The 72,089-nt window shown below is 32.4% G+C and overlaps 3 protein-coding genes across 3 annotated transcripts; all 3 read right to left on the reverse strand.

Annotated features, from left to right (window-relative positions):
* Window positions 1–1,878: 1,878 nt before the first annotated feature.
* Window positions 1,879–7,984, reverse strand: LOC146533698 (putative inorganic phosphate cotransporter). The gene is made up of 11 exons (XM_085193784.1): window positions 7,851–7,984; window positions 7,274–7,551; window positions 6,808–6,987; window positions 6,326–6,464; window positions 5,007–5,224; window positions 4,634–4,783; window positions 4,187–4,319; window positions 3,691–3,809; window positions 3,224–3,343; window positions 2,527–2,656; window positions 1,879–1,943 (listed from the first exon to the last, which is right to left on the reverse strand). Exons 1-11 carry the CDS (start codon window positions 7,903–7,905, stop codon window positions 1,879–1,881), a joined length of 1,587 nt encoding a protein of 528 aa, XP_085049910.1. The 5' UTR covers window positions 7,906–7,984.
* A 6,305-nt stretch (window positions 7,985–14,289) lies between these two features.
* On the reverse strand, window positions 14,290–22,925 carry LOC146533699 (putative inorganic phosphate cotransporter). Its single transcript, XM_085193933.1, has 11 exons — window positions 22,712–22,925; window positions 21,652–21,791; window positions 20,659–20,838; window positions 20,022–20,160; window positions 19,675–19,889; window positions 17,774–17,920; window positions 17,148–17,292; window positions 16,584–16,708; window positions 15,721–15,843; window positions 14,979–15,120; window positions 14,290–14,427 (listed from the first exon to the last, which is right to left on the reverse strand). The coding sequence occupies exons 1-11, from the start codon at window positions 22,773–22,775 to the stop codon at window positions 14,348–14,350; spliced, it is 1,500 nt and encodes a 499-aa protein (XP_085050059.1). The 5' UTR covers window positions 22,776–22,925; the 3' UTR covers window positions 14,290–14,347.
* Window positions 22,926–25,131: 2,206 nt separating this feature from the next.
* Window positions 25,132–53,796, reverse strand: LOC146533700 (uncharacterized). Its single transcript, XM_085193935.1, has 23 exons — window positions 53,462–53,796; window positions 52,776–53,064; window positions 52,122–52,331; window positions 51,719–51,798; window positions 50,934–51,133; window positions 50,608–50,722; window positions 50,260–50,474; window positions 49,724–49,914; window positions 49,130–49,265; window positions 48,659–48,845; window positions 40,526–40,668; window positions 40,147–40,255; window positions 36,585–36,724; window positions 35,403–35,582; window positions 35,044–35,182; window positions 33,626–33,843; window positions 33,250–33,399; window positions 32,860–32,992; window positions 32,010–32,016; window positions 28,540–28,657; window positions 27,861–27,983; window positions 26,434–26,578; window positions 25,132–25,956 (listed from the first exon to the last, which is right to left on the reverse strand). The coding sequence occupies exons 1-23, from the start codon at window positions 53,676–53,678 to the stop codon at window positions 25,910–25,912; spliced, it is 3,492 nt and encodes a 1,163-aa protein (XP_085050061.1). The 5' UTR covers window positions 53,679–53,796; the 3' UTR covers window positions 25,132–25,909.
* Window positions 53,797–72,089: the final 18,293 nt, after the last annotated feature.

Here is a 72,089-nt window from a genome sequence, read left to right on the forward strand (position 1 = left end):
CTATCACGTGTGGTACATAAATAAATGAAAAAAAAAAAAAAAAAAATAAATAAATAAATTGTTAATTAATGTTAATAAATTATATTATAAATACTTGTATAATATATAAAATTATTATGTAGTATTATTATTATTATGTATAAATAATGGTTGATATCATAAACTTCTTTTCTTATAATTTTATTTGAATTTTTTGCTCCTGTAAAACAAACTGTGGCGTTCGAGTTGCAACTGAGCCCGCAATACGCAGTGACTCGAATTTTGGTGAAGGCTTATAAAATCCGTTGGCGTTGGCTTTTACCACATAACGTCCAATCCTCTAGAATTCGGCGGAAAGTGGGAAATGGACACTAGGTTCCCGGGTTCCCTCTCCCTATCCTGCTGTGTACGGGACACAGCGTGAAGCTATAAATACTGTAAAATTTTATACATTCGCTCTGTAGTTCGTTCGTTTGTTGTGTGAAAATGGAACGAACGTCCATCCTCACAAACTTTCACATTTGTAATATAGATATATGTAGTATAATCTTACTACTAGCCTAGTAGGAAGAATATCTATATACATTTATTCAATAAAGTAAATTCAACGTTGTATGAAATTCTAAACCCCTGCAGCTAGTCTCATGCATTTTCCATACAATACCCTCGGGTGGGAAATATGTATAATGCTTCGACTTGACTGGACACGTTCTAATATGTTAATAATATTTATTATCTTATGTAATAAATGTATATATTGTTTTATCAACCGACTTCAAAAAGGATAATTTCATCAATTTCATGTCAATTTGCATAATATTTTAATATGATAATCAATTTAGGCTTCTAAGCACATAATATGCTGAAACTAGTATATGTATATTTTTCCACAAAATTGGAAACTAAAATTCCTTTTTTTTAGAATAAATCCATAATATATACCGGTATCATATAACCGGTGCCGCTGTTAGGGCTAACAGCATTAACCTGATGTTTAAAAAATAATCGGTCTTCTGCCTTTACTTTAATTTCAGGAACTGGTTTTACTACTTTGAATTCAAAAAATTTTATAGTGTTGGATAATCTATTTATTGAGGAAGGTGATAATATAAAATAATATAGCTTTAATTACTTCAATGTAACTCTATGATTAGAAGAAGAGCTGAAGATCGAGTGTGGTGGCGAGAATTGGGAAGGCCTATGTCCAACAGTGGATAACTGATGGCTGTCGATTATGATGATGATGATGATGAACTCAATGATTTGCAGTCAGAGTTTTTATTCAACTACAAAACTCATCATATACTTTCATTCTCATTTGACTACAGGGCCAAAGTCGCAGTTAAAACTAATCAAATATAAAACTAGGATAAAATAAATTTCAGTTAAACTAATATTTAAGTAAAGTTAGTGCAATATTGTATGTTTAATAAACATTTTATTCCACAAAATTTCAAAGATATTATTTCTTGGTTTGCGGTAAAAATAAGTTAGAATTGAATTTTGTAGCTACAACTATAAAATTTCATTAGCGATTACTTTCTAAAGCAATTTTTATTAAAAGCTTTTATTTTTTTGTGTGACTGTATTTATTATTATTTTCATTTCTTTGCTTTAGCGTTTAGTTCCGTAATGTATACAAAAAAAAACATCCAGACCCAACAGTTAGGTTGTATTTTTTTATTTCACTTATAAATCCAAATATTTATCCGTCGATCGAGTTACATCACGTACGTTCTCTTCTAGATATTCGATAACCTCGTTCCTGTAAGTCGATGGGTAGCTGCACGATAAACCTGTAGAGGGCTGAGCAGTTTCTTCTCTTCTTAACATTATCAAAAAATAAAGGACAAATTTGTATATAATAATGTACTTTAATAAAAAACAAACAAGTGTAAGCTAGTTTTTCACAATTTCCGTTTCTTGAGATTGTTTTTCAGGTCTTAATTTGATTGATTCTGGCACTAAAATGGAAATAATGATTAAGAATAATTGTAACATGTTTATAGAATAATTGTAATTAAACCAGATGTAGTGTGATGCAAAACAGAAGTCTCCACTCTTTCGAGATATTGCGTGTGGAGAAAACTCTGCGCTTTGTCCACTAGAAGGAGGAATAAAAAAATATAATCATACATCCGAGAACCATTTCATTTACAATTATAGGCTGCTGTGAAAAATTTAAAGTGTTCGCCGGAATAAGCCAACCTTAATTTCTTTTCCGCCTTTTATAAGCTAAAAAAATAGTTTCAGGAGAGGCAAAATTGAACCTACAACTATCGTGTTTACAGTCAAGTCTCTGTCTCTATCCACTATTTTTTTTTTGGACAGATACACATAGCAGGGTAATGAAAATATTAAATAATTCCATTTTCTAGAGTAGGAATCGAACTCATCACCTGTCACATTTATAGTAATACGACTGTGCCACTGCGCCACTACTGGCTTCTTATATATTAATGAACTTTCCTAATTAATTTTGTCATTAGAGTTACTTTAAATATTATCTGTGACAAAATAGAAAAAAAACAATAAATTAATATTTACTAGAATTTAAGCTTTCAGGTTCATTCCAGGGCTGTACATCTGCTGACATGAATATAACGAATATGAGATTGCATATAATTGTCATGGCGGCCATCACCGTCATAACGATCCTCCATTGAAATATATTTGTCTGAAATAAAGACTGAAATTGAGACTTACACTTTTATATTGAAATTTAGACTCTGCGCGTGTTTCATGGTTATTATAATTCACCCCTAAGGATGCAAATAAGCAGGCGAAGCTACGCGCATCCGCTAGTTATAGTATAAACAAAATTAAATAAAAAAAACAGCTTCACGCAGGCAGAGGAAATTTAGTGTTAATTATTTTATTTTGATTTGCTTTTCTTTTTTATTTTCTCGTTGTGATAAGGAAGCAAAATGCGGCGTTGAGTTTCGCGATCTCAAAAAAATGTGGAATGGGTTGTCTTAAAACTAGGTTACCTGTCTATTATACTTTACGTAAAGTACAGCTTGAAGGTATTTTTTTTATATATACATATGTAATACAGCGGAAACCCGCTGGATTCAAAAGGCGCAGGACCGGACGGAGTGGCGAGCATTGGGGGAGGCCTATGTCCAGCAGTGGACCTTAAAAGGCTGATGGATGGATGTAATAGAGGCCATTGTTTAGTAAAACAGTGTCCAACTGTTCCACCAACGTGTATGCTGTTTAACTTGCCTAGATAAATACTTACTACATCGGTAACTGTATATGATACTACCATAGGTAGTATTAATGTGAGAACGCCAGTTAAAGTGTTGCCAGTCGCCATTAGAGCTCCGTTATAATTTGGCGAAAGATCTACGTAATTGACCTGAAAATAAATAAATTTATTAATATTTTTAATAAAATATTATATTATTAGAGCGTAAATCTGTGTAATAATTGACAACAATTGAATTTATAACCCTTGTTTATCTTAATAAATTAATAATAATATGTTCTTTATTTTATTTGACAGGTAGTTAATAAATAAATAATCATTCATTTTCTTGCTATGGTAAAGAAGACAAAGTGGGTCGTTGAGTTCCGCCACACCTTGTTCCAAAAGTTTTGAATTATGTGGAGAACGGAGTATCTCAGCACTAGATATGCAGGTTTTCCCTGCCTACCCTGATATGTGCAAGAAAAAGCGTAATACTAAAAAAGTACTATTCTCACCATCCAACCAGTGTGTAAAGCAGCATTGGCGGTCATAGACACTATGAAGCACACTACAGCTAGAGCAATGTCTTGTGTGTACGACACCAATGCCAGACATAATCCTGGTATGACGCAAGCTGGAACAAAAAATATTATTTTTGTATTTAGAGCAAAGAAAACTTAGTGTGGCACACTCAAAATCCTTATATAGCCAGTGCGGGAAAATGAAATTATTTATGAAAAACATTTTTTTTTCTTGAATCATACCAACTGATGGCAGGATGCCATATCATGTTTTAAAACTACCCAATAATTGTAGTTTAAATTTAGAAGGTCATCGTAGCACAGCGGCAAAACGACTGAATGTAAATTATATGTTTGTGGTTTTGATTTGCACTCGAAGAAATTAATTGTGTTTATTTCCCAGGTACGCTATAACAGCTATAAATGTTAAAAAAGTGTGAAACTGTTTTTTTAGTGACAGTTACCTAATTTAAATGATGGAAATACTCACCGATTGAATTGGACAATCTCCTTGCATTTCTTAAGCTAATAAGTTTTCTGTTTGTGAAAAAATCCGAAAAGAAACCAAAAGCAATCGCTGAGAAGAAAGCCGCTATATAAGGTAAAGATGATAATATACCACTCTGAAATAAAAATAATATATATTTTTAGCGTCTCACTGCGTTCCCCACGCAACACACAATTTCAGAACTTAACATCAGGCGGCATCGACATCTTGCCAGAACGAGCAAATAAGAATAATTCGTTCACCCTCAGGGGGACCCCGAGGGTGAACGACGGGGATTCGTCCCCCGTCCCATTCGTCGCCTTTACAGTCAGACTTTGTGCTGCTGCGCCGCTACCACATAGATATAGGAAATGCCACAACTATTAGGTTCCTTTTTACTGGTTTGTACCTCTTTGGAGGCTATATTTTTAAAACTAACGTTTTACTTACATCGAGTATATTTACATGCAATATAGCACTCATATAAGTAGGCACTTGTATAAAAAGGAACACGAAGCACAACGCGTTGGTGCTGTGCGTAATGAAAGTCGCCCACGCTGGTACCGACATAAGTATCGCTTTCCAGGGAACTCCAGGTTTCTGCTGAAACAGAGAGAAAATAATGCAAGAAAATATAATGAAAAAATAAATACGAGTAATCAAATCTCAAATTGATGTCAAAACTCTTCCTGCTTCCATTTGAAATACTGAGAGAGTGATGGAACTTAACTTTGGTCCTATGCGCTATTATGGCGCCTTTATTTCTAAATTCTTTATTTCTTAATATCTATACAAGTAACTTCTTAAAAGTATGTATACTTACATGTGTAATTTCAGTTTTGATTTTTCCCATAATAAAATTGCTCTCCGCTTTGGATATAAACTTGTTCTCCTTAGGCGTTGTCGTTCCAAAAACTGTGAACAGGATGAAAGTGACAAAACAAAGAACTCCAAGTACCCAAAATGAAGATGGCCATCCATATCGACTAAATCCCAGAATTCCTGCTAATTGGAAGCCTAATATCGAGCCGATCCCAGAACCTGTAAGAACACAAAAAGTAAGTTACCATTTATCTATCTATATATATAAAAGGACTTGTCCTCACTGACTGAGGTAAGACGCACGCACAGCCGTAACCGCTGTGCGTAGAAACGTGGAATTTGAACAGATGTTTACTTTCGTAATCTGGACATCCACTAAGAAGGGATTTTGAAAAATTTTAACCCTAAAGGGTTGAAATAGGGTTTCAAAGTTTGTAAGGAAAAAAAATTAAATCTGCACCGATTTTTATAAAATTGTAAATTCAGACTCTTAAAAATATTTAATTGAACACGTGTTTCCCGGTTTTTTAGAATTTACCCCCTAAGGGTGCCAAAAAGGGGTTGAAAGTTTGTTTGGTAAAATGTTTAAATCGCCACCGATTTTTATAAAATTTGAAATTTAGACTCTTAAAAATATTTCATTGAACACATATTTCGTGGTTTATTAGAATTCATCCCTAAATACGCAAGCGAAGCTGCGCGCGTCCGCTAGTCTTTTATATTTTTACAGTATCTGACCGTAAGCTCGACGGGTGTATATTTGATTCTAACTCGAGGGATTATTATTAATATACATTTTCTAGGGAAGTTTTTTCGGAATTGGTTCCCTAAAGAGGATACGATAAAAGGCTTACTCGAAACGACCCTTGTTAGACCTACAGCAGAGATAGGAAACGCACAGATAGGGCGTCCCCACAGACGCCCCGTACTAGTGTTTGCTCGCTGCATAAACCTAATTTGCATATTAAAATTAATTTGTATTAATTTATTAATATACCTTTGAATTTTCGATTTTTCTGAATTAACAATGAAATAATTCATTAAGAACAATGTTGCATTTTTATTCCCTGATTTTTGTTAAAATAAAAATATCACATAGCAAAACACATCCGTTTAGCATGAATTCGTGAGCGCATACGTTCCAAGCGTTCATCGCAAACTCCTTTTGATCTGTTGCAAAAACAAACATCGTTCCGGACCGGCTCAGCGATAAGTGGTTGCAAGCCATCACAGCCCATGACAAACGGTGAGCTTACATGTTGTTGTTTAAGGAAGCTCGGAAAGCCTTCACAAACGTATAAATGAGGTATAACTCCTTACCCGTGTATATATAAGTGGAGAGACTTGCTCTTTCACTGACAGGAACCCAATTTGCAACAAATCTCATAATCCCAGGGTAAAGGCCAGCTTGAGAACATCCTTGCAATACTCGAATAACACATAGTGCCTTCCAATTTCCCTGAAAATAAAGTTAGAACATTTTTTATAGTATTTTTATTGGTGTACTAATTCATTTTAATTTTTATTTATAAAAAAAGGTAACTTTACTATTTCTCTATTTCTCTATTTACTATTTCTCACTTCATAAACTTGTTGATAAAAGTTTTATCAGCTTCACGCTGTGTCCCGTATATTGCAACGTAGGCAGAGAGAACCTGGTGTTATGACACTCCATTCCCTACTTTTCGCCGAATTATATTATCGAAATATTCCGTGTTAAGTAGCGAAACTCAATGCCGCGCTATGTCTTGTAACTTATTACCAGAACAATAAAATGAAGAAAGTAAGTAGTAATTACTCACCCAAGCAATAAGCCACGGTGAGAAGAAACTTAACACAGCATTTAATGCCATAGCAATTTGAAGGGGTATCTTTCCACCCCATCGTTGGCTTACGATGCCCATAGGTAACATCATGACGCTATAGCCGAGGAAAAACGCTCCAAGAACCATTTCCTGAGTTGATTTGGGCCAATCATATGTCTGGAAAAGAATTGTAATTATTTTTTATGATATACGCGGTATCATTAAGATTTTTAAATGTTATTCCTCATATAGGAAAGATTTTTTAGATGCATGCTACAGTCCGCATATAAGAGGGTTGGTAGAGAGAGCCTGGAAACCTAGTGTTAAGACAATTGGTTGGCATTGAGACATTTCCGTTGAGTGGCGGATATTAACGCCGCGCTAGTTATGCCACGTTACTAGAGCGAGGAAATGAAAAAAAATAATATTAATATGTTAACAGTAAGCAAAATACTCAACTTACCCTGTAAATACCACTTGACTCTTCATAATCTATTGTAGAGGTTATATTTGGTAATGTAAAATTTTCGTTATCATCTCTTATAGAAGAAATATTTTCTTTTAATATTATAGTAGTTCCAGTATTATTAACTTGAGATATATTAATAGTAGGCTCTATCATAGCAACTATAGTCACACCTAAGTGAGCTCGAGTAGCGTAACCTAAGGTAAGGCAAAGGAATACAAGAGCAGCTTGAAAATGTCGCACTCCATAGCCGTATGTGGCAGGTTCTTCTGAATCTAAAATTATATATTTTTGTATTAGTTTTTGAGTGATTATTATTATTTAAAGCGCTCAGAGACGTTGATTAACGTTTTAATATGTTATGATTAACACATATTATTCATGGTAATTATGATTACGATTTACTGTAAATTTACGAAATCTTTTTATTAGAGTTCCGTATTTTTTAATAAATAAAGCAGAGAAAACTTCAATAACAATATTATAATTGTGCTTTTAAATCCAATAGAGTGATTCATAACGAATTATTTATATTTTACTTATATTAAATACAATTTCAATAATATATACGTACTCTGATCCTGTCCATTTTCTGCAATAGGAAGTTTTTTGTATTCCGCATCCGCCATTTTAATTTGCACTTCAATTTTTTTAGTGGAGAAGTTCTGCAAGACCCTATTCTTCTTATTTTGCTCAGTCTGTCAGTTCATGTTAATCATTTAACTTTCTGGTGGTGAATGCACCACTTATACAGCTGACGAGGAATCATCAAAAAATAAAAATTTTACACTTTTACTTTATATTTATTGAGATAACAAACAGAAGTGGCATTTCATTTTCGATTAATTAAACAGCGTCAGTTTTCTAGTTTTCTACATTTTCATCTTTGGTTTTATTCACGCAACACTTCAATTCCATATGAAGGTCATATTTCTTAAAACCATATTGAAATGTTTTTTTTCGAGAGTGAGTGGTGGAATTCGAACAATAGACCATTCTATATATAAGAAAATAAAAGAAAACAAAAATGTGTCCAGTAAAACTTAAAATTAAATGCCATAACGATTAAAACTACTTAGCTTCTTAGTCTAATCCAAGCTAACTTGTATGATAGTAAATAAGCGAAAAAATAACTTTTTATTTAAAACTTTTGCGTTTACCTGTAGGTAAAATAAAAAAAAATCGAAAAACACGTTTTTTTACATTTCAAATGAAACATGTAATAATATAAATCGGAAAATCTAATAAAAAGGCACATCTATAAAAAATATTATTCAATGCTGTAGGTCCTAGTGACGTAACAAGACAATCTTATTAAATATCAAATATGTTACATATCAGTGAGTATAAACAATTTTTGTACAGAAGCTACCAAGAGTTGTAAAATTCCAAGTCATTTATGTACATTTAGTATCGTTTTAGTGATTACAATAGAAAAAACCGCAAATATTTTTAATAAAATTCGTTTAGGGCGTTGTCTCTTTTGTGGTGCTATTTGGGAATTCAATTTCCAATTTAATATACAAATAGATATATAATTAATTGAACACGTGTTTCGTGATTTATTAGAATTCAACTCTAAGGGTGCATAAGCAGGAGAAGGTGCGCGCGTCCGCTAGTATAAATATAAAAAAGAGACAGGAACAAATAAATGCAAATTTTAAATAAAACTACAACTTTATTTAAAATTCAATAAGTTTACAATATAATGTTGAAACTCGAAGATTCAACCAATAAAGTGGGTTCATTGGAGCAAGAAATCAGATGCTGATCATTTAGACCCGTCGCAAGGTCAAATCGAATTTACTAAATAAATCTACAATTTTCACTTGGTTCTACTTGTATTCTAAATCTAATTAGCAATATAAAAAAAAATTGCGTCATATTTGTACAAATAAAAATAGTTAGTTACGTATAGTATTAATAAAAAAAATATGACTTAATGAAATGAAACTATCTTTCTCGGACATGTATAGATGCCAGATATATTTACCATTATAGATATTTTCAAATTATCGAATCTTTTTAATTTGTGGCACTAAAAAAGGGGTTCTCAACGACGACGACTCTCACTCTCCCATGACGTTAGCGAGCAAGACGGAAATTTAATATATTTCAAGCGGCAACTTGTACGATATATTTGTCTTCAATTAACCAAAATATTCGCATGAACAAACCGACAAAACCAATGAACAATAAGGGGACATCTGTTGAAATGATTTTGGAGGCATCGGCCGAAAGGGTTTTTACGTTCAATTTGGCAAACGGGTCTCCGCTGAATGTTCTAAATCTAGATATGTACGTCTGGTTTCAATTAACTTATTGACAGAGCGTGGGTTCCGCAATGTCATACAAGTTTCTAAATTGCTTCATGGATAGTTCGGTGTGCTCGTTGAAGTTCTCTGATTGTGCGAGTTGGATTGCCATTTGAAGGAATGTTTATATTCAAAAGGTTTCCCTTTGTCTAAATAGATATACTATAGAGTTGGGTTCTGCCACCCAATACGCTATATATTTTGCTAATAAATTATTTTTTAACAAAAAGAACAACGAACTAAAAAGTCACTCGGGAAGCTTCACCTTTCAAATAAAAAAAAATTATCAAAATCGGTTCACCCAGTCAAAAGTTATTTAAACATAAAAAAAAACATAAAAAAAAAAATACAGTCGAATTGATAACCTCCTTTTCTTACAGAAGTCGGTTAAAAATAAGAGGCCGTCGTGGACTCGACCGTTGTGGGTTCGGTCCCCACTCGAGGAAGTGAAATATTTTTTTACGTTTATATTTCTATTTCTTCGCTCTGGTGTCGAGGAAAAGCGCGGCGTTGAGTTCTGCCACTCCACACGCAATGAGTCCAGAATTTGGCAGAAAGTGGAGAACGGAGTGTCTTAACACTAGGTTCCCTCTGCCTATCCTGCTGTGTTCGGGATACATTTTTTTTAAATCTTTTTTTAGATGAATAATTAATCTTATATAGATATAATTATATTGAATAAGAAAAGGAGAAGAGAGAGAGAATATAGTACATAAATATAAATTCTAAAATTATAACAAAAAAGAACCGAATTTTCATTGAAAATTGTTAGACAAAATATATTTAAGGTTCTGTAAAGGTAAGCCAAATGAACCAAAGACTAAGTACTTCAGCAGAAAATTAGTTTTACCCTCGAGGTTTTTAGCTGTTTAATGGCGAAAGTTAGATAGACGTTATTTTAGGGGATGAAGATTTTTTTATGTTTTTTAGTTAATTATATAGATTACTATTTTTTTTAATTTTAACCAGACAACCCCTTAGTATCCCTTAGTATATAAGGTGATTACATTCAAATAATTAATAAAATTAAATTGAAATGAACACCTTTTTACTTTTTAAAATCCGCTATATTTGAAGTCGGTGCCTTCCAAGACAAAAATTTCATTAAGAGATAAGTACTAAATACAATTATTTAAAATATTTTTTAGAAAAGTAAAAACATATAAATAGATAACCATGTTGGAACTTACTCCAAAAATAACAGATTTCAAATATAATAGTAATATTAAAGAAGTAATTAAAATATTATTTTCTACAATTTGATTTTTTCTGCGCTTTGTCTCGTATGTAGCAGGGTAGGCAGAGAAAACTTAGTGTTAAGAACTTCCGTTCTCCGGTTTTCCAATGTATTCAAAACACTGTGAATTCAGTAGTTACTTATATAAATGTAGTAGTCAAAATGTATCCACTTTCGAGTGACAGTAAAAAAAAATCTTTTATCTGATACTTATAAAATGTCTAGCTTTTATCAATTTAAACAAATATGCACAGAGTATTATGCGTGTATTGAAATAAGTAGGTTTTAACGTAACGTTGGGTTTCCAAAAATGTATATTATAAAAACTGTAAAAATCAAAACTGTTACTAAAATAAAAATACTTATGTATGTCTTAATGATAAACTTTTCTGAGACATTTACAATTAAGGACCTTATTGCAAAAATTCAAATTCAAATTCTATATCTCCAGGTGAACCAACGGCAGAGAGTTCCGCGGACGGAATATTAAATCACCAAGTTTTCTCACATACCCAACTTAACCACATGGCCAATGCAAAATTAATATTATAACAAGAACAGTATGTACTTAACAAATTCAAAAGTCTTAAACAAATATTATATTCTCCTAAAACTAGACGTACGATCTACGAGGAAGTTGGATTCGTAACCTTAACTTCTATATTTACATTTCATTTTAATATTATCAATCTATGTAATGTATGACGCAGTTGGGAAATATTTGACGTTATACGCGATATTTGTACGCGTTAGTTGTATTATATTGAAATTATTTTAATTTCTGTGAGGTACGAAGTGGGAACCTTGCAGCATATGCAGAGTAAATCTGGTGCTAAGTAGCAGAAGAAAACAACACGACTTGTCTACCAGAGAAATTAATATTAGAAAAAAACATATTAGCTTCACACTATATCCCAGGGAATGCGAGTGCTAAGACACTCCGTTCTCTACATTCTGCCGAATTCTGGAGACATACATGTGTATTGTGGCAGAACTCAAGGTCGAGGAAATAAAAATAATAAATAAATAAAATATTGTAAAATTGAATCTAAATATGTTAAGTAGTTTTTGTCTGAAAGTGGAACAAACATAATTTCTCACAAATGTTCATAATAACATTAGTAGGATAAATCAAGAATTGAATTTGTATACTCCACGTATTTTTTTTTCTTGTATACCGTTTCCTGAAAAGAGGTCAATTTTACAGCGAAAGCGATGGAGCTTTCGTTTTTTAAAGTTTTCAATTTAAATTCAAATTGCGAATGGAAGCGTAATTAACTTCGCAGCACCGATTGAAATTTCAATATTCTAAAAATTAATATTCATAGACACAGCGAAGAATAAACTTGTTAATGTGGATCTAATATGGTTTATTATTTATTATTTCATATTGGGGCCGACAGATTGTGGGTTCGATTCCCACTCGGGTGGATGAAATATTTAATATTTTCATTTCCTCGATCTGGTAACAATAATGCCTGAAGAATTCGGTGGAAATGTTCTAATAGGAACGGCAATGTTGTTATGGGAACGTAGTGTTTTAACGGATCGTTTATTATGGGAATAATACTGAAGGAAACGGAGGCTGTGGAGCAATATAAAGGCTTAAATAAATATTGGTATTGTTCATGCTAAGCTTTCTCTCCAAGTAGGTTATTTTCTAAATTAATTAGTAAAACTTCTAAAAGGCAGGCAAGGCAGAGCAGGTTGTGGATTTGAATATTTTTTTTTTCTAGTGACTAGTGACGACCACTCAACCCGTACTGCCTCGAGAATTCAATTCGAATGCATTTCGGAAAATGGAGAAATGAAGTATCTTAATGAGAACTGAGTGTCTTTACACTAGATTCCCAGGATCCCTCTGCCTACCCTGTTTTATGCAGTGTGAAGGTAAAAAAACCATCTCTCAACCTTCACCCTTAATCTAACTCCTTCCATTTAACCCCATTTCTCAACCTAAATTATAGCAGAAAAATGTTCCATTCAACTCATTACTGTGATCTATCCTTAAATTAGAGTCATTTACATTACTCGCCTCATTTCCAAATTGAACCCTAGAACGAGACGAGGGTTAAGCGTTGATTTTTTGTAAATGTTTTTTTATTAGAGCCTTTTTATTACCCACCTCTGTTCCTTTTAGGCGTTATTGCATACTTGAGTTTATGTTCCTTATTCTTCAGAGCTATTAAATTTAAGGGCATTAAATAAAAAAATACCGGTTAAGAGTGAATTGGACCGCCCTCCAAGGATTCCGTATCAATTCTAGGATTCAAAAAGTACAAGTTACAACTGATAAATGTTGAAAAACAAAAAGATAATACACATGTACGTACGTATAATAAATATATTGTATGTATTGGATAACTTGCCAATGATAATTTCAATTTACTTAACCTTGAATACATTAAGTATTTCTAACAATATTACATACAAATTCATACATTTCAAACCTGCCATAATTGAATCCAACTGAGCTGATTGAGCAACCGCTAATTTACATGATGATCATTTAGGCATAATCATACCCTGAATTCAGGTAGCTTTAATAATTCACTAACATTCCCATCTCGTTTCCAAAGTTCGGAATATTTTGAAACGTTCAAAACTAGATTTAAATTGTATAATGAAGTTTGGTAACTGGCATTTTGGTTTGTAGAACGTGTATTTCAGTTGTTTTCATCTATAAGTAATGAAGTTTATATGGAAGGATGGGCGGGAAATGCCACTCGCTAAAGAAATATTTGGTAATAATCAAAATTATGATATATCCATACCTATATTATACATTCGAAAGTAACTCTGTCTGTCTGTCTGTCTTTTACGCAATCAGGCCCAAACCGCTAATTTAATTGTGATAAAATACTCATATAGAGATACTTGAGGGTCTCCGGATGAACATAGGATACTTTTTTTTCTCATATTTGTAATATTTACCGATATATACCAATACTAGCGGACCCGGACGCGGCTACGCCTGCTTGAAATATAAGAATATAATTTCTACAGAAATATAATTTCAATCTAGATGAAATGCTAAAATGATGAATATCAAAATGACGAGGTAACGAACGCGGTCGCGTAGCGACGACGGTTGTTATTGACATGGCAGAATAAATTGCATGTCAAATTAGAAAGTATTTTAATTTATTAGTACATATGTGTAATGTAATATTATATAGCCTATAGCACTTCTGAAGAATGCAGCTTTCATACAAAACAAAAACAAAGTAAATCGATCCAATAGATCCAGAGATCTTAACGTTCAAACAAACAAACAAACAAACAAACAAACAAACTCTCCCGCTTTATTATATTAGTATAGATATTAAAATACTTATTAATTTGCCATGCAATTTATTCCGCCATGTTAATAACATTATTCGTATAGTTCAGGCGGGCGTAGCCGCGTTCGGGTCCACTAGTTTTTATATAAATTTAAAAAATATATTAAAGGCAGTTGACGCTTTCAAACGTGTTTAATATTATTAAAACTGTACAAAATATTTCATATCACTAGATTCACACCAAAGTGTCTTCTTCCGTGCCTCTTCTTATCCTTTTATTTTGATTCATTTCCTCCATTTCTAAACCTGTAACGTCTGAAAGTAAACAAAAATAATAAGTAAATTTCCGATTCTTACTATTTTTATATTAAACTCTTAAACTGAATCAATCGCTTATATTTAAGTATAGATATACAATTTTGGAGGTCCGAAGTTTTGAAAGTTTTACAGCGAAGATTTCAAGAGTGAATCACAGGTGGGTCCCAGGTGGTAGATAGTTTCCAATCGTCTTCTCTATTGAAGTTAGGATGTTTTAATAGCCTCATGGAGCATTCTAGGAATTTATCTTTGAACTTTGAAGTCTCAATCCCTCCGCACCAGAGATTAAGATACTGTCAGCTTAACCTGCAAGAATCCAGGGCGGTCTACGGAGACACTAAGAAATCATTGGTGGTAGTTGTTGTTGCTTTACATGTTTTCCCACATATAACATTGTACTGGGAAACTAGTGTTAAAACACTTCGTTTCTATTAAGACACACCAGTACCACGTTTTCCGCTGAATTCTTAAGGCAATGCGTGTCGAGTGGTGGAACTCAACGCCGCTCAGGTCGGCCTATAACTTTAACAAATAAAATATTAACAAACCGTTTATATAACCAAACTTCATAATGTCGCATCTATCCCACTCCTGGCGTTCGCTGCTACTTAACACATTGTATATTATATTGCATACAATATAAAAACAAGCAATCATGAACAAAATTATTTTCCATCGATTGATATCTATCTGAAAAATACAAAAAATAACATATATTAAAAAAAAATACTGTAAACGTGACGGTTGTGGGTTCGATGCACACTCAAGAGAAAGAATTATTTTCATTTTCCTCGCTCGTGGAAGACAAAACATGGCATTGAATTTTGCCACTCAAGATAAGGCGGTTTTGTGTTCCGCCAGCCCATACACAATGTCTTGAAAACTGGATGGAAAGTAGGAAAAGGAGTAGGCATAGTGTACAGAACACTAAGTCCTACCTGGATATCCTACTATGAGTGGATTACAATACGAAGAAAAAATATTTTAAAAAAACCCAAAAATCCAATCACTACAATAAAATATTTCACACATCGACTTTATTATTTAAAAACCATCGTGGCGCTGCTTGATAAGGGTGTGACTGTTACGCAACGTTTGTGGGTTCGATCCCCACTCGAGAAAGTGAAATATTTATTGACATTTATAATTTCCATTACAGGAATAGGATTATTATTAGGCTTAGGACCAGCAGAGGACCCGAATAGGCTGATTTGATGATGATGATATTTCCATTTCTTCGCTCTGGTGTCGAGGTAAAGCGTTTGATTTAGATTTCCATAACATACTCACTCTTTCATCACCAATCACTAACCCACTGAATAATGGTACCAAAGCTCCTATAGTATTAGCCACAGCACTCGTCATTATTAGCAATGTTCCTGAGAAATTTTGGGTCATATCCTTGTGATTTTCCTGAAATAAAACATTTTTGTTTATTGATTTCGAAGACACTATATTTACACACAAATTTTATTGACAAGTTAGTCTCAAAGCTAGACAGTATAATTATTATTTGAATGAAGCTGGACTCGAACTCATGCTTCTTGTAATCTGCCCAAAATACAAATTCAACCATTTTCCTATCGAGTAACCTAGATGTTCTTACGAGTATACGCTTGTGAGGCCAGCTGGCGCAGGGGCACAAAGTGCGGCTGTAAACGCGACTGGTTGTGGATTCGATTCCCATTCGAGGAAATTAAATATTAATTTAAATTTATATATTAATTTCTTCGCTCTGGTCTCGAAACAAAGTGCGGCGTTAAGTTCCGCCACTCCGCATGCAATTGCTCCAGAATTTGGTAGAAAGTGGGAAACGGAGTGTCTTAACACTAGGTTCCTTCTGCCTAAGAATGATGATTTTATCTACATAGAAATATAAAGACATTTATTATTTTTAATTATTGTTTACGAACGGCTTCGAAGTGACACAGAATACAGTTAAGTTCTATTTTCATACTTTTCTTTTATGTTTTTTATTTGGTCGTTCAGCCACTCAGTGAAAAATGAAATAGTATACATATTGTGGCTATTAAGTTGCTCTAGAGGCCGCAGAGGAAATGAAAAATTTTATTTTTTCACTCCGATAACAAGATAAAGCTTGACGTTGAGTTTCTCCACTTTACATGCAATGTCGCTATTACTTGAAAACTTACCAAAAATCCTGAAAATTGTAAACCAAGTAGACCCAGCGTGCCCATCAACACAAATATTCCTAATTGATTCCAGTTATTAATGAAATTGGGGAGCATCATTAATCCTATTACAATTCCAAAAGTTGCTGGAAACAGACATACAGGTAGATTATATGGTATTACGATAACATTATGTAACAGTACCTTAATTTAATGGAAGTGAGTTCTTTATGTCTTCCAAATATTACCATACAAAAGTATATGATTTTATTAGTATTTATTTAAAACAATTCCTTATTTCAATTTCTATATTCATATATATAGAGGTTAATAAAATAATCAAAATAGAAGTCGCCGTGGAGGATTCGATAAGGAGGATAATGATAATACAATTATATTAAAATTATTATTCGATTATTATGGGAATAATAATTTTAATACAATTTTATTATCATTTTCTCGCTCTAGTAACAGAACGGAGAGCGTCGTTGAGTTGCACCACTCTGCACGCAATATCTCTGCCTACATTGTAAAGTGCTGGCTGGATACAAGGGGAACTAATCGTAATTAAAATATATATCTTACCTATCCCATTAACAATTTTCCTAAAATATTTTCTGTCAAATAATAAACTAGTAAGGCCAATGTTGTTTACAAATTCGATAGGTGACGCCGTAAGTATGTATACACACCACAGACATATGAATGGTAGTGATGATAGCCAACTACTCTGAAATAAGAACGGTTTTTATTATTATTACATACAGAAAGATAAGTATTGGAAGATTTAGAAGTAATCTAAGGAAGATAAGAAGATATCTCTATGTGTTAGCAGTTTCATGTCTTTTCCTGATTAGCCTAAACGGTACTCAGAGGAATTCAGTGTCAAAACAAACAGTTCTCCAATGACCACTGGGGTTCGTGACATTGTTAGTTCTTGCAAATTATTCCAAATTGCAAGTTTTTCCAAAGATTACTCAGATATATGATTTCATCATTTACAATAAAAATTGGATTTATTATTTTAGGTTTTCAACTGTTTTCTAGCTTCTCGCTGTATCCTTCATGTAGCTTGGAAGGCAGAGTGTTATATTAAGTCTTGAATTGTCACTATAGCGAGGAAATTATTATTATTTATTGCTTTTTTAATTTAAGATTATTTATTTTGTGATGATTATCTAAATATTTGTTTTAAAGCGAACGAAACTTACTATTCTGATAGATTGTGTTATGAGCAGGAATGACGGTATTTCGACTAAAAAGAAAATAAATGTGACGTTGGCCGCTGCATGTGTTAGTGCGATCGCCCAAAACTGCTTCGTTCGGAGTATTTGATGCCATGGATTTTTAAGTTCTTTCTATAAATGAAAATGAAACAAAATAAATTTATATTTAATAAAAATTGGCCAGGTGCGAGTCGGACTCGCGCTCTAAGGCTTTATATCTATAAAAACGGCAAAATAATCACATGTTATATAGAAGTCCCCATAAATATTAATTTTATTTGGTTTTTAGTATTGGTCGTTATAGAGGCAACATACATACATCATCAGTGATAATTTGGAATATATAAGGTGTCCCAGGAGTCAACGATAAAACGAAACCAGGTGATAGACCAAGTCATGACAGTTATGAAAAAAATATTAAAAAAATCTTTGTCATGTATTTTCCATATTATATTGATTTTAAAAAATATCGCAAAAACCGACACCCTGTGATGGTTTTTCAAGTCCCAGGACTACAAATATTACTCTTTCTTCATTTTTTTTTTCTGTAATGTAATCATGAGGAACCCTTCTGTAAATTACAGTTTAAGATTTAAACATACCTGCATCAGTTTTCAATAAAATGTGGTGTTTTTGCCAAACATTAAATTCAAAATATTTACTACACCCAACTTTAACCGACTGTACTATAAAAAAATGTACTACACTGTTTTTGCAAGTAACTTTAAAAGTTGGCGTATTTAATCTGGACTCCGAAATGGTACGACACTTACTGGATTACTTCTTTGTTGAAGAGAGAAAAATCGAAATACACGATAATCGGGGTGATGTTCAGCTTTTTGGTATCTTTTCCGATATATTCTAGCTGCAGCATTTGCGTTACAGAACCATTCTCCATGAATGAAATGCATATTGCCAATGTGTCAAAGATCGGTCTTTGACACATTGGCAATAGGGCCTCGCAGGCCATATACTCGGGTATATGGCCTGCGAGACCCCGGACTCGAGCACTATCCTTATAAGTCCTGGGTCATCCCCTATCCTGGGTCGTCCAGTTCGGGTGCCTTGGATCCGTCATACACGAGTCTGGAGGCATCGATCACGATCTCTATAAGATGGATAAGAGTTTGGACGGTATCCTGCGATCACAGACCACACCAGTGACCTCCCGCCACTTAGCCCAGGCAGCGCTTATCCGACTTAGGGGCTGGCACAGGACTTATAAGGTCAGTGCTCGAGTCCGGGGTCTCGCAGGCCATATACTCGGTCTTTGACACATTGCCAATATGCATTTCATTCATGGAGAATGGTTATGTAACGCAAATGCTGCAGCTAGAATGTATCGGAAAAGATACCAAAAAGCTGAACATCACCCCGATTATCGTGTATTTCGATTTTTCTCTCTTCAACAAAGAAGTAATCCAGCAAGTGTCGTACCATTTCGGAGTCCAGATTAAATGCGCCAACTTTTAATGTTACTTGCAAACACAGTGTAGTACATTTTTTTTATAGTACAGTCGGTTAAAGTTGGGTGTAGTAAATATTTTGAATTTAATGTTTGGCAAAAACACCACATTTTATTGAAAACTGATGCAGGTATGTTTAAATCTTAAACTGTAATTCACAGAAGGGTTACTCATGATTACATTACAGAAAAAAAAATGAAGAAAGAGTAATATTTGTAGTCCTGGGACTTGAAAAACCATCACAGGGTGTCGGTTTTTGCGATATTTTTTAAAATTAATATAATATGAAAAATACATGACAAAGAATTTTTTTTATATTTTTCTCATAACTGTCACGACTTGGTCTATTACCTGGTTTCGTTTTATCGTTGACTCCTGGGACACCCTGTATATATATATGTATATTGTTTTTCTTTGCACCTTTTTATAACATGATAAGGCTTGTTTAATAAAATCCTTTTCAGAATCACCGACAGCTTGGTGACTCTCCGGAGTGCCTGCAGTGAGGAGAGCCCATATTGTAGCTAGGGATAGTGTCATCATTGCTTGAGAATAGAATATAAGTTCCCACCCCAATTGAGTTTTTGAGAGAAGACCAGACACAGGAAAGGCTGTAATGATGCCAAGAAGAATACCTAAAAAAATAAAAATAAATTATTTAAGACGACATCCCAAACTAAGAAAAGTATATAAAAGTTATATAATTTAATAAAATAACGTATAAAAATTTTAGCGGTGCCAGATTTGAACCCACTAGAAACGATTACCTCCTTGTATTATAGAACCACAAATTCTCCTCTCATTGGGTGGCAGCCAGCTTGAAATAAGATGCTCATTGATTGGAGATAGACAAACCTGACTCATGCCGATTATGAATTCTGCATTACATAGCGCTATCCATCCACCCTATAAAAAGAGGATATTTTAAAAGACTATTTTTAGATTTTTTGTATAACATACAAGTCCAGTAATAAATTTTGAGGACAGTCGTAGAGGCACAAGTATGTGACAATGCGACTGGTTGTGGGTTCGATCCCCACTCGAGAGAATGAAATATTAATTTCAATGTATATTTTCATTTCTTCGCTCTGGTGATAAGGCAACGCGTGGCGTTGAGTTCCGAAAATTGGGAACTGAGTATCCCTGACACTAGGTTTCCTCTGCCTATCCTGCTGAAGCAGATTTTTTAATACAATAGCTTTTACGTGCGGTTTCACGCACTTAGTAAAATCGTCACGCTTTGTCTCGTGCTAAAACAAGGAAATGAATATATATAATGTAGTGGAAATCGAACCCATCGCCGTCACGTTTACAAGCGCACGCTTGTAACCCTGCGCTACAACGGCATGAAGTAAATAATATTATTTTAATATATGTAACCCAATAATCTTTCTATCTTAATACCTTATTAATAATTGTCGGCATAGCAGCAGAGAGTCCTCCATTAATTAGTAGAATAGCAGTTATGACAAACTTATCTCCTAAAGTTTTTAAATAGATTTCAGCCGGCAAAAATACCAATGCGTATCCCAAAAAATATGACGAGAATATCGTTCCTTGGATTCTTTTATCCCAGTTGTGTATCTAGAAATTGTGAAAAAAATAATATAAGATATCTACATATGTACCAAAATAAATTCGAAATATAAGTTTATATAAAAATATACTTTATATTTTACTTTTACGCCACCTATATAAAAAATACATATACAAAACAAATATACAAAAAGGTGGGTTTTAAGTAGCCCTTTCTGCGGAATCTTTTAGAGACAAAAGAAGCTGTTATAATTTTAAGTAAGTGGGTGAATAGACATTTAAACAAAACAAAAGGAATACAATGTATTTTTAGCTTCACGTAGCGTAGGCAAAGGGAACCTGGGAGCCTAGTGTTAACCTAGACCCTCGTTCCCATTAAGACACTTCCGTTCCCCACTTTCCTCTAAATTCTTAAGGCATTGCGTGTTGAGTGGTTTTGCTCAACGTCGCGCATTGCTTTGTTGAGCAGAATGAGGAAATGAAAATAATAAATATTTAATTTCCTCGCATGGGAATCGAACCCACAACCTATAACGCTTACACGCATTCGCATGTTATCTGTGCCTTTTGCCACGAATCACCTCTAAACAAAAATGCTTATAAATTTTATTAAGTAGTGAGAGAATACTTGTAACTCACAAGCTAAAATAAAAAAAATGTGATAATTATTTACAATGAATGTCCTTAACAATGACTTAAGAGAGAGAGAAAATATAAATTTGAACGGCGTTATAGCCGAACTTTCTCTCTTCTTGGTTCTTTACATATCTGATTAAAGATATTTTCATAACATTCCTACAATTTCGTTATTGATTAATTATTGTTATTGATTTATTTTTAATAATAGTTTGCGTTAATTACCTGAATGTAAGTATCATTAATCCTTGTTTTATCAGATATTGACAATATAGCGACCACGTTGCTGCTCCTCATCATGCCAATGGCGAGTGAACACAATAACATATACACCATTTGTAAATGGCGTATACCAATTTTGAATTCTGCAAAATTACATATAAGAAAACTAAAAAAAAATTTTTTGTAATTATAAAAATCAATTAGCTTCACGCTGTATCCCGCACACAGTAGGGTAGACAGAGAAAGCCTTATGTTAGGACACTCTGTTTCCCACTTTCCACTGAATTTTGGAAGCATTGTGTGTTGAGTGGCGAAACTCACCGCCGCGCCACGGCTGGCCTTAATATCGCAATCAATAGTAATTATAAACATTCATTATAAGCATTCATAAATATAATCATTAATCAATGTAATGTTTCTATCGTTAGTATTGAGTTCAGTGGTAAAGAAACTCCATTGTTTCCTGTCAACACACATTTGCTAAGTCATACGGAGCTAGTGGGAAACAAATAATGGAGGAGGAATGAGGACGGAATGAGTCCCGAATTTGAAGCTGGAGCACTACTTTGTTTACCAATTCACCTTGCAAGGAGAACACATGAATGTAATCAAGTGTCAAAAAACTAGTGACATGTCATTTTGTTTTTTTTTATTTTTCGACACTGACGTAACGTGTTTTACGGAGAAAATACTTTCGCGCTTTATTTTTAGCGAATATGTTAAGAAAAAATACCTCCGAAGGTAGTTGTTTTGATAAGGACATTACTACTGCATCACGATGGTGTCTTATCATAGTGCTATTTATTTATTAGTAAACAAGCAATTGTTTATTAAAATTTAAATTATGTACCATCCTATAAAAGCAAAAATCTAAATTTTATATATTTTTTTTAAATACGAACATCGCCGTGACGCAGTTAGGAACATGATGTATAACTGAACTAACTTCTAAAAGACTGGTTAAATAAAACAGCGGTGTTAAGTTCCACATAACGAAAATGAGGAGGAGGAGGACGAGGAATGCATGTCAAAATGTTTATAACAAAAAAATATCTAAACTCACTTGTTTTTGTAACAACCCCATCGTAGCTATCCTCATATTTATTTCTTATAAACTCTACGTCCATTTTAAAATAGATATCATCATCACTTTCCAAAGAAAAATAAATGGTTTTAGTCAATTATAAGCGAGAGAATGCCAAAAAATAGTGCGTACAGATTGAAACAAGTAAAAGATTTCGTTATCGTTATCTGTCGTTTAGTTTATTTAGAAATCCTTGATTACACATTAAACTGTATATATAGTTATTTATTTATAGGTTTTTGCATTTGTGTTTGTGAAATTTTCTAAGCTTTGTTCATTAATAATAATGGCGTTTGACTGGAAGTATGAGAGGAATTTGAAATATATTAATTCCCAGGTCTGGTAAAAGAAAGGGGGAGTTGGGTTTTCAGTATTCGATGTCTCTAAAAGCGCGCTTAAAAAGTGCTCACACAGCATGGTAGGCAGAACCACATCCAGTCGGTTTTACAGTCTCAGTCCCTGCGCCACGACTGGCCTCATAAAAAAATATTTAAAAAAATATTAAATAAGTAAAATAGAATTAAACTGCTAGTTTTTAAATACGTTATAATATGTGTGTTATTACACGAGTAAGTAATAATTTTTAAATGAGCAATTTTGATCTTTATGCCTTTATAATAAAAGGCAATGAATATTTACATTAGAGTGTCACGTACATTTCTAATCTACTTTATTGCTCTGTCAATAAAAACAAATAAGTGTCATTATTAGAATAAATATTAAAATTACATTTCCAGACAGTGTTATTGGCCTTGTTTGAATGTATTTTTACAAACAAATGTAATTTCAGGGTAATAGTCGTTTAATTTTTTGTCATCATCATCAACATGACTATCCTAGTCGTTTGTACGTCCACGGCTCAACAAACATGCCCCAAGAATTATGATGATAATCGTTACTGTGTTTCCCACATCCAGCCCCTTCTAGTGCCTTGACCAGATCGTTGCCTGCTGAATGTTATCCGATTCGTGGCTGCCTCTCGGGAGTTTTCCTGCCCCAAAGGTCATCGGTTTTTCTCGTCTTGTGTTTTTTTTTCAAGTCTTATATACTTGTTTTCGCATAGCAGGGTAGGCAAAAAATATTGTCAACCTCCATTCTCAACTCTCCACTTTCTATTCGAAATATAGCGTACTGAACGGTGAAATTAAACCCCGCCTTTTGTGTTACTAGGGCGGAGAAATAAAAAAATCTAATAAGAAATCAGCTTCACGCTGTATCCTGCTCCCAGTAGGATAGACAGAGGGAACCTAGTGTTAAGACACTCCGTTCCTCACTTTCCACCGAATTCTGGAAGCATTGCGTGTTTGTCTCAACACCAGAGCGAAGAAATGGAAATATAAATTTTAGTAATTATTTTAATTCCTCGTGTGGGGATGGAACCCAGAACCAGTCACGTTTACAGTCACACTCTGTGCCCCTGCGCCACTACTGGCCTCAATATGAAATAAAAAAATAAATATAATCATTTCAATGTATAGTATTAAAATCTGTAACCATTGTGTTTATCCTCACACCTTGCCCCAATGCGTCACAATGGCCTTTTGAAAATGCTATGCATATCTATGGAATCGTAATAGTTTTTGTATTTAAATTTCATTGTGGGCTGGCTTTTTATTGTGACATATAGGTATTCCGTTTTACATTGTTCGCGTCAAGCAAAACCTTATTGCATAAGCCTTAGCCTAAGGACTAAGCTTTTGACTACCTGAACTGTGGAATTATCTACATTTTTCTGTAAATTAACCTCTTTGTTACATACTGAGTGACTGACAGACCATACAATCAAACTATTAGATGTAGAAAGCTGAAATTTCTCATCTAGTTTCTTTGGGGAGTGTGGGAACACACGAAGTAAAAATAAATCGAAATTCATAATATTTTTGAGTTGATCTATATCGTCTTATATATACATACATATATGTATAAATATATAGTTTTTTTTTTATTAACATAAATAAATAATAAAACCATCGCGTGAAGACAGACACGTCTCAACTGAGCAACGATATCGTGGCTGTTAGTTAAACGAGATATAACAAATAATCTAATATTTACCATCTCTTGTCTACTAATTGTTAGTTTAAGTTTAAAATATAATGTAAATAGAGTCTTTGTTCGTGTGTAGTGTATAATGTGAAGTACGAAGTGTCATTTCATTAGGTTTTCTTTGCTTATTTAGAAATTACTTTAATTTTATAATGAACTATATGACTCAAAAGTCGATTGGTTCAGGTTCAGGTTCTAGCTTCATCATCAGATCAGCTCGCTGATAGCTGCCAAGTTTCTTGATAAAATGATTATAAAGGATCAACTTCAGTTTCATAGGTTTTACATAGTTAAATAGTTACAAGTCGAAGTAATAAAAGCGTTTTAAATAAGAAGAACGTTAAAAAGACTCTTTTAATAATCGGTTTACCTATATATTATACAAAATATTATATTAATAAAATTCTATGCTATCTATAACATGGAAATTGAGCGGAACGTTGGGAACGGAGTGTTTTAACGCTCTTTTCGCCTGAGGAAACAGTAACAGTATTTGGCAGTATATACAGTATATAGCGTACAGCTAAGAAATAAAAATTAACAAACAGTTTGTATTTTTATCTTTTAACCATAAAAACTATAGTAAATTAAAATAAAAACAAACCCTTGACAAATTCTTAAATTCCTTAACACAAATAACTTAAGTTTACGTTAACAAAATAATAGTCTTTTCATTTTCTTTCGAGCTGGAACAATTTTTTTTATCCTTCAAGATGTTGATGAAAAGCTTTTAATTTTGCTATTCCAGAAATATTTCAGGAATTCAATATTTTTTTGAAAAATGAAGTAGAATTCAAACAACATCAGTCCATTTAGTATGTTAGCAATTTTTAAAGCGTCATTACAAACTAAAAATGGAAAAAAAATTTTTGAAAATCTGTAAAAATTTTAACGTAACCAGATTCAAACCTGCGCATCTTGGAAGTCGTCAAGAGGTGATTCTAATTAGAAAGCGGCGAATCCTGCACCATTAACATTTTTCATGCGTTTTAAAAAAAACATCTAGGGTTAAAAATCTCATGAAATTTCATTCAAAATGGCACAATTGGAAAGTTTCAAGTTTTTTTTAACACATATATTTATAACACATATACATTTATATACAATTTCTTCAAGTATTGTGCATTCATGCTATTTTGCCGCAGTTTTTTCTTGGCTTAGACTTGGTTTTACTTCCTCTGTAAAATATAATTAATTTTAATTAGATTTTTTGGTGATTGGTTTAATTAATTATTGTTTTTTTAATCTCATATATGTAAGAGAATAAAAAAAAATAATTAAACATAATATGAAATGTGAAATGTACGTACTTTATTTCCAAAATTTTGAGTAATTATTCAAAATAAAAATAATAATAATATCAGAATAAAGAAACACTTATTACAAATTTGCTTTTATTAGTGGTTTCGCCTGCAAATGGAAATAAGTTAGAACTGTGTGTAGTTCAGACAAGTACAGCCGAAATAGCTTATAGCGTTTCTTGATTAATAAACTATTATTAAATGAAGAATTTCGACGTAGCTTCACGAGATCGTATAGCTTAGTGGTCAAAGCGCCTAAAGCCCAAAGCCTCCATGAGGCCCGGGTTCAAATCAAGCTACATTAAATTGTTATTCGTTTCATAAAATAGCAACTATCCAAGTAAAATTACAAACCTGGATCAGATTTCCTTTTATCCAGATAGTCAGGGTCGTCCCACTCTTGACGGTCAGCTGTACTAAATAATACGTAGGCGACGCTTGTTGTAATGCATAAGCCCGCAGCTAAGAAGAATACGATACGCCAACGGGTTAAATCTGTCTGTGAAATAATATTATTTTTGAATTACGTACCACCCACCTACCTACGCTACTTTCCGCTCTATTTTAAGACATTGTGCGTTAAATGGCGGAATTTAACGCCGCGATTTATCTTAAGTTATTTGCAGCTAGGGACTATGCCGGCTTCTTTATCTTTAAATAAGAATAATATAAAAAATAAATCGTGGAATTGGGGCACCCCCTCCAAACACACAGTACGTACATAAAAAATATCTTTTTGCGCGCCTTTGCATCCGTTGTCATGTGGAAAAAAATTAACACTTGTCACATTCTGAATATGGAAGGATACATCGAAACGATTAACGTGATTTAATATAACCTATAGCTTCCGTTGATGAACGGAATATTCAACACGTAAATACTTTTTCTATCGAAACTACTTAGTAGGTACTAATAGTTCCAGAGATTACCGTATTAAACCAAACAAATTCTTTAGATATTTAATACTAGTACTAGAATAGAAGTAAAGATAGCACATAAATGGGAAAAATGAAGAAAACTAGATGTTTGCAATAGCTCAATTTCGATTTATTACAGGTTCAATAACTAACTTTCCAAGGTACATTTTCAAAAATATTTTCCAAACTCACCACATAAAATATCCTTGAAAATGAGCCAACATTTTACAAACCGTCATATAATTTTCTAGCAATATCGTGAACGGTAAAATATCAAAAGTGAGATTTTAGCCCGAAATTCTGGAGATTTTCAGCTATTTTAGTTAAAATGCTAAAAGTATTTATGTGGATTTTGTGGGTTTCGTGTTATTTCTTTTATATTATGAAAGGGTTTGCGAAAAGTAACCCCTTTTTGATGATGAGCTTAACGTTATTTATATGAGTACATATTTTTATTATTCTTCATACACTTAGGCAGACAACATAGTATGTACGTACGTAAAGTGGAGAACGAAGTGTCTACCACTCCCGAGCTGAGTCTCAAGAATATAAATACAATATTTTATCACTAACTATTTAGTGCCATTATGGGGCATTGCATGGCACGAGACTATCAACTTGATGGTTTTTAGTTCAGTTCCCACTTGAAGAATTGAATTCATTTAATTTCTTCGCACCGGCAATAAGAAAAAGTGCGATGTAATGCAGATTCTAGTGGAATCTTCCACCTGCTGGAATTTTACAGATATTGAATTAACATTCAACGGTTACCCTCTACGCATTTGCTTACCCTCTTACGCGAGAAAAGATGTGAAGCTGCATAAAAAACGATTTTATTAAACGTAATTATGTGAAAGTTCTTACTGGATCATTGTTTAATATCAAACTAGTGACGATTGGTGTCAGTACGCTTCCTATATTAGCCACAAAATTGGATATGGCAAACATAACACCCGCATAGTTCGGTGACATGTCTAACGGTGACATCTGCAAAGAAATAATATTTCTGACATAATTATGAAGCTATTTGCTTTAATTTTGCTATAGTGCTTTAACACTAGAAGTGCCGAAGATTGATACCCCCCTTGAACCGCCGTCGTGACAAATTTGTCCCATTCTACTTATTATGTTGATTGTTGGTATAATACAAAAAAAATATTATTAAAATAATTCGTAAAATATGTAGACCATATTTAAAAATCAATTCTTATTTTTTAACAAACATAAAAGTACCAAAAAATAAAACACAAAGAAAGAATAAAATATTTCTAATACGTTCTAAGGTCGTGACAACTAACTGAATAACTCTTACAAAATTATAAGTTATTGAAATTAGTTAATATTATTATATTGCCAAAGTAATGCATTAATATATTCTTCATCAGTGATACATCACAGATGATGATGACATTGCGTGGTGATGCCTCCAGAATTCGGCAAATTGTATTAAGACTAGGAGGTTCCCTATACGTATTTTGCTACACGAGGGGGGGATAAGCGAAAAACTAAAAAAAATAAAAAAAAAAATAACGAATAAACCTACAATGAATCCAGCTGCAGCAAAACCATTCAAAGTAAGTGTTGCTATCAAGCTGACAATAGCAACACTCTTCTGTTCCGGACTGCAAAACGCTAGAGTAATTACACCAATGGACACACCGCTCGACGGCATGTGGGCCTATGGTAGATTTATGACTCCGAGAGAAAGTTCTATAAAAGCATTACGAGAATCCTGCTGCACATGTTGGGGCACATGAACATTTGGATGTCGATGACAATAGGCTCGCTGATTTCCGACTTCCAGGGAATTTCATATAATAACTCCATGAGAAACAAAGCATCGTGGGAAACGAGCCAAAGGGGTGGGGACACCCGAATTTGTATTAAAGCCGACAAACCTTAGGGATAAGATAATTCCACTACCAGCACTCTTATAGTTAAGAACTAGTTTTAATAATAATTGTATTTTATTTTAATAAAATAGTTTTTAAATACAAAGTTTAAGATATTTTTACTGGCGCCCAACGGTGGGGCCTAGCTAAGTGAACAAAACGCGCAATCATAAGTAATTCCGCAAAAGTTTCGCGAAGTCTCTCAAGACTATGGCTAGGCAACGTAACCAAATAAATACGTAAAAATACTGTTATCAGTGGAAGAAAATGATCAAGGAAGCTGCCGTCGTGAGCATTCTGTAAGTACCAAGTAGCATTATCTTTGTCACCATTCCTTCCCATCTGAAACTCCTAACTTTTGTATATAATAGCTATAGGAATACTAGTAGTGTTATTCACTCTCCTTCTGATAGTGAGAGTAGTGAAAGTAGCGCGACTCAGTCGTCCTACCATTTTAGAGTCCCGTGTTTACATTAAACAATGGATCCAAAAACCTTACTTTCGTTCGTCCCTTCGTATAACGGCGATGCATTTACTTTATATAATTATATTAATTGTGCTAAGCAATGGCTACAGATAGCGGGTGGAGATACGCCACAAAATGTTATGTTATTATTAAGTAAATTAGAATCTAAAGCTGCTATATCAATATCTATGATTGAGCATGATTTTAAATGGAATAATATAGAATTAGCATTAAAAAGAGAATGCGGAGATAATAGAGATTTAAATACGTTATTAATAGAGTTAGCAAATGTTAGGAGAAAAGGTTTATATAAAGATTTAATATTCGAATTAAAACAAAAGTTATTTTTTATTAGAAGTAAATTATTAGATAAATATAGTGAAAAACTTTTAGTAGATGAGGTAATGGAGCCGTACAAAAATACCGCCCAGAATACCTTAAGAAAAAGTTTACCGTATCATGACCAAATATATGTATCTAACTGTAATTTTAATGAAACGACAACTAGAATATTGCAATTAGAAGCAGAAGGGAGATATGACAACTTTAAACAAAATTTTTATAACGTTTTACCGCCGCCGCGTAATGTACGTCAAAATACGTATTCGCAATATAATTCGAATTTTAATTATAACCAAAGACAAGCTTATCCGTCTACATCGCGATCGAATAATTTTCCGATGCGACATAATTATAATAATAATTTTTATAATAATAATAATTACAACCATCATAAAAATCAATGGACTCCGAATGCAAATAACTTTTTTACTAGGCCGCAGAATAGTTATTTTAAAAGGAATCAATATCATCCTAATACAAATAGGATCCCGCAGGAAATGGGGGATGTTTCAATGCAATCAGCCCCTCCATTACGTCCTGGTCAGGTCAGTTTAGAGAAAGGTATTGTTGCTGAGGAAGTATTCCACCATGAAAATAATATTGATAATAATAATTTAAATTTTCGCGAAGTTGCCGACCGCGACAAAAAATCACATAGTATAGAACATGTGAAATGTAAAGAAAATAAAGTTGCAGATGCATTAAATATAATTGAAATATTCCAGACAAGTTCGGATTCATTACAATCTCATTGTGGTGAGGAAATATCGTTAGACAATACACCATGTAAAACGGACTCTACTGTAAATACAGGGTCCAATTCATTGCTTTCAGATAATAAAATATTAAGTAATACCAATAAAAAAAGTGGCATACCAATTATTAACAATTATCCACCGAAATGTTTAAGACGTGTAGTGTTTGAAAGTGCACCTAACGAAAGCGCGAAATATGAAAAAAGTATGTGGTATTTTTATATTCCACCAAATAATGAGGAAAAAGTTATTAAAAATTTTATGTTAGAATATTTAAGTAAAGAAAAATATGCGTTTATAATTCCTAATGAAGAATTATATTTTAAAGTTTCAGAAATATATAGGAAATATTTTGATCATAGTAAGTTTAAGCCAATAAGATATACTAAGTTTTTAATAGAGATAGATAAAAAAAAGGAACAATTACATTTAATTAAAGAGTGTCATTTATTAAATAATAAACATGCAGGTTTTAAAAGTGTTTATAAGCAATTACGGAAAAAATATTATTTTGAAAATATGCGAAAGATTATTAAGAAATATATCGTAAATTGTGAATTATGTAGGAAACAAAAGAATTATAGGAATGATAGATTGAATAAACGAATTAAGCCTCCAAAGTTATTTAAAATAGATGATAAGGTTTATTTAAAAAATTCAATGGTAGATAGGCACAAAACGAAATCAAGATTTCTGGGTCCATACAAAATCTTAAGTATAGAACCGCATAATAAATATAAAATAAGCAATGGAAAAATTTATCACGTAGAGGAGTTAATTGTTTCAGAATCCTCTATTCTTTCGGATATAAGTTCCAGTAGTTAGACCCTTCGGAAAATGTAGTAAAACCTACTCGAATATTAGAAGGAAAGTGCTATACAATAAATATATAAAAGTTAGAAATAAAAATTATTATACATAAGTTAGAAAGATGTAAATCACAGATATCAAAGTATACATATTATTTTAGAACATATTAAAATAAAATTGTTTTAGTAAATACTAGATTGTATTGTAAACTTAATTAGATTTTTTATTGATTTATTTTTTATATCAATTTTTTAATTGTGTAAAGTAGTATATAGAAAATATGAAATATTGTACCTTTTATCCAATACAACCTTCCCTGTCCCTATCCTATAATGCGAACGGTAATTATAGCATACAATGGAAATGAAATATATGATGTCGAAGATTATACTGAACTAGAACATTAATATGCAAAGGAAATATTAAAAAAAAAAAGAATTACAGCTGATGAAGATGGAGAATAAATGAAATTCCAACATTTAACTATGAAAATCACGACATAGTATAATATGGTTGACAACTATTATAACTATTATTATATTGATATGCCTAATTTGATCTTAAATTCTCAGATCCAGGTTTCGTTCGAAACATGTACTTCGAATTTGGAGGGGGACAGTCAACCTAGTCTAGCATTGTTGTAACAAATGGTTTAAATAAAAGATAATAAATATAAAACAAGAGCTCGACGGCATGTGGGCCTATGGTAGATTTATGACTCCGAGAGAAAGTTCTATAAAAGCATTACGAGAATCCTGCTGCACATGTTGGGGCACATGAACATTTGGATGTCGATGACAATAGGCTCGCTGATTTCCGACTTCCAGGGAATTTCATATAATAACTCCATGAGAAACAAAGCATCGTGGGAAACGAGCCAAAGGGGTGGGGACACCCGAATTTGTATTAAAGCCGACAAACCTTAGGGATAAGATAATTCCACTACCAGCACTCTTATAGTTAAGAACTAGTTTTAATAATAATTGTATTTTATTTTAATAAAATAGTTTTTAAATACAAAGTTTAAGATATTTTTACTCACCGACGAAACCTGAAACATAATATGTACATAATATTTAAACTTATATAGTTAACTAGGACCCGCCCGCGGCTTCGCCTGCGTGAACTATGTTATTATTAATTTCTGTCTCCATGACTACGTCCTAGTGACGTCTATGCAAAATTTGAGACTCCTAGCATTTGTAGTAACGAAGTTTCATACAAACTTTCAACCTCAAAAACAATCCCTTAGAAGTCGAATATTGCAAATTTCCGTCTTAGCGAGCACCTACGTCCTATAAATAACTCCTATGTCAAATTTGAGATCCCTAGCACATGTAGTTTCCGAGATTTCGTGATGAGTGAGTGACCTTTCGATTTTATATATATAGATAAGAATTTGAATATGCATTAGTTATGATATTTTCTATACTTTTTTACTTCTTTTTATTTCATTACTTCACCAATCCATTCCATGAATTGGCGAAGTAAGGTGACGCTCATTGGGCAGTCCTCAAAGGTCTGCCTATGTCCCACAAGAGACGTGAAAATAGCAGCTGATGATGATGATGATGAATAATAAAAATAAAATACATTACCTATAGAGTTAAATAATTTCCTACAGGTAGAAAGGGATAAGTAGCCTTTGTTGTAAATCTTCTCACATACACCCGCCGACCCGATGTTGCCCAATATCATCCCCAAGTAAGGCAGTGCTGATAAAAATGCGCTCTAGATGAAAAATTTCACATTTTACAACTTAACTTTTTAATAATTGTTTTACGCTTCTTTTTTTCGCTTTACCGCTTATTGCATAAGCCCGAGCAGAAAAAGCAGAATAATTTAAATATAAATATCATATACTTTTTTTTTTTTTTCATGTGTTTTTAATTTATCTACATAAACCAAGAGAACTCAGTGTTAAGATACTCCGTTTAAGATACATTACGGATTGAAACTTTTTTTTTTAACAATTAAAAAGAACTTACATTTTTTAAAGAAATCCCCAACGCCTTTTCCAAATATGTGGGCATATCATTAAAAAACAGCATATAGCAAACAGTAGAGCCGGCATGAGTGGTCATTGTGGCCCACAGTCCTTTGGACCTGAACATTTCCTTCCATGGTGTCTTCAATTTCTTAAATTAGAAGAATAAAAAAAATTATACATATGTTATTTACAAGGGTTATTTATGTTTAAATGACCCTTAAGAATATTACTGTTTTGAATAACTTGAAAATCTTCATTATATATATTTTTAAATTCACATTCTATCCCGCACATAGCAGGATAAAAAGAACAGACTTATTTTCACCTGCGGCTTAGCTCTCATGAATTAATGACAAATAAAAAATAATACATACCCTATTAGCTGTAGAATTCAATCCTCTCTCAATATACTCCCGTTCACTTTCCGTGATTAACCGATGGTCTTTCGGAGAATTGGCAGAAAAGAAAATCCATAATGCCGTAGAAATCATCATAACACTAGATACTGAATAGAATATCATTTTCCATCCCAATTTAGTCTCAGCAAGTATTCCAGATACTGGCATTGCTATGACTAGACCGAGTTGAGCACCTGTAAATATTTATACCTTATAAGATCATCAAATTAAGTCAAATACAAATATTTCTCTCCCAATAAATAACTGTCGTAGAAAATAATTTCAACGGCACAATCTGAATGAACTAAAACGAAACGTCTTCTTGCTCCTGGCATTAATCCCGGTTATTGCCAGGGTCTGCCTTCCTACACAATCTACTCCACTTTTCGCGGTCTTTTGCGTCCTTGGTGGTTAGACCATTGGCTCTCATGTCCTGCATAGGAACTGATATAGCGAACTATAACGAAACGTATTCGTACCTATTCATGCAATATAGAGACGTATCCTTTATATGTAGAGAATTATAAACAATTATAATAGGTATTTTACGTAGCTTCCTCTTATATGATTAAACTTCTATTTATCTTTTATGTACAGAATGGACTTTTCTATGCTTTTATTATCTATATATATAAAAGGACTTGTCCTCACTGACTGAGGTAAGACGCACGCACAGCCGTAACCGCTGTGCGTAGAAACGTTAAATTTGGACAAAAGTTTACTTTCGTAATCTGGACATCCACTAAGAAGGGATTTTGAAAAATTTCAACCCTAAAGGGGTGAAATAGGGGTTCAAAGTTTGTATGGAAAAAAAATTAAATTGGCACTGATTTTTCTAAAATTTGAAATTTAGATTTTTAAAAGTATTTAATTGAACACGTGTTTCATCATTTTCTAGAATTCTCCCCCTAAAGGTGCAAATAAGGGGTTGAAAGTTTGTATAGGTTTTTTTGAAATCGTCGCCAATTTTTATAAAATTTGAAATTCAGACTCTTAAACGCATATAATTAAACACATGTTTCATGGTTTTCTAGAATTCACCCCCTAAGGGTGCAAATAAGGGGTTGAAAGTTTGTATGGAAAAATTCTTAAATCGCCACCGATTTTTATAAAATTTGATATTTAGACTCTTAAAATTATTTCATTGAACATAAGTTTCGTGGTTTATTTTAATTCATCCCCTAGGGGTGTAAATAAGGGGTTGAAAGTTTATATAGAAAAATCTTTAAATCGCCACTGATTTTTATAAAATTTGAAATTGAGACTCTTAAAAATATTTTATTGAACACGTGTTTCAAAGTTTATTAGAATTCACCCCTAAGCAATAAGCAAGCGAAGCTGCGCGCGTCCGCTAGTTATATATATATATATAGAATTACGGATAGTATAGATACCTGCATACACAATACTGGTGTAAAATGTTCTTTCTTGCTCTGGTAACCACTTTCCGAGTAGTGTATGACCTGCTGGGTATAGACATGCTTGTGATAGACCCATCACCACCCGACACGCGCAGGCTATTTGCCATCCACCCTGAAAAAATAAACTACATTTATTTTACGGCCAAATGTCAAGATATTGCATATTAGTGGAACTCTACGCCACGCCTTTTCTCGTTACCTGAGCAAAAAAATGGAAATATTTTTCCCCAAGTGGAATGTCTCATCATGGCCTCTTTCTCCCATGCGTGGCATCATTTGTAAAATTTGTTTAATTTATTGTCAAAATAAAATAATAAAAGATGGAAACTTACATATTTAACAAGTGTTGGTAGTAGACCACATACGATTCCGTTTGCCAACAACGATATTAAGAATATAGGTTTTCCTCCATATCTCTTAGATAGTAGACCAGCTGGTATCTGCATCACCGCGTACCCCCAAAAGAATGATGAAAGTACCAAACCCTGAGTCTTCTTGTCCCATTCGTAAATCTGTAATTTATTGAAATCATAAATTATGAGGATATTTTAACTTTGTATGTTAGAATATATATTATAAGATTTTTTTAAAATTTAGGTTTAATCAATAAATTGACATCTTAAATCTAAAAATGTGCATGGTTGACCGCACTAATCTCAGGAACTATTGTTCAAATTATAAAAATAGATGCAATGGTTGCGGGTGCAATTCATTCTCGAGGTAATTAATTATTTTCATTGCCTCGCTCTGGTCTGGTCTAACTACAGAGGCATGGGTTTACGTTCCGCCAGTCAATACATAATACCGAAAAAATTAAGCAGAATGTGGAGAACTGAGTGCATTAAAACTAGGCTCTCTCTTCCTACCCTGCTATATGCGAGAAGCGTGAAGCTTCCAAAAAAATTCTTTGATAAAATCTTTTTTACATTTTTATCATAATCATTTTTGTTTGTTTCTAAATTGATAACGTTAACGTCCGTCTTGGCGTCTCATCTTGTCTTGTCTGTATATAGATATTTGTATTAAATTATTATCATTAAAAATATTTATTTATGAATTATTTCAGGAAAACATTATTTATATCTAATATTTTCCTTATTTCATCATAAGCTTAGTTATTATTAATGATTTAGCGATTAAGTACTAATAATATTCCACTCTTTCATGTATTTCCTATTGACCGAATGAATCGCTCTGATTATACTTCGTAGTCAAAATCTACGAAGTAACCTTAACTTGTTAGAAAGAAAAGTGCTAAATATGGTATATTCTTTTTTGTTCTACATAATAAATGCCTAAAGTAAAATACATATTATAACTTTGCTAGAATTTTCTAATAGTACTACTAAGACACTTCGTTCTCCACTTTCCGTCCAGTTATCAGTACAAGCTAGTTTAAGCATTTAGGTTAAACTAATTATTAAATACAATAAAAATATATTTACATGTAAAAATTGGCATAGGAATAAACTGTCCTAAAACGAGTATCTCTCTGCCTGTAATAAAAATCATACCTCAATATTAGTATCGTTTTTCCTTCTCTCATCAGTCATTGCAAGTATGGCCACTCCTAAACTGCCTCTCGCTATAAACAGCGTCAGGATAGCGAACCACATACATAGCAGCTGTATGTGCCTGACACCGAATCCGTATTCTAAAAAGGAAACAATATGACAAAATTTATAATTTTGTGACAAAAATGATAATTTTGTGACAAAAATTATAATTGTTTGTGACAAAAATATTACAAAAAGAAATATATAAACTTAAATTTATATTGAAAATGTCAAAGTTTCATTTAGGCACGTTAAAGATTCCTCTTTTGAATAACAATTAATGTCCTCTCTCGTTAATCTTTCTGTCATCGCTTGTCATAACACCTTGTTATGACAGTGCTTAATGGCATTATTTCATACGAAAAAAATTAAGTGGCCCTGTCCTTTATTATAAAATTAATATTTTATTACTTATATTCATATATCTAAGATTTATTTAAGGCTTGAAGTGGAACGTGATCGTGAAATAAGCGTGCGACTGTAAAGGTTACAAATTATGATTTTATCATTCGGGAGAATGTAATATCACATTCAACACTCAATGCCTCGAGAATTCGGTGGAAAGTGGAGAACGGAAGCGTCTTAATGGAAACGGTGAGTCTTAACACTACGTTCCCAAGTTCCCTCTGCCTACATACGGGATAAAGCGTGAAAAAAGACTTCTTTAGTTATAAATTATTTTTGTTCTGGCACCGCATCACAACCGCTCTACTCAATAATATTTTTCATTAGGGTGTCTGGGAGACATCACATTTAGCGATAAGACCTCATTTCATATTGTTTTGTACGTATTTATTGTCATCATTAATTTTTGTATAAACCATTTTTAGGGTATGTTGATATAATCTTTAAGAAATTCTGGATAACTCAACTTAGTTATAGAAATCAAGTAAACATCAAGGATGAGTTAGTCTCAAACAATCCTTCTCTCCTATCTTCTACGAATCATTACAAATTATTACTTTTAAGAAAATTTCTATTCCCACTTATCTTCACGTTAGTAAAATCTTTATAATTGTACCCCTTTCATGGCCATTGTTCGTCAATATTAAATTATTTTTAAAAATGTGAATTATTTTTAAACATTTGATTTTTTGACTATATTTAACTGATCGATACTAAAATAATATTAAATGTAGGGTAGTCGTTATATTTTTTATTTAACAACTACATATATCTTAAATTAAACAAATGTGTATAAAATTGTAAAGTTTACTTAAAACTTTTGTTACAAAAAAAATCTTTAACTAAGTGTTCCCAAATTTGTACAAAACTGTAAAACTGGTTGAATGATACTTACTTTGAACTGACGTATTATTAGCGAGTTTCATTTTATTTCAAATTCTTTTCACTTTCGTTTTAGCCATTTATATTATGAAAAGTCCAGCTCAAAGGTTGTCAGTGTACTAACAGTTGATTGGAGAGGCATTAATTGCTAAAATTTAATATTTCTGTTATACATAACAATCATGAAACTTAAGGCAAGCTAAATATAACCTTACTTATATATAAATAAGATAACTTATAAAATATTCTTATATCTTAATTATCTTTGAATATTATATGCAGACGAGTCATGAGAAATCTAGATCCTATAGCAAATATAAGAACAGTGCGAAGATTTGTTCTAGTATTAACATGTCATATACACCCTTATAAATAGAGTTTAAACATTACGTATAACAGCTTCTGTATAATTTGTAACTATAAGCAAATATGATTAAAATTCCAAATCTGCTAGAGAAATGGAAATTAAAATAGAATTAGAAGTAACAAAAATGCTTCCATTGTAACAAGACTAATATAAACGATACATAAATCTTACTGCGGTTTCGAGTGGAATTCGTAATAAATTTCAAACAATGTGTAAATAGGGCTAGTGCAAGTTTATTTACGGACATTTGTGGACGGTGGCAAAGTAAGGCTTATATTATATATAAAAAAATCCAAAAGGTAATATTTTTTAACCGTATTTATCAAGAAGTTAAAGTTCAGTTTAGGAAAAGTACATTATTCTTAACAATGTAAAACAATCGCATCCAACTGGTTTGTTATGAACTGAAATAGGTGTAAATTTTCCTATAACCCTTATCATTTTTATAATTAGAAATTCATATATATATATATATATATATATATATATATATATATATATATATAGATAAGATTAGAAATTAAACAAAGAACAGGATTATGCAGTTATGCCATATAAAATTTTCTCAACAAACTCGAAGTTCCATGCTGTATTTTGTATTTTCACTTAATGAACTCGCTTGTATTTTCATTTCAAATTCCCTCACATGGGATTTGAATCTACAGATCGTCGAAACAATAAGCAATTGATTGCGATGCATATGCATATAGCAAATATGAACTGAAATCCCTAGAGATTTAAAACAAACATCGACAGTTTATAAATCTATAGTTTTGATAGTGAAGTAAAAATGTTTTTGATATTATTTTTATGACAAACCAAACCAGTATTAGATGTTTTTATATAAATATCTTATTGGAGAAGATTCAATTCTTAATCATACACACTTAAAAGGCATAAAATAAAGAACTGTGTCGGTTTTACCAGCAGGCTGAGTAGAATTCATGGCATATTTTAGAGGATGGCAAATGTGAGGATCAATTTATTTATTCTACCTTAAAGCAAGTAAAAATGCTTAGGCTATTTGTGGCGCATAGGCACAAAGTGTGACTATAACATCGACTGGTTGTGGGTTCGATCCCCACTCGAGGAAATCAAAATATCTATTTACATTCATATTTTCATTTAGTCGCTCTGGTGTCGATTTAAAGCGCGGCGTTGAGTTCTGCCACTCAACACGCAACGAGCTATTTCTCTTTGGTGAGGGAAGCGAAACCGGAAGAAAACTAATGTAAACAAAAGAAATAAATAGTAAAGAATCTCTTTATTAAAAAAAACAATATTAAATATATATTTCTTTACCATTTTAAAATTAATTTTGTATTATTAATGATCAAAAATTTTTAACACATGCATAGAATTGCTTTTGTTGTCTCGATATAAATTGTCGAATTCGCCTGTTTCATGTTCAAATTATGTTGTGGATTTTTCATGATTTTGTTTCCCTGCAATTAAGTAAATGACATGAAATATAGTATCCAATACAATATTTATATTTTAGTAGAGGATTTTTAATAATAAAAGTTTACTTTGGATCCTTAAAAACAAATTTTAAGATTCAACGGTGATTTTTCAGAAATTCCAAATTTTCATATAAAGATCCAAAGTTAATTTTATGAATTAAAAAATAATATTTTCTTCAGGCTGAACCCATACATATGTAGCAAATTAAGGAAATAGAATTTGGTGTTGAGACACTCCGTTCTCCAATTTTCGCGACATTGCGTCTCGATACCAGAATAAGAAAATTAAGAAAATCATTGTCACAAATGGAAATCGAAAACAGTACCGTCGCTTTCTTTAGCCGTAAATTATAAGTGTGCTAAATTATAAGAAGTTTAAAATCTATGATAAATAAAAACAAACCTCTTTCCATTAACATTTTCTGTATAATTGAGAAAGGGGCATCTACTAATACGGCAAGTAAAAATGCAGCGATTAAAGTAAATCCTATGTCTCCCATAGCTCGATAAATCTAGAAATAAATATATACATTTATTTTAAAGGGAAATAATTAGTACAATATATTAATATTAAATTATAACTTATGAACGATTAACGCGACGGTTGTAGGTTCGATTCCCACTTAGGGGAATGAAATATTTATCAATTCGTCTGGTGCGATCAACCGTCGTTTGTTTTGAATAAAGGTCCTTCTACACTACAAAGGCCTCATATAAAAATATATTAGTTCCTTACAATTTAACTCAAAAATAAAAACTAATATTTAAAATAAATTACTTACAGTATTACTATCACTAAAGTAATATGTCGATACCATACTGCTATCAGCCAAATTTATAATAGGATAATGTATTAAATACATGGCGTAAGAAAGTCTAGCTGGCAACTTCCACATATAAAGAGAGAGCAACCAGTTGATGGGACCTGTAGAAATAAACATAAAAAAAACAATATGTCAAAATCAAAAATATTTAAAATTAATAAATGTCCATACGAAAAATAAACTGAATGAATCGAACCCACAACGCATTACGCATGAATCCTTGCCACTGTGCCACTACGGCCTCAATATTATTTTTTATTAATTTTGTATTAACGCTAAAAAATAGCAATTCTAGTATTTTTTTAATAATTTAAAATATTTCTTATTGTTATTTATACGTTAACGAATGACAAACATTTAAAAAATGGCGTTTTAACCTCGTATAAATATATTACATAATAAAAATAAAATGAAACGTACCATGTAAAAATTAAGTGTTTTTCAATACATTTAGGCAGAAAAATATTTTTTTCAACCGTTTATTATAAGCTTTAGCTTTTTAAGCCAAAATATATTACAGTAATTCGTTAAGTACCTAAAGGTCGAATGTGAAAATACAATGGCCGTTAAATGTACCGGTTTACTGTACCTTTTTAATACCTTACCTTTTACCTTTTTATATAAAATAACAAAAATAAGTGACTGTAACGCGAAGGTTGTAGATTTGATCCCCACACGAGGCAATGGATAATTATTTATTAATATTTTAATTTCTTCGCTTTGGTACCAAGGTAAAAACCCGGCGTCGAGTTCCACCACTCAAGACGTCTCGAAAAGATCTGTGAAAAGTGGAGAATGGAGTGTCTTAACACTAGGTTCCCTCGGCCTCTTATTATTTCATACTAAGGACTTTCTTTATACGAAGTCATTTAGAAAGCTAGACAGAAGTAGGTAAATATCCCATATTTCTATACTTCCTAACTTTGATAAACTTTTTTACAAATAGCAGCTCTAAGTGCTATCTAGGCCTCTTAAATAGAGACATTAATAAATAGCTGATATCCTAGCTCATATTTTTAAAGGGTTTATTGAATGTAGGCAGGCTTGAGAAAATTTACTTTAACCTGTAATCTATGTAAATTTTCTGACTTTGTTTGGTCTTTATCAATATATGGCTTATAGCTTTACGCTGTATCCCACACATGGCATGGTAGGAAGAGGGAACCTGAGAACCTAGTGTTAAGATACTCCTATCCTAAATTTCCACCGAATTCTTGAGGCGTTACATGTTGAGCTCTCCAACCCCACGCTTTTCCGGCTTTGCTAGGGAGCTTAAAAGCGTCATAAGCGAAATAATTCCTCGAAATTCTTCCGTAAATGGGAAAAAACAGAAGGGTGTTTTAACAAGAGTAATAAACAACACAGTGTTTTCCTTTTATCTTTTACTTATATAAAGGGGCTCAGAATAAAAGTATAATTTAGTACAAAGGTTTATTCGACCGTCCACTGTGACGTCTCAGACTAGACTGCCATACGATATTACAAACACTTTAAAAGAGGCCTTAGACATTTATATTTTTTAAGCGGGTAGATAACAATATAACAATATGACTCACTGACAAATATTAACAAGTCTCGACACGTATACAAAATAATGTCCATACAATTATATGTAACTTATATAAACTCTAACAGCTCGGCCTTCCTGAAGAGAGGCGAGTCCTCTCGCAACAGCATTAACGTTAAATAACTAAGCAACTTATACTAATGCATACATTAACTTACATTATACCAAATATTACTTTAATTTATCTGATTAATCATACATAATACAATAGTAGTAATTAAAGGTATTTTATTAAAAATTCTTAATATTTACATTACTCTTAACAAAAAAAAAACAAAAGAATAGAGAAAAAAAAAAAATGTTCACTTCTCACTATTCAAATTCATATCTATAACAACATTTCAGTTCTATAGTCACCTGCGCCATTTCTACCTTTTCACTGACTAAATCACGGGCCTATAAGTGCTGCAATCTGCTGGGGATATCCATGCCATCAATGTCACTCACCACTCAGCTCACAACATTATAGTCTGCCCTCTGCACTGACTAAATCACGGGCCTATAAGTGCTGCAATCTGCTGGGGATATCCATGCCATTAATGTCACTCACCACTCAGCTCACAACATTATAGTCTGCCCTCTGCACTGACTAAATCACGGGCCTATAAGTGCTGCAATCTGCTGGGGATATCCATGCCATCAATGTCACTCACCACTCAGCTCACAACATTATAGTCTGCCCTCTGCACTGACTAAACCACGGGCCTATAAATGCTGCAATCTGCTGGGGATATCCATGCCATCAATGTCACTCACCACTCAGCTCACAACATTATAGTCTGCCCTCTGTCACTGTGCATATAATCTGAAACTGATACATCTCTAGCCTACATCTGCGCAGTCTGCTAAAAAAAAACTATCTGTGCCAGCTTCTGGCTGCTGCTACTGTAATCATCTGTATCTCGGCACTGGCCATTTTCATATTCATAAATCGTAATAATAAATTCCACATCAATATCACAATCATTAAATATAAAAACATCTATTTAACATCAAAATACACTAACATCAAATAATATACTTTTTAAAGCTTATTAATCAAATCTTAATCATTTTTCCTTCACCTTTAAATAAATACAACGTTTAGAAACTAAAAACTAAAAAAAATAATGGCAAACACAAAACATCTTTAAATTTCATAACTTAGTACTTTAATGTAGTAACTAACAATTAGCATGGTACTCATTACTCTGTGTCATTACTGTTTTCTTCAGATTCGGAGCTAGAAACATCTCGTTGAAAATTTACCCATGGGTGTATTTTATCTATTGCAACCACGCTTTCATACCGCTTATTATTTTTACGAGTTAAAGGTGTATCTTCAACTAAATAACGATCGTTAGGTAAGACTTTAGAAATTCTGTATGGACCCTGTAATTTTGGTAATAATTTTTTTGATTTACCTATGCTATCTTTTTCAGAATAATTACGTTCTATGCGGACCAAGTCGCCAATTTTATATGAATGAGCGATTTTACGACTCTTATCGTACCTATTTTTCATATTTATTTGATTTTCTACAATTTGACCACTAACCTTATCCCTAACAGTTACGAGTTCATTTTCAGACAACCGTTTCCCAGTGTCATCAAATATTTCATTAATTATATTTTCTGTGCTACCAATTATTTTATAACCGAATAATAGCTCAGACGGGCTCTTTTGAGTAGTTTTATGTATAGTAGTATTTAAACCTAACTGAATATCCCCTAAGCATTCATCCCATAAATTATCTTTAAGGCCATGACATTGTGTGCTAAGCGCGTCCGATATCGTTCGATTAAATCGTTCGACTTGACCATTTGCTCTCGGTGTTGCCACCGAATTAAGAATATGCTTTATATTGCGACTTTTAACAAATGCTTTAAATTGATTGCTAGTAAAACATGATCCTCTGTCCGTAATAAGCCTTTGTGGATTACCAAAATAGCTAAAATGTTCTTTGAACACGTTAATAGTCGTAGATGTTTTGGTATTCCTCACAGCTGATATATTAATAAATTTCGTAAAAGCGTCAATTATAACCAGTATAAACGTGTTACCTTTTCGACTACGAACAAATGGTCCAAGATGATCAGCGTGTACTGTGTGGAATGGTATATCCTTCTTAGGTATAGGGAAAAGCATTCCTTCTTTCCTACCCCCCGGTATTTTATGATAGGCACATTCCAGACATGAATTACAATATTTCTTAACAAATTTCCGCATTTTCGGAAACCAAAATGTTGATTTTACTCTCTCTAACGTTTTTTCAAACCCAAAATGACCAATATCGTCATGATTCATGCGTAAAATTTGCCACCTAACCCCTTTTGGTACAACCCACCTAGGTCCATCGTCTGTCTTTCTATAGACTTTTCCCCCTTTTAACTGATAATTATTATATATATCAACGGTATCTTTTGTGTTTTTTAATTGTAAAGTTTCTTTTATTTTTCTTATATCATAATCACTATTTTGAACGGTAGCTATCCAATCCTCACTATTAACGTTTAAGACGTCTAATATTCTTAAATCATATTCTGACGCAGAATCGCAAACAGGTCCTCTACTAAGAGCATCTACATGATTCATTTTATTCCCAGATCGATATTCTATTTCGCAATCAAATTCTTGAAATTGAATCCACCATCTAGCTATTCGCGGAATCAGATCACGCTTTGTGAAGGTTGTACGCTGAGCACTGCAGTCCGTAACAATTTTGAATTTTATTCCTAATAAATAAACTCTAAAGCGATTTAGTGAGGATACAACTGCTAATGTTTCTAATTCAAATGAATGCATTCTTTGTTCTTCGTTACTATTTTTTCGACTATAGTATGCTACCGGTCGAAGTAAGTAATCAACTCCCTTTTGTAGCAATATTCCCGCAATCCCTATTTTTGATGCATCTGTGTGCAATTCAGTTTCAAGATTTTGATCATAAAGCGCTAATAAAGGTCGGTCTACTAATTTTTCTTTTAAAATATCAAATGATTCTTCTTGTACATTAGTCCATTTCCAAGAAAAATTCTTTTTCAAAAGGTCAGTTAATGGTTTAGCAATAACTGCAAAGTTTTTGATGAACCTTCTGAAAAAACTTGCCAAACCAATAAATCTTCTAATATCGTGTACATTTTTAGGTATCGGAAACTCTGAGATAGCTATTGTTTTTCGAGAACCTGGTCTAATACCATTTTTACTAACTTCGAAACCCAAAAAATCTATTGTATCATAAAAAAAATGACATTTACTTAGTTTTAGAGTCAGGCCGCCATTCTTTAGTAATACTAACACTTCACGTAATCTATTAATTCCCTCAGAATATGTTTTCGCTGGAATTAAAATGTCATCCATATATATCAAAGCATATTTTATTTTTGCCTCAGCTAATATTTTGTTCATTGTCCTCTGGAAAACGGACGGGGCATTTGCTAGTCCGAATGGCATTCTAGTGAACTCAAACTGCCCGTCCGGAGTAACAAATGCAGTTTTATTTTGTGAGCCTTCCGATATAGCGATCTGATAGTAACCCGAAAACAAATCTAATGAAATAAATAAATTATTGCCAGCTAACATATCTAACTGATCATCTATAAGCGGTAATGGATAGTGCTCTTTTTTAGTTTTATTATTTAGAGCACGATAATCAACACACAATCTTTTATCACCCGTTTTCTTTTTTACTAAAACAACGGGACTTGCATATGAAGAATTTGACTCTTTAATAACATCGGCATCTAACATATCTTGAACCATTACCCGTACTAATTCCCTATCCGCATATGGTAACCTATATGGTCGGTATACAACAGGCTTTGAATCTGCTAACTCAATATCCATTTTAACAATATCAGTAAACCCTAAATCTTTTAGTCCACTCGAAAAACAAGTTTTAAATTCACTTAGTAATCGTTTTAAGCCGTTTACTTGCTCATTAGTTAAACCTTCCCCTATATTAAGTTTATCTAAATCTTCTAAATTTAAAATATTAATAGGTATTTCGTCGACAATTGGCTTGGCTCTATTTATTAATGTTCCTTCTTTAATTTTTAAATCATTGAGAGAAATATTTAGTATTAAAATTGAACCGTGACCATTTTCAAGTTCGTATTCCCCTGGCATCAAATAGAATTCACATTTTTGTTGACGTCGCAATGAACCGTGAACATAAAACAAACCCGAGTATTTATTATCTGACATAACCTTTACTATACCAACTGTTTTCGCGGGTACACTTATATTGCTCTCCGACAATAAAAGTAATTTTTCGCTACAACACCTTGTGAAATGTAAACTTCGTGGCGTTTTAGTTATAACAATACCAGGGGTTTCCGTAAATGAATGACCTACTAATATAGGGTAGTTTATAACGTCATCACTTACAATTAACACTTCAATAGTTTCGCAAATATTTTGTATGTTAATTTTAACTTCAGTTTTACCGAGTGGTAAAATAAGATTATTGCCTAAACCTCTTAAATTAGGTAAATTATTTTGAGACCATTTTAAATTAAGTTCGATAGCAATATTGTGACGTATTAATGTACACTGACTACCTAAATCCACATAACCTACCACTAATTTATCATTTACCTTCATATGTAAAATATACTTATTATTAGAATCAGAGTCTTTAATTATTTTTAATACACTCTTATCATCATTATTTATTGCTTTAGTTGTTAATTTCGGGCAAGTAGCTGCCAGGTGACCTATTTTATTACATATTGTACATCTTAGAATACGTTTCGTACATTTATAACTAAAATGTCCGGGTTCATTACAATTATAACATACTATCTTTGTACTAGCATTTTGTACTCGTGTTGACCTATTATTATTAAAATTATTGTTATTATTTAATGAATTTTGACTTATTTTTTTATCTGTGAAAAATTTATTGCGATCAATGTCTCGAAAATTTTGCTTAACCGATTTAAAATATCTTAACACTTGTTCAGGTTCCGTAAAACCAGCCGCTTTTGCACCTAAATTTACTGATCTATCATCTACCGCATATAATAAACAATCTACTGCTCGCTTATGAAATATTTCTAAACGGTTAAGTAATTTTATTTTAGCATAGTAGTAGTGTTCCAACGACTCACCTATTTTAGCTTTAATCGATAGCATCTCTGTAAGTAATTCTGCATAATCATCCCTACTAGGAAAAGACTCTAATAATTTTTCTTTCCATTCTGTCCAACTGAATAATAAAGAAGGTAATCCCTCATACCATGATTTAGCCAGACCAGATAATTTAGGCAAAGCATAATGAATAATCTGTCTATCAGACCAACCGTATATTTGTGAACACTCTTCTACTTTACAAATCCACGTATTTATTGTTTGATCTTTTGACATAGGGTCAAATTCTGGTATAACGTTACCTAACATGGGAAATTTACCATCACGATTTTGTGACTTATTCATTGATTGCAACATTTCACGTATGAGTAAATGAGTATCATGCAAATTATTATCAATGTTACTACGTACCCTCTTTCTTTCACTGTTGGCAATGCTCTCACTGCTATGGCGCCGTCGTCGGCCACTTCTATTCCTCAAATGTGATGACGTTGAACCTTCACTGCTGCTACTGCGATGACGCCTTCGATTCCGCCTCTGATGGTGACTTCTTAGACCCCGTCGCTTACTTCTAGTAGATCGCGCGTAGCTGACATCACTTGAACTACTCATACTTGTGCCGTCGTCAGATTGGCGGCGGCGCCGCGCTGAATGTCGTAATTTACTACGAGCAGTACTGCGTACCGCCCTTTGCCTCGAAAAATGTGCACGAGTATCTTCCTGTAGTGGTGGTGTTAAATCTTCTCTCGTATGTCCGGCCGTGCTTATGCCTTGATGAGAATTATTTATCGTGTCCATTGTAACTGATGTTGATTAGCCGAATATTTTCTTAGCGGATCCCACTTCTGAGATATAAAGGGGCTCAGAATAAAAGTACAATTTAGTACAAAGGTTTATTCGACCGTCCACTGCGACGTCTCAGACTAGACTGCCATACGATATTACAAACACTTTAAAAGAGGCCTTAGACATTTATATTTTTTAAGCGGGTAGATAACAATATAACAATATGACTCACTGACAAATATTAACAAGTCTCGACACGTATACAAAATAATGTCCATACAATTATATGTAACTTATATAAACTCTAACACTTACGCTTGCCGGTAAGCTGCTAGTTTGCCCTGTGGCACCCCCAAGGCCAAATGGAAATAACTAAGAATTATATGATACATGACACATTCTCAGGTTCATCGTCATATCAAATGGATAAACAACCTGTATTATTATAATCTATAGCATTCCTCGATTAAGAAACAATCCATTTTTTTTTTATAAATTTCGAACCACTAGTTCCCATGATTAGAGCATTTAACCAAACTGACAACTAACACTCTTTAGCTTCACAATATCAGCTTAGGCAGCTAATCAATATAATTCCCTAAAAATAATATTAAATAGTCAAACAAACACTAAAACTATTATTATTATAAGAAACACAACCAAATTACCTCCATATCCGTTAACACAAACCACTATGAGCCACCCAAGAGCTATCGCCCATACACACCGCATGTACGCGTTCAGGAAATTATCTAACACTTGGTTATCGTAGTCCACTTGTATGACAGGGTAGATAGAAAATATACTGACACCCATTAGGAACAGTGTTAGGATCCATAATGTTGAAACTAGAAGCTGGTGATAAGAAATATTTTTTTTTAGTAATAATAAGAATTGACGCTGTGATGATGCAGGGAAACACGAGTGTGAATGTAAACGCGACGGTTTTGTATTCGATTCCCACTTGAGGGAATGAAATATTTAACGTCATCATCATCATTCATCTTCTCGTTCTGGTAATGAGGCAAATCGCGGTATTGAGTTCCGCCTATCAATTTTACTTGCCTATACATAGTTATAAATATCAAATATATTATAAAATTTCTGTAATAATATATATTTTGTATATACATACGCACCTTGGATATTTGTATTTTCTTGCCCTTAAATACATATAGGATGTAACCGTATAACATTCCTATGAAGAAAGGCGGAGCTCGTGTCAATGTGTTTATATAATAATTCACAAAATAATCATTCATTTCATTTAAACGCCTGTAATAAAAAATATTTATATTTTTTTATAAATTGAAAAACATTTTAAAAATATAAAATCAACACATCATATTCTATATTTTTTTTAAATCTACCTATTTATAAATAATTGACTAGTTTAAAGGTTGCCACTGAGCAAGAGGCAAGAGCAACCTAACTCGTAAGAGTAAACAACAACGATTTACAAAAGATTGAGTTAATATTTCTAAGAGTGGAACTAGAATAGAAGAAGTAGTAACGTTGTTGTCATCATAATATGGTGGCATATATGAAACGAGTGGTATTTGCAATATTATAAATATTCTTTTTCTTTAACTTTACGATGTATCCCGCACATTATAGGGTAGGCAAAGGGAACCTAATATTAATACAGCGTTCCCATCTCTTAGACCAATTTCCAAGACGTTTTATGATGAGTGACGTAATTTAACTCCGCCCTTTGTCACATAAATAATTACCTCAAATTAATAAGTGCAGCTGAATAGTTATACAGGAAACTCAACGTACTAGATATTACTAAAGATAATAATATAGCTGCAATTAATGCACAGAATGCTATTCGTTTGCTTCCAAATAAGAAAATTAGTACCACCGGACTGATTATGTAGAGTTGGATATCAACAGATAGATACCAGCTATGGTAGAGACACTGAAAAAATAATTAAGTTTTAAATTTCTATATGTAGAAATAAGTAGGAATAAGTGATATTTTATACATCATATATATAAAATAATGAAAAGCAAGTTGAACTCCGAAAGGCATATGATCTAATTAAAAAAAATCATTTTCTGGAACATCATGGTAGTCAGAAGACCGTGCAAAGTGGAGTAGGTTGAGTAGGAGGGCAGACCCTGGTAATAGCCGGGATAAATGCCAGGAGGAGGAGGATCATGGTAGTCAGAAGGCACCTAGTCAATTCACTCCATTCCCCATCTGGCAGACTCAACGCCACGGTTTGTCTAGAAAAAAGGTTATATGGATTACTTTACTCACAACACTAATAGGTTTCACATAATTTTGTACGTGCAAAAGCGCTGACCACCATCGGCTTCTACATATCGCTACCATTTGAGCCACATTTCCCCACATTGGACCGTCTGATATCCAAAGAAATACTGAAGTTTGGAGCAAAATTACGGCAGCTAATAAAGGAAATAACCGCAAAAGACGATGTAAGTAGAAGAAATGAAGAGACTTGATGAAGTTTTCTGAAAAATATAAGTTATTGGAAAAATATAATTCATTAGAATTTTTTTTTTGCGATATAACAATGAAACATTTATTTAGCCTTATTTTAGCCTTACTGCGCCACAATTGTCTCAAAGCTAAAAAAATACATACTGCGTGAAATCTTCCCAATAACACTATACACGCAAAATATTCCACTAAGAGTGAAAAAAGAGTCCACAGCGAGGGGAGCTGAGTTGATCCAGGTGCTTGAAAATGATGTTAGCCACTGCAAAGATTTTTTATTTTAACAACATTCTAAATCTCCGTTACCCACTTTTTGCTCATCTTTCGAGATATTGCGTGTTGAGGCATACCTTGGGGTTGAGTTCCGCCATTCAACACGCAATACCTCCAGATTTTAGCAGAAAGTGGAGAACGGAAGTGTCTTAATGAAGACGGAGTGTTATATCACTAGCTAAAAAAAAAAGATACTATACCTTTGAAACATCGCTCATATTGTACACAGAAGTCAACATTGTGGTGGAGTAGGTGTGACCCACAATTACCCAGAACATAGAAATCGCTCGCACACCCTCCACACACTCCAATGCCCCAGGGACAGCGTTAAATGTCAATAATCTCTTTGTATTAGTATAAATTGAAAAACTACGATAGAATATGTTTATTTGACATTTTTCTGGAAGAATTGATTTTATTAGGTATTTTTCTTGGATAATAGTATGAAAAGAATCCATTGTATAGGATACATATAACTACGTTAAATTCAATTGCACGCGCAGTGTTAAATTGAAAGTTATATTTTTTTTAATATTTCCCTTTTAGTGTTATCAAAGATACAAGAAACACATAGAAGCCAAATCTTAAAATAATTTCGGGGTCAATTAATGATATTGTGTCAATAAAGTGTCAATTAACGGTGGGGAACGGTGTTTTAACACTAGGTTTCCTCTGTTTGTCTGGTATAGGCGAGGTACAGCAGGAAGCTAAAAAATAAATAAAAAAAATATGGCTAAAGTTGTCAGATCGATTCCTATTTGGGGGAACGAATTATTTTAATTTTCTCGTTCTAGTATAATAAAAGCGCGGCGTTAAATTCCGCTTCTCAATACGCAATGTCTCGAGCAGTGGGCGGTGGAAAAAAATATTTTAACTCGCTCTGTCTATCCTGTTATAATATGGGATACAATGTTAAGCTTAAAAAACACATTTATCTATACAAATAATAGACTAATAATTGCCTATAATAAGATCACACATTTACCTGAGTGTAATACAAATACATGATACAAGTCGTATGAAGTGCTTGCTACTGTTATCAGTACCAGGAATGAGAAAACTAATCTAGAACAAACAAATATAAAAACTATTTTATAGGAGACCTTGGGCGCAGTGATATAACGTTTGACTCTAAGCGGAACAGTTATGGGTTCGATTCCCACACGGGAATCAACTCATTTGCATTTTCTTACTCTGATAAGAGGCAAAGCAATGTCTACACGCAATATCTTGAAAGTAGATGGGAATGTGAGGAGGAGGATGTGAGGTGTCTTAATGTGAACGGATCCTCTGAACACTAGGTTACCAGGTTCTCTCTGACTATACCCTGCTATGTGCAGAGTACAGCGTGAAATAAAAAAAAAATATATTTATGTTATTTTACTTACAAAGCTATATAATCTGCAATGCTATACAGCTTATCATTTGGAACTCGGCAGAAAAGTTCATCATTCAACGTAAAATTTTTGACCAAATTAGGCTTTTGCTTTAAAATGTATTTAAATACGTCCCTAGGTTGACACACTTTGGGTATGCATATGCCCCAAGACAATTTTATAGTAGATTCTTTATTATCAGTGGTAATGTTGTCTTCATACCTATTTAAAAGAATAATATTATAATTTGATTTCAATATCTTTTTTTTCTATCTTATATTTTTTATGTTAAGTGGGCGTGCGGAGAATAGAGATTCTAGTGCTTGTACCTGGCGTTATTCAATTAGTTGGATTGCAAAATGATAGAAAAGTAGAGTTACTTATTTCTAGATTATTTCTACCTACTTACTCTATATGTTACGGAGAGTTGTCTGATTGTAAACATGACGATTGTGGGTTCGATTCCCACTAAGAGGAATAAATAATTTTCACGTTCTCGTTCTGATAAGAAGACAAAATGCGGGTTTGAGTTCCACCACTCAATACGCAATATCTTGAAAATTACTCTCTGCCCTCTAATATTCTCTGCCTCCTTACGTGGGAAACAGTGTCAAGCTAAAAAAATGAAGACAATTCTATTTCTAAAGTAAGGCTTTAATTTCTTACCTGTTCATTGAAGAATGTCCAAATCCTGATAATACAGACACTTGTTGCTTTATATTCTTAAGACGACTATCTTCCATTATATTATTATCAAATAACCTTACGAAACTAAGGGATGCTGCAGCAGATTTTAAAATATCCTTATTCATAGGTATTTGCATCATGCAATACTTCCCTTCTATATCCATGTCATATGCAGAGTTCTGTATGCTTAAGCATTGATAATAACTGCCCATTTCCACATGATTTCCTAGAAGGAAACCACTTGGAATTTTACCAGTAGCATCTATGACTGCAAGAAAAAAAAATACCACAAATAAATAAATCAATAAATAAAATAAAAATACTTCATTTGTTTAACAGATTTTAGACAAACATAATTGTTACAGAGATCTCCTTTTAAGCAAGTAACGCCTGTATTAGGGGACAATATTGAATATTGTACGAAAAAGACGAAAAAAAGACGAAACCATAAGTGTTCTAATTTTTGCTAAAACAGCATACAATATTTTTAACGCAATGCCTCAAGAATTTGGTGGAAAGGGTGGAACGAAGTGTCGTAACACTAGGTTCCCTCTGCCTACCCTACTGCGTGTGGAATACAGCGTAAAGCTGACACACATTTGTTGCATCATTATTATGTCATTAAGAGTTTTTTTTAGTTACTTTATTTTAAAACGATTACTTACAAGGAAAAGCCATAGAAATATTGCTTTGTAGCAAATCCAATTGTCTTTCACATTTGATTGCATCAAGAATACGTCCGTACAAATCTTGATCAAATACACTTTCATATCCTCCCACTATAAAATTGCTTATACTTGAATCGTCCGCACTAACACTTGCTATTAATATTATAATTATTAGAAAAAATATTGTTTTAGCCATTATTAGATCTAAATACATACATTCTCGTATAGTAGGATAAATAGAAAGAACCTAGTGTTAATACACTCGTCGATTAATGTAGGAGTAACTGTAATACTTAGCTACCATTTATGTACTTAAGATTATTCTTAAGCACTATTTATTTGTTATTTTCTTGAAATGATGATATCGATGATAAAAGGAGAATCGTTTATTAATCGGTCGGAATCGAGTGGAAACTGAACCTGTGACACTGTGCCACTACGGCTTTTATATATAATAAATTTAAAGTATATTTAAACAATACAATAAAATTCTTTAAATAACTTTAGTACAAAACACCATAAATTTTACATGCAATTTAAATTAAAGCAAGCCTGCAGTTAATCAAAAAGGGTTATCATCTACACCCTTATCAGCGCCTGAGGATATTTTGACCTTCGTTTCTTGCTTATTATGTTGTTAATTATCACGTGACATTAATAGATGTATTATGTAAGTGCATATATATAATTTATAGCGGCGGAGCTTAACGCCGCTATTAAGAGCAGTCAAAATAAAACAAAAATATATTTATTAAAATTTGAGGCCATCGTGGCGCAGGGGCTCAAGGTTGTAACTGTAACACGACGGTTGTGGGTTCGATCCCCACCCGAGGGAATAAATTTATAACAATTATTATTTCTTAATATTTTCAATTCTTCGCTCTAGCACCAAGTCATAAGACCGGCGTTGAGTTGCGCCACTCAACACACAATACCTCGAAAAATTCAGCGGTAAGTGGGGAACGGAGTGCCTTAACACTAGGTTCCCTCTGCCTAATCTGCTATGTGCAGGATACAGTAAAATACTAACAAAAACATAAAAATGAAAACAAATCTTAATGGCGCTGTTTCGTACGGGAATCGAACCCATAAACTCTTTCCAAATAAGCTACAATATACAAAGCTTCCTTTATAACACAATCTGACAAACGAAACATTGTAAAGATGTAACCTTATGCTCTTATCAGTTCTTGTTTAACTTCGAAATAATGTTGGCGTTCAAGTTAAAAGCTCATCGATGTTACAAAATATAAAAAAAAAATGTGAACACGATGATTGAAGGTTCGATTTCTATTAAGCTGAATGGCTATATTTCATTACTTTTTATTTCCTTACAAAACACGCAATGCCAAGAAAAATAGGGAAGTTAGCGCCTTAACACTAAGTTCTTTTTACCTAACCTAAATATATAATAGGGTTAGAAATTAAATAAAATATAATAGGCAAGCAAGGGTAAATTCCAATACTCTCCTTTTTTATATTTTTCCCATTCAATTGGCATTTTTCGTTTAAAAACGAATATGCACTATATTTGTAAAAGAAAATTGATCGGATTTCAATCATTATGTATCAACGAAACAAAAACTTGTTTAATTAAAAAAATATATATACAAACAAATTGACAAAATATATATAATAAATATGTATAATAAATATATTAATACTTAAGCTTGTTACTTAGCCCACATTCAGGATTAAAGTAAAAGCGGAAATTAAACAGCCTTTATGTTACAGTACAATAGACGATTAAGAACGTTTACATTTTTTGTTAACAGTAAAAGCTTGCCTTGTTAGAATAAGTATATAAAATCTGCTTCCCGCATATAGCAGAGTAGGTAGAGGAAACCAAGTGTTAAGACACTCTATTCCCCACTTTTCACCGAATTTTTCAGAACTTAACGCCGGGCTTTTACCTTGGTGGTAATTCAGATTACTAAAGAAATTATTGTGTAGTTCACGCGAGCGAAGCCGTCGGCGGGCCGCTAGTTATACAATATTACTAATTACTTAAAATCACATACAAAGTATATGCTTACATTTATTTATTTACTAATTGGTATTCGCACAACACAAGCATGCGACTATAAACATAATAGGATGTGGGTTCAATTCCCACTCGAGGAAATGAAATATTTAATATTTTCAATTCCTGTACTTGATAAATATACGAATATTTCAATAACTCCACATATTTCTCGGCTATTGGTAAAGCAATTATCCGGACATTAATTATTCTCATTCGATTCAACTTAAACCTGATATTTAAAACCAAATCGGATTAAAAGCTTAAACGTTTTATGTTACGTTTTATTTCATTAGTAGACTGACGATTTGGCTTAACTCTGCTGGATGTAAATAAATATAAACCTTTGATATTTGTTTGGGCAGAGAAAATTTAGTGTTTAATGTCACCATACTCCGTTCTCCACTTTCAGAATATTTTTTGAGACATCACGCCGAAACGGAACTGAACGTTTTGGTATTTTGTAAAAATTATTATATTTTTTATTTTTAAATAACTCACCCACCGATTTCCATTTACTAAAGTTAACAAACTTAAGTTTGCCATACACCCATATGCACTAATTTTATATGAAACTAGCGGACGCGCGCAGCTTCGCTAGCTTATTTAGGGATGAATTGTAATAAACCACGAAACATGTTCAATGAAATGTTTTTAAGAGTCTAAATATCAAATTTTATAATAATCCAGATTAGATCCAGTTTGTATAGAGAAAAGATTTTGCCATACAAACTTTCAACCCCTTATATGCACCCTTAGGGGGAGAATTCTAGAAAACGATGAAACACGTGTTCAATTAAATACTTTTAAAAATCTAAATTTCAAATTTTATAAAGATCGGTGCCGATTTAAATTTTTTTCCATACAAACTTTGAACCCCTATTTCACCCCTTTAGGGTAAAAATTTTTCAAAATCCCTTCTTAGTCCCTTAGGATGTCCAGATAACGAAAGTAAACATCTGTCCAAATGTCACGTTTCTACCATCAGCGGATACGGCTGTGCGTGCGTCTTACCTCAGTCAGTGAGGACAAGTCCTTTTATATATATAGATGAACTACAAATAAGAATTTGTTAAAATTAATTGACGAAATACCAAAAATTTTTACTTTTTAGATTTTTTCTTTATTTGTATTGTAAGTTCTCAATCAAAAAGCTAAACGTTCTCCGTGCCAAATTTCATAACTGTAAGTCCAGGGAAAGTAAGTATCTTATAATAACGATGCATAAATGCTCTTATCTTTTAGTTGCATTGAATTAGAAGTTTGTTTTATTTCTGTGCTCTAAGAGATTGTATGATATTAATTTCAGCTTGACACCTCCACGTGCTCTCGAGATAATGGTCTTGACAGACGGACAACAAAATGATTCTATAAGGGTCTTCGAGGTCTTTTTAGTCTTTGAGGTACGGAACCCTAAAAAATAAAGTAATCTTCTATGACAGTGTAGTAAAGACACTTTGATAAAGAGCACTAGTATCGGATTCACAGCTGGTCGTAGATCGATTTGGTTGGCACTTGGCAACTCTACAGATTACGTACTAAGCTTGTTACGTGGCCGCAGAAAGACGTATTGGAGAGATTAATTACAAGAGCGTTAGCATGACGCAGTGGTGATGCATGTAACTTAATGGTTTTCAATTTGATACTGGTCTTGGCCTGATGAAAAAAATACGAGAATGAAGAATGAAAAGACTTGGTAGTTACTAGTTGGGAAAATTTTGTAGTAGCTATATAAATATAATTAAAAATGTAACGCGGCTAAACGCGATTTGGATTGGCCCACGATGGGTTCCGTAGTAGCTATTAACAAAGATAATTCAAAATGTATCAGTAATAATACTGGAGAAATGACAAAGTTATATTTATTTTCTAGCTTTTCACGACTTGGTTACGGAATTCTAAAAAATATATAAAAATAGAATTTTAGTAGTCCCACGCGGAACTCTAAAAAATAACTATTTTCATGCAAATACATTAATTCACACACTAAAGCTAAGAAATTAACATACACTTAGGCACAATATGCACGACAAAAATCCATATTCCCACATTAGCAGTGATATGGATGGTTGCGTGCCTCACGCGATACCTGTGCTAATGCATCTTGCCACTGAATTTAAATTGAAATTAAGATTTCGTATTAATTATTTTTATTGTACATACTTTTATTGGGTTTCGTAGCTCAAAAAGAATAGAATCCTTAATAAATCACTTTGTAATCCGTTTACCCGTCCGTCTGTATGTCTGTCTGTACCGTCTGCCACCACTATCTCTACACATAATGCCTCCAGGATACGGCGAAATAATGCCTCCAGGATACGGCGAAAATTGGGGAACTTAGTTGCAACAGGAAATGTCTTACCATTAGGTTCCTAGGTTCCCTCTACCTATCCTACTATGCGCGGGGTACAACGTCATGCTAAAAAACTGTCTTAACGATAGGTTTTCTCTGCCTTTGCGGAGAACATGTTAATAAAATACACTTTTTATTAGGTATATCGTAAAAGGACGAAATTATGAAACGCCGAGCGTAAAAAAAATAAAAAATCAATTGCAATTATTTATACACTTGGTTAGTACTAACTAAAAGGTTATTTAAAAGTTAATTAACAATATGATCACGTCCATTACAGAGCAAAAAATATTTCAGCATTCAGCAACTTGAGCTCCGAACAATAAAATTAGCAAAAGTTTAATTGAGACATTCTTGTTTTACAAAATTTCACATTAAGCAATTTAGAACAGTTTAGAATATTAAATAACAGTAACTGAGGCTATTGCGGCATAGTGAAACAATTTGGATAGTGAACGCGGTGGTTGTGAGTTCGTCTCCTAATGCTTTACTACAGTATTTTTTTAGTTTCACCTTGTATCACGTATATACCAGGGTTGGCAGAGAGAACCTGGACATCTATTATTAAGGCACTTTCGTTCCTCACTTTCCGCCAAATTCTGTTGAGTGGTAGAACTCAACTCGCGCGTAGCATCTTTACCAGACCGAAGAAATGAGAAAATCTTAAAATTTCTTTTACTAGAGTGGAATCGAACCCACAACCTGTCGCGCTTACAGTCGCATTCTTGTGTCCAGGCGTCATGACTCAAATTTCAAATTGAAATCAAATAGGGATTATTGCGGGGTAGTCAGAGGGAACAGAGCGCCAAACGCTACGGAAAAAATATCATTGTATAATATTTGTATTCTTCTTCTTCTTCTTCTTCTTCTTAATCAGCCTCTCCAACTAGTGAAGATTGGCTGTCCACTTCGCATACTTAGTTCCATGCTTCTTAAAAAGACAATATAAATATGCTTTACATACTAACTCAACTCATACAAACTTACTCGCAATACGTCCCATATTTTCTAACTCGACTCGACCCCTACGTAATGTTCATAAGATTCATAAGAGCATTTACCAGTTTTTCATTAAAGACTTCCTGCAGTGGCAATTAATTATACTTGCGGTGGTCATAAGTTCTTTCTTTCTTTCTTGTTGCTAATTAACATTTCAACGCCGTTATAATGTTAGAGTGAAGTAAGGTTTTGTAGTTACATTATTCCTTACTATTTTTTTTTCCTATACGCTGTATCCGTAAGTAGAGGGAACTTGGGAACTCAGTGCTAAGACACTCCATTCCCATTTAGACACTTCTGTCCCATAATTTCCCCTTTCCCCGAAACTCAACTCCGCGATTTGTCTCGTTACCAAGAAGGAACGAAATATATTAAACATACCACCCAAGTGATAAACGAACAACCGTCACGTCGCGTCGGTCAGTAGCACGCTTGTGCGACACGACGGCCTGCAGAGGTAATAAACTATACTTGAGGTGGTCGTAAGATTTGATTTTTGTTACTATAAAATATTTCAATTATATTAAAGTGATATAGTAAAGTAAGGATTTCTAGTAATATTTTTTCTTAATAATCTTTTTCTGTTCTTACCAGGGTAGGTAAAGTAAGCCTATCTTCACTTTATGTCTAAATTTATGTACCTGATAGTGGATTAACTGATATATTTTGTCTATTCGAAACAAAAGTAAACGAAAATCATTCAAATATATACATAGTTAAAAATATATATATGAAAATTGCATATGACACAAAAGTCCTGTCAAACAAATCGTACATTGCTGAAACAATAAAGCCTTGTAGCCATTCGCATAATGACGAGTGATAAATATTTTAAATGGTTAAAGTTATTCTTGTAATGGCCAATTACAGAATAATGTCGCCGAAACTTTAACGTTTTTAAATGTTATTTTATACTCATTTTTATGACTGATTTTTTTAAGGCAAATTTTTTGGACACAATTTTTTTAGCCAAATTAGCGGAACATTCAGGTTTAAATATAAAATAATAATATAAGTATCTCGCTCTATCTCAATACGCAATGCTTCCTAGAATTAGGTGGAAAATAGGAAGGAAAGTGTTTTAATACTAGGTTCCCAGGTTCCATCTGCCTACCCTGTTATGTCCAGGGGAGGTAGTGTAGAGCGGGAAAAATTGTTTCCTTAACGTAAACCAAACAATTATGTTATTTATTTTTTAATTTTTCGTTATAACCCAGCGTAGATAGAAAATCTTTCTGTACTTATTGCCATAGCGGAGAACAATAAAATTCATTACATTGGATGAGGATCGAACCCACAATCATCGCGTTTATAGACACGTGCCGTTACAATTGCTATAAATATTATAAGCATAATATTTATATATATTAAAAAAAAACTATTTTTAATAGACTATCTGAGCTCTGACTTTTATATACTGTGCTATAATAGCATGGCGATAGATTCATCTATATATTTCAATTTTCAATCAACTAAAGTGTCTAACAGCAAATAGTCGCGACGACTCATTACGTGAAAGTGTCGTGAAGCATTGTGTACCAGAACTCATCAATGAAATAGTAAAATTGTGGGTTAATTTATATACTTAAGCGTATTTATATTTCCATTTTTATGTTTTTTTTTAAACGGCAAAATATGTTCAGCTTCTGTTTTAGGTGAGATCTGGACTAAGGTAAGCTATGTGGTCTATCTAGACTAGACACAGCCCTAGTTTGTTAAAATATACTCAGAAACATTATACTGTGTTATGTATGTAAGCATAAATAAGCGTATTGGAAAATTTAATTTATTAGATTTTTTATTAAATTTTAATTATTGCACAAAATCTGTAAACATTTCCTGTCATTAAGACAGGAAATTTTTTATTTTTTTTTAGACTATACTTTTTTACTTTTGAGTGATCACACAAGAGAGGGTGCAATTGTATTGCGTGGACTTTGTAAAACTTTGTGAAATGGAAATTAACTTTTTTAACATTCTCTTGAAATCTACGAAAATACTCTTTTAATTTTTTAATGAAATACCGAATAACAAAAACTGTTAACTAACTGTAGGTTGTCTCTACCTGTTTTATCAGAGTGTACACAAAAAAAGCGTTTTTTACGTTTTTAGTATATTTTAATATTGTAAAACGTTGTCTCTTATGAATTGGACGGCATTTATTAATATGATGAAAAGTAAACAGCGGGATTCAATATAGCAGTCCGATGTAGAAAGTGCATCTGGCAATATTCCCATGTAATATTGCTATACGTAATAGTGCTATGAAGCTTTATTGTAATGTTGGGTATGGATGTAAAATATAGGAAAATTGATTTAATTATCTAAATGTAGTAATAAGTAAGGAAAAGTTTCTTTTTCACAATTTAATATCTTTCATAGATATTAAAATTTTAACTCTCAATAATCTAGAAAGTGCGCCAAGGTTTGCAAACAAAATGTATATAGAAGAAAGTCTAGAAAACTAAGAAAATATATTTTAAGGTCGAAAAATACATATTTTATAGAATTGAATGTTGTAGCGAAAAATATTGCCAAATTTTATGTGTCATATCAATTGCCGTAGCGCTCCCGTAGCTATTGGCTACGTGACTACGAATAAATCTACTATTTGTAGTTGCACCCTGTATAATATTTTATTTAGGTCGTTTAGGAATATCTAATAATATTAGTGTATTTATATGACGTTGTTTGTATTTAAACTCGTATATTGTTTTGCTTATTTTACTTAGGGCGAGTAAATGAAAATAATTTAATTCCTCGAGTGGAAATCGAACCCACAACCGTGCCAGTCTGGTTCAATATTTATATTTCGATTATAGGACATAAATACTGAAAATTTAATTAAATAAGTAAACAACAGACACAATAAATCTTAAGTTAAAATCATTTTCAATATTTCATATATAATATGTACGCTTAAAACAATAACAGACAAAAAACATTATATTTAATATGAGGCTCTATAAATTCGACTCGTACATTTCTGCCCTTTGAATTCGCGTTATGTCAAATTTTGATGGAATTTATTACGTTTTTATAAAGGTTATCTGGATTTATTAGAACATAAATCAGATTTAGGAGTGTTGTTAAATGTTATAAGCCTATGTACTTAAAGCATTCGATTTTTATTAACGTGTAGATGCTTACAAATGAATGTACTTGGTGAGTGTAGGTTCGTTTTCTACTTAGAGCTCCATTACAGGGTAATATATTTTTGATTAATATTAAGAAACGTATAAATATTTGAACGAAATGGGATTCAAACCCGCGTCCGGCCAAGTTAAGCACATGCACGAAGGGTTCTATACCATTTTCTATAAAAATAACTTTTTTTGCATGGAAGTCCCCTTAAATATTTATGTTATACTGCTATTTATTTTTCTTTTGTTCTAGAGGTAACAGAAATACATCTTTTAAAAAAAATCAACTATCACTATTCATGAAATACAGCCTGATGATAGACGGACAGACAGACACACGTTTTTTAGCCTTTGACTAGAATTGCATGAAGATTTTATTTAATCAATAAGTAATAATAAGTTAATTATTGTATTATTCTATGCAGAAATCTATAAAAACATGTTATTTATAACCTGTTTTCTAAAGAAAATAAATAGAATCATGTTCCTATCTATGTTATTAGCATTTTTGTCCTATATTACAGTTAAATGAATTTCCAGAGCGCAATAATTTCATATTAAAAGCTCATTTCGCTATAATTAAAAAATTACTTTGTAGTTTGCTCTCTATTATGCAGATTACACTATGCTCATTTTTAATAAAGAAAAATATGTTTTAAAATAGATAAGAGAAATTTATTTCTTTGAGAAGAAATAAAGAGGTCGCTTCTCGGCCTTTTGGAGGGCTAAGAGGCTAGAGTGTAGTGGGTAGAGTATTAATTGTGTATGTAAATAATAATGATATATTATATGACAAAAAAATAGATATAATTATAAGAAAAAAAGAGTAGAGACTGACTGTCTGTAGTGATATAGTTAAAAAAAGATAAGAACAAAACACTAGGTTCTCTCTGCCTACTCTGCTATTTGCGGGATACAGCGTGGAGCTAATGTGCTTAACAGTGTTTATACTTAAAAGAATAAGCTTATTTTTATTCTTTTATCCTTTTTCATAAAAATAGCGAGAAAAGTAATTGACTAGACTATATACAATTTCTGAAATAATATAAAGTAAACTGACGCTGTTTGTAGTAGTTATTATTTAAAGACTATACAAAAAACGATTTTTATTTCTAAGGATAGGATAAGCAAAGAGAACGTAGTTTAAAAGTACTTCATTTTCCTCAATTTATAACGCCGTGCTTTTAAATCTTCTTATCAAAGCTAAGAAATGAAAATAATTTCTCGAGTGGGAATCAAACCCACACCCATCGCGTTTGCAATCAGACTGCCAAATCTACCTTTTACAATATAAAATTTAAATTCCTAATTTCTTGTTAACTAATCAAACAAATCTATGTAAGTAAACAATATATGGATTAAATTAAAACTATTTGGAACGAATTTAATATTCCGAACACTTCAAACGTCGAGGATTAACCGCAAAGTTTCTAAAGGGTTACTGAATTAAAGTTAAAACAATTAAACGATTTGATTTTGTCAAAATATTTTTCTAACACCTATATTACCAATTTATAAGAAAAAGCTGTCATATAAATTTGTACTAAATATCACTTAGATGTAGCCCAAGTCCCAATTGAAAAAACATATAGGAAAATATTTTTTCAATTTTAACTAATACTTCTTGTGATTAGTGTGTTGAACCAAATAAACTCTAAAGAGTTTATAAAAATAAAATATAGAGTTGTTGATATTGCCTTTTGAGTGGTGAAACTCAACCCTACGCACAGCTATGCCTTATCACTAATAATAACCTATAAATATTATAAAACAAAGACATCCACTGGGTCTGTCGATCGATTTTTTTCAAGTTTTCGATTCGAGTTTTCACCAACAGATGGAGTGATTCATGAGGAAGGTTTTAGTATATTATATAAATATAAACAGACTGAAATATAAAAATTATTGTTGCAACGGTCATAAAACAATCTAGCCTTAAACCAGCAGAGGTATAGTGGATAATACGAAAATGTTGCTGAGAGTGGACAGGGCGAAAAAGAAATGCGGAGGAAATTACGTTTTGCGTTACTTTCTCTCTTTCTGATAAAATGTAGAAGTTAAGAAAATTAAAACATAGCCTCTTGGATACCTACCGCCAAGTTGGATACTTCCAATTGGGCAATGTTTATATTTATATTTCCTTATGGAACCAAAAACTTTAAATATTGTGTATATCGATATGTAGTATCTATTTTATCAATTACTTGCGAGACCCCGCTTGCTTGTTGCTGTAATATAAGCACTAATAGTGTTAGTTTTTCTCCCGTGAGACCTAAGAAGCTAACTTATGCACTTATACATACATAAATTTATACACCTACATAAGTTTACTCAGCTAAGACTTACCACAGGAAATACTAAACTTTCATAATTAACAAAGTAAATTTCAATCAAGTACTTACAATATTGTTGCAGGTGTTTCCATTACGTTAATTTTAAGTTATTTCTTCAAATATTGCTTTCCTTGCTTAGTTTTACTTAAATTAATTTAAGAAATAAGTTTTTCCTACTCATTATGTTATATGTTATTTTACTCTTACAAGAATTTTCTTCATTATTTTTTAAAATAAAGCTCATTTGCCAGTTCTTAGTCAAAGTAACTATCTTCATCTTTTCATTTATTCACATGTACCAGCTTGCGGCTGGAAGTACCATAATGAATAGCCAGCTCATATTCGTTCCACAAAGTAATTTGTTACTAGCGCTAAGGCAAAAGAAAAGGATTTTTCTATTTAACATATGTGCTAAAGAGTTTCAAGTAAATGAAAATTACTTGAATAATAAAATATTAAGTAAACATCTTGTATGACCATTTGGGAAAGTTATTTTGTAAGTAAATGGGGATATGTGGCGCCAAATTCCATCTATAAAACTTCATACGACATTGTAAGTTAATGAAATTATGACAATTAAATATTTATTAAAATATCCTTTTAAAAACAATCTTTTACAAATACAGATTTCACATACACTTACTATGTTACTAATTGCAACTTAAATAAAAAAGCGAATAAAACTTGTAAAAATAGAAGTTTTTATTTTACATTGTGAATATACACACTCCAGATATAAGAGCTGAGGTAACAGAAGTCCCGTAGATTTGATTAACACGAGCACAAAGCTCGGTGTGATGTTCGAAATTAAATTAAAACATATAAATTGTACTGGAAAGGATGAATTGTACGATAAAAGTTTTTTTATATCTTTTTTTGCTTCAGCCTATATTCTGCGCATAGTAGGGTAGTTAGAGGGTATTCTCTATTAAGACACTTCCGCTACCCACTTTCCGTCGAATTGTTGAGGCATTGCGTGTTGACTGGCGGAACTCAAACACACGTTTTGCTTCGTATCAGAGGGAGGAAATGAAAATATTAAATACTAGTGGACCCGAACGCGGCTCCGCCCACTTGAACTATACGAATATTTATTAAATATATTTATGAAATTATTTTCAGTTTTCAATAGAGAGATGCGTTAAGCAAGCTCATTTTCTGTGACGTTTTCTAACAACAAACTTTGCAAATCGTTGCTTAGCAACGGCGATTGTTATAAAGATGGCGGAATAAATTGTATGTCAAATGAATAAGTATTTTAATATATTGGTATATATCGAAAATATTACAAATATGAGAAAAAAAAGTATCCTATGTTCATCCCAGGACCCTTAAGTATCTCTATATGAGTTTTTTATCACAATTAAATTAGCGGTTTGGCCCTGATTGCGTAAAAGAGAGACAGACAGACAAACAGAGTTACTTTTGAATTTATAATATAGGAATGGATTTCATTCCACCGAGTGAGAATTGAACCTGTAACTGTCGCGTTTATATTCATTCATTAACGCATAAAAAAAATGTTGTAGAAAATCGACAGTCAGTATTCGAGCGATAAATCGATAAACGCGCAACTATATCTGTCTCTAAAAATATTGAAAAAGTAAAGAACATAGTGTCTAAAATAGTGTTCTAAAGAAAAAATAACTTCTTTCTACCTATTGCTAATATAAAAATAATCATAGCTAAAACAAAGAATGAAATTTGAAACAAAATTTCAAAGACTAAAATTAATTAATAGCAAAATTTTCTTTTGAAAACTTGTAAACATCTCAAAATATGGGATTTAAATGGTATATTTAAATTTGGAATTCCTAACCACAGAGGAGAAATTTGTGGCCACGATGAAACTTGTACTGGTAAATAACGCGATATTTAAAATTTTGTAAACTGAGTGAAGCAAAGGGAAAAAACGGAAAAAAATGGCTGTAAATGATGGTTTACGATACAAATACACGTGCAAATAGTGTACAAATTTTAATTTGGAATTCCTAACCAAAGAGGAAAAAATATTGGCCGCTTGGCTAGTACGAGAAAATAGCTATTCCATATGTAAAAACCTAATATTATGTTTATTAATCTTGAATAATTAGCTCAATTATAACTTTGTTTAATATTTGTACTTACAAAATAAGTAACTTTTAAATTAACAATATTAAGAATTTCCTTCTAGCCGCATACCGCAGTGTATTAACCTCGGTGGTTTTACTTTTAAAGTTATTAATTAAAATCTCTTATGTAATTTTGTTTATTCGTCCTTTAAGAGCTCTAGCTAATATTGATTCTTTTGTGTATACAAATCGTGCTTGCGTCTAACATAAGTAGTCATTAAAAGTGCTTGATCTGAAATATCTATATAATAAATAGATGGTTATAATTTTGATTTTCTAGAGCAAAGAGCGGCGTTGGGTTCCACCATACAATGTCTAAAAATTTAACGGAAATTGTAAATTAAAAACAAATAAATAAAAATTAATCGTTAACGCGTTTTCTAAAGCAGATTGTACAATGAGTACTGAAAATATATATTTTTAACATATGCAGTTTTTATTTTGCAAATTTTGCTTCAGTGTCGTGAAATTGAAACGTCATATAGAATTTCATTAAAGCATACGAGTATAGTAGTTTTATATCAAGCAAAACTAATTCTTTTTATACTTAACTATATAAGTGAACAACGGTGTGAAGCAAAGCGAAAATATATAAATTAATATTATACCCCGAATTGAACACAATCAATCATAAAAGAAAGAAGTGTGAAGTGTTTTAACACTAGATTATATCTGCCTATTTTGCTGCCCGACACTTGTGAAGTGGGAATCGAACTTACAACTGTCACGTTTACAGTTTGTTACGTTTACGTTTACGTTTACGTTGTCAGAATTGTTCTCGTAGATCGGCTTAACTACGTAATGCCCATACAATTACAAAGTTACCGGGTAGTTTTAGTTAGTGAGAACTTTAAAATAATGGAAACTCATTTCATTGTGAAACTACTTTGCGGGGATGCGTAATTTGCAATTGTTCTGTTAGTTCCTGGGTGTTAGGGATATAATATTCTCTTAATAGATTTAGAGACAGCGTTAAACGCCATGGCGGTGCAAATGTATGGTTAAATTTGATATTTTTGTTTAATATTTTTAAAAATTGGGATAGTGTCTGTTTACAAAACTCGGTGGTTGTTTGGATCCAGTAGTCATTAGGGGGAATCATTTCCTAAGTTGAAATATATTTAGTTCATTTAAAAAAAATTGATACGTCGATGACTATTAATTTTCTAACAAACATAAATATACATACCTACTATTTGTAGGGAATTATTATTTATATTTATAGTTTATTTAGTATGTGTCATTTATATATTTCAATATTGTAATTTATTTATTTATCATTTATATAAATTGTATATTTTATAGTAAATAAACGAATTTAGTATATTTATACGAAAGCGCCCGCTGCCGTCGACTGAACAGGTAAGGTCTTGTAATATTTACTCCTACCCTCTTGTCGACGGCATATTTTACAACACAGTCGATGCTTGCCACTCGATGCGCTTTCCACACGTTCTTTTGTTTTACTTAATATTTCTTTCCAAATTTGCATTAATCGTGTTCTCTTTTCTATATAATTATGTTTGTGGTTGACTTTCTTATATACTGTTCTGAGTTAAATTGTGTTTTACTATACGTGTTATCACTATAAATATTGTTAAAGTGGTGTTGTTTGAACTTAGTGGTAAACGTAAGTAGATTTTCATTATTCACCATCAATCAATACATTTACACGACTTTTTCTTTTAATTTCACGCTGTGTCCCGTACATAGCAGGGTAGACAAAGAAAAACTGGGAATCTAATGTTAAGACATTTCGTTCCCTTTAAAATACTTTCGTTCTGTTACTTCCCGCCGAATTCTTATAGGTTATAACCTAAAAGAGGCATTGCATATTGCGTGGTGGAACTCGCCGCACTCTGCATTGTTATCAGAGCGTACAAATTAAATATTAAGTAATATTTATTTCCGAGTGGGAATCGAACTCGCAACCTTTTGCGTTTACTTGCAAGTTTGTGCCCATGCGCCATGAGTGGCCTCTATTATCTAAATCATTAGATTTCCGATAATATCACTAACATACAATATATCTCCTTGCTTTTCATGTGTAACAAAATTAATTCACTATTTCAAATAACGTTCTATATCAAGAAAAATATTCCAGGCTGTCGTATTCCCGACGTCTGATCCGAAGCCCCGCGATGAAAGGCGTCATCTATCAACGTCGATGAGAACAGAAAATAGTCGATTCAACCAAAATCGTGGCAATATGCTAACTAGCAAAAAGGTAAGCGATATAAGAAATTACTTTACTTTCAAAGAAAACGTAAACTTATTGGTTTCTAATATAATATGAATATGTTAAGGTTGGGAATATTTTAATTTGTAATAACGTTATGTTATTTAGTGGGATTTTAATAACAAACAAAAGAAATGTCTGTCTATTTCTTAATGTAAAAAAAAATTGAACAAATAAAGATGTTTCGGTTTCTCCCGACAAAGGGAAATAAATTAAATATTAATTATATTTTTAGGCCGTCAACACATGCAGTATGCAGCGTGAAGTTGATATATTTTTTTAAAATAATTTTATTAATATTTCTCCAAGTAGGCTTCGAACCCTCAACCATCGTGCTTTCACAAACTGATCCTCGTAACAAGAATGTCAAATTACACAGAGATATACTATTCCAATATATTCTAAATCCAATCAAGATATTCGATTATATTCAAGCTTCTAATTATCATAAGAGCCGTATTAGAGATTGTCTATATAAGATGTATACATATAGACCAGATAACAATTAATTATTAGAATAATTAGGTGGGGAACGGAAGTGTCCCGGTGGTAGGTTCCCAGGTTCCATTTGTCTACCCTGTTATGTGCGGTGTAAAGCAATTAGTACGCACGGTAGGTCTAGGTTCGATTTTTACTTAAGGAATTGTGTATTTTGTAAATATTAATGCCTATCGTTTAACTTGTCGCTTCGTACTCGTGGTAAATTAAAATAATTAAGTTACTTCGAAACCATATATGTATATTTTAAATATACATATTTTATTTTAGCTTTTTTAAAGAAAATTGATGTTTATTCACTCTGTTTATTATAAAAAAAAATATCCATAGTTTGAAAAAAATAGACATAAAACAAAATTTCGATTTCGATTCGAGTTAATAAGTTATTTTCATTTAATTGCTCTGGTAATGAGATGAGCTGCAGCGTTGAGTTCCGCCGTACAACATACATTGGGCAGAAAGTGAAGAACAGACTCTAGGTTATAGTTTGCTCTGAATTCAGCGTGAACGTAGAAAAGAAAAACAAACTTTACAAAATTAATATTTTCGTTACAAATTTTAATTTACATCCAAAATATCCTGGTTACCACCACAAAACAAATTAAACCTATATTGTTTAAAATATTAAACAAGAACCAATTGCATTAGTACAACATGTAAACAACAACAAGAATTAATAATTGAAATTTTGTATATCCAATGAGAGCTTAATGATATATAAAGAGAATAGCAGGGTAGACAGAGGGAACCTAGTGTTAAGAAATTGTGTTTACATTCCTTTTAGGAACCTAGTGTTAAGAAATTGTGTTCACATTCCTTTTAGGAACCTAGTGTTAAGAAATTGTGTTCACATTCCGTAGAATTTTTGAAGCTTAGTAGCGGAGCTCAACGCCGCGATTTGTCTAGGAAATGAATATAATTAATTCCTCCATGTAGCAATCCAAACCACAACTTTCACGTTTACAACTTTTAATTTTATTTTAATTTATTTTCTTACAAAACACTAAAAACTATAAGTTTTAATATAAATCAGCGCGAGGAAATGAAAGAAGTAATCCATCTTCCAAGCTTACGAGCAACTTTGAAGTCTGAATGCTTGTAACGATCGTTTTATTACTTTAAACTTTTTAATGATTGCAACTACCTATATTTATAAGTTTTTAAGTTCATTTATTCTAGCATCGAGCGTAATGGGCGTATGGCGTCTTTTAGACATTGGGAACCTAGTGTTAAGGCACTCTCTTCTTCACTTTCCAGCCAGATTTTGAGGCATTACGTATTCATGAACTCAACGCTGTTATCATCTTGTTACAATGTAGTGTAAAATTTATTTACTATATTTCACGAAAATGTGAAAAAAATATTAGTATTTCAATGTTGAAGGCCTCATTCATTTCCTGAAATTGGAATCGAACCGATAACCGTCTTATTTATGTTCATATGCCGTGTCGCTGCGATGAAAGGTATATGAAGATATAAAAATATACATACAACAAAAGTGTGTCAGGCTGAAATTGTATAAGAAATTGATTTTCACCAAACAATTTTCTTCCCTAACAATTTTCAATCAAATCTGTTGTATTAGTAAGTAAGAAAAGAAAATGGGGAAAAAATATAGGGCAAGTGAAAAAGGATTTAGTATGGCGACAAAGATTATGTTCAATCTTTTTTTACTTATAGTGCATTTAGCATGGAAAAAAATTGATATAACTTTTAGATTTCAATTTACAACATCTCATATGTTTGTACGGTTTCGGCTTTAATTCTTTTTTCTGTAATAGTAGGATAATCATAGGGAACTTTAGTGTTAAAACACTCTTTTTATAATATAATGTTCAATTTTCAAGACGATGGCGAATTCAAGCAAATAAAAATAAAATTCATTCAACCGAGTGAGAATAAAATCCACAACTTCATCGCTGTGCCGCTGCGCCACTACGAACATTATACAAATAATTATATAAATTAACCTTCGAATATCTCAGCAATTCAATATCAATATATTAATATTAACAATCGATAAATCTCAAAGACGTAAAGTTAACGTGAAACATGCCAAATATGATAATCCACGGTACCAAGCTTAAGTAACTTTATTACGGTGCCTTTGATCTTACGTGTTTAACGGAATGATCTACGTGACAACAAACAATACAAGTGGCACTTATGTAGATTTGTATATAATTTAATTGAATTTTATTTGAGGATGAATAATGTTTTTTTTTTAATATAGTAAGAAAATTCGTAACTGTATGTGTGACGGTTGTGGATTCGATTTCCTGATTTAAATATCAAAAACAAATTGTTTTTTTTTTCTTTTCTCCACTCAACGCAATATTAGTGTGAATGGGTAAAAAGTAGAGAATGGATTGTCTTATCAATAATATATTCGTTTACATTTTCTCCCATATAATATTTTAAAATTCAGTATTTTTTTATATATACAGTGCCACATTACATAATGTTATTACTGAAAATTTACAGATTTTACAGGCATTATATTCGGAAAATTATAAGCGACTTACAATAAATGAGTTGATATAAAATAACATTCGAACTAAAAACATTACAGCAACTGTTTAAAATAGAATAAAATAGAAAAAAAAACAAAAATATTAATTATCTTTTACCATTTCTACGTACCTCGCTCTCTGTACGTTTTTACGACAAAACGGTAGAAAGTTACGTATCAAATAGAGAAGCTGTATAAAGGTGTACTCTGTGTTTTTTAGGGTTCCGTACCGCAAAAGACAAAACAACTTTTATTATATACGAACGTAGGCTCCTATTTTTATGAGATAAAAAGAAATACAATAATAAACAATAACAGTTAATAACAATTCGACAACTTTTATATTTTTTAATGTTTTACTGTCAATTATTAAATTTATACGGAACCTTCTGAAAATGAATCAGTTTCACTGAC

The sequence above is a fragment of the Heliconius melpomene genome, chromosome 12, assembly GCF_056956725.1.
Source record: "Heliconius melpomene rosina isolate 202511_hmr_F chromosome 12, ASM5695672v1, whole genome shotgun sequence".
Classification (NCBI taxonomy): Eukaryota; Metazoa; Arthropoda; class Insecta; order Lepidoptera; family Nymphalidae; genus Heliconius; species Heliconius melpomene.

Excerpts from the sequence above, each read along its gene's own strand:
- LOC146533698 (XM_085193784.1), bottom strand. The coding sequence starts at position 7,905 with ATGGCGGATGCGGAATACAAAAAACTTCCTATTGCAGAAAATGGACAG. Across the intron at positions 3,344-3,690 it reads CTTTACACACTGGTTGGATG|GTCAATTACGTAGATCTTTC; the intron begins GTGAGAATAGTA and ends ATTTATTTTCAG. Across the intron at positions 1,944-2,526 it reads ACCTGAAAGCTTAAATTCTA|TGCCAGAATCAATCAAATTA; the intron begins GTAAATATTAAT and ends TTTCCATTTTAG.
- LOC146533700 (XM_085193935.1), bottom strand. The coding sequence starts at position 53,678 with ATGTATTTAGATCTAATAATGGCTAAAACAATATTTTTTCTAATAATT. Across the intron at positions 51,799-52,121 it reads ATTGCAGATTATATAGCTTT|ATTAGTTTTCTCATTCCTGG; the intron begins GTAAGTAAAATA and ends TGTTTGTTCTAG. Across the intron at positions 36,725-40,146 it reads GAAAATGTTAATGGAAAGAG|AATACGGATTCGGTGTCAGG; the intron begins GTTTGTTTTTAT and ends TTTCCTTTTTAG.
- LOC146533699 (XM_085193933.1), bottom strand. The coding sequence starts at position 22,775 with ATGGACGTAGAGTTTATAAGAAATAAATATGAGGATAGCTACGATGGG. Across the intron at positions 19,890-20,021 it reads TGGTTCTATAATACAAGGAG|GTATTCTTCTTGGCATCATT; the intron begins GTAATCGTTTCT and ends TTATTTTTTTAG. Across the intron at positions 17,293-17,773 it reads TAACACAATCTATCAGAATA|AGTAGTTGGCTATCATCACT; the intron begins GTAAGTTTCGTT and ends TTCTTATTTCAG.